The sequence below is a fragment of the Lathyrus oleraceus genome, chromosome 1, assembly GCF_024323335.1.
Source record: "Lathyrus oleraceus cultivar Zhongwan6 chromosome 1, CAAS_Psat_ZW6_1.0, whole genome shotgun sequence".
Lineage (NCBI taxonomy): Eukaryota > Viridiplantae > Streptophyta > Magnoliopsida > Fabales > Fabaceae > Lathyrus > Lathyrus oleraceus.
Window position 1 is genome coordinate 394357545 of NC_066579.1, and position 72089 is coordinate 394429633.

Sequence of the window (72089 nt, forward strand, 5' to 3'; positions counted from 1 at the left end):
AGTCAACACAAGTTCATATAAGCTCATACATGGCATCAAAACATGCATCCATTTCAACCAATCATAAAACAGAGATAAAACATGATAAAGGAATGGGACTAAAACTATGTCAAACCTCAAGATGTCTACAATACACATGCCAAATTTCAAATCCATCTAATTAATAACCAGAATTTCACAAATCAAATGGAAACATGTATCACAAAAAGTCAACAAATGACTAAACAGAAAATAAAATCCCAATCAAATAGGAAATGCCTTCAAAAATCCCAGAAAAATTCACATGTAAAGTTAACATCTAGATGTAATCTCATGCAAAAATCCAGAGCAAATCATGTTCAACAAGCATAGAAAATAAAATCAAGAAGATGCACAAAGCATGGCATGGCACAAAATGTAACACTCCAAAGATCACATCATATCTCTCAATCCAGGAACTCAAAAATTATAAACCACATATCAAAATGACCAGGAGTGAGTCTAGAATGCACATGTAAAATGAAGGTGAGAAAAACAAGAAAGGGGGGGGTTTGAATTGTTTGAAAAAATAAGCGCTTTTGCAAAATGAAATCACACAATGATTTTATACTGGTTCGCTTATAACACAAAGCTACTCCAGTCCACCCGGCCAAGGTGATTTCGCCTTCAACAAGGACTTAATCCACTAATCTTGAAAGATTACAAACAACCCCTAAGAGAGAAGAAAATCTCTTAGTCCTCTCAAGTCTACAGACTACAAAGAGTCACTTGAGGAAATCAAATAAAAATAGATACAAGATGTGTAATCTAGAGTGCTTCTAAGAAAGCAAATATTACAAACTTAAGAACAAATTTTTCACTTGATAAGCAAAAGCTTAGTGAAAATCTTTGAAGAACAAAGATGTTTTTCTTGAGCGTGATATAATTTCAGTATAGTTTTGGCTAGTGATTTCTTGCTTACTGAAGGTTGATTTCTTCTCTATTTATATAGGAGTTGAAGTAGTGTTGAAATAGAGTTGAATTAGCGTTGAATCTGGTGGATATAAAGATGTAGTTACGCCATTCCATAAATAGCTTCTACAGGAGACTTTTTCTTTTAGAAGTGACTACTTACCACAAGTAGTATCTTCTCTCTTGGAAGAGGAGATTAACGTCTCTTTCTAATTGAGGAAATCCATTTGCAGAACTTTAACTTGGCTTAAACGTTACTTCATCATGATTAACAAATCTGATTAGAGTCTTCGTGTATCTGAAGAATCTTGCTTCTGATGTTATCTCTTGAAAGTTCAGATGGCGCTGATAACTTCAGAGTTTACAGAAGGCATTTGTTCAGAGTCAGAGCTTCTAGACTTTACTTCATGTTCAGATGCTTCTGATACTTTGCAGTTTTGTCCAGAGTCAGAGCTTCTTGAAACGAGATTCCACTTTAGATGCTTCTGATACTTGATAATTTGTATCTGATCTTGTTGTGCATCTGATGACATCATCAGATTTATTTCTTCTTTCTTTAGAACCCTGCACACTTAGAAACTTTTCGTTAGGGTGCCATTTTTGGTTTCATCCTTTGTTATCATCAAAATCAAGGAATCTGTTGTAGAACAATTTTTGTTCTTACAATCTCCCCCTTTTTGATGATGACAAAACAACTTAAAATAGCAGATAAAATAAGATCAGATAGACAGAAGCTCCCCCTGAGTTAGCGCTAGGGAGTTCAGAAGTTCTTACCAGAGCTTTCCAAGTAATTAGGTTTCTGAAAAATTTCTGTAAATGCTTAAATTTTATGTTAGATAAAATTATTTAAACAATTGTTGCAGAGTGCTTTAAGGTTTTAGACATAATTTTCATCAGAGCTATTTAATAATTTCTCCCCCTTTTTGGCATAATCAAAAAAAGGCATAAAAAAATAAAAAAAGAAAAAGAATAATAAAGAGAAAAACACTTCATTAATAGAAAAGCACAGAGGCAAACAGCAGTCAAAACATCAGACTCAAAGAAGAATATCAGAGCTAAAAAAGAAGACAGAAGCAAAAACATTAGGCAAGCAAATAAAATAAATCCTAAGTGCCTAAGGGTTTGGAGGTTGAGGAAGTCTTTGAAGCAACATGGCAAACATGTTCTGGATGTTTTCATTCAAAGCATCTTGCTTGTCCATCCTGGCCCGGAGCTCATTCTGATCTTGCTTGATCTCTTTCTGATCTTGCTTGATCTCTTTCAGAGTGTTAAGAATCAACGGGATCGCAGAAGAGGACTCCCCCTGAGTCAGAGCCTGCTGAGCTTCAGCTTCAGCAGCAGCCTGGGCTTCTGCATCCGCCTGAGCCTTGGCTTCAGCTTCCTGAATCCTTAGAAGTTCTGCTTCCTTTGCCAGTCGTTCTTCTTCTAACCTCTTTGCTTCTTCTTCAGCTTCTTTAGCCAATCTTTCCTCCTCTAATCTTCTGGCCTCAGCTTCTCTAGCCAGTCTCTCTTGGAGTCTTTCCTCAGAGTCTCTGATGTAGCCATTTCTGACTTGTTCAGAGATACTCTTCAGCCTATAAGACTCAGAGGTCATCCAACTAATGACTCTGTTCCAGTGTGTCCTAACAGATTTAGGATCATCACTAACTTCAGAGTTTTTAGCCAGAGACTTGATCTTCTGGACTGAAGCTTCTGCAACCTGTAAAATGGCCTCCTCAAGGGTAGGTATGGTAAGTTCAGGTTCAGGTTCAGGTGAATGAGGTGGAGAGTTTTGAGGGCTGAGATTTAGAGGTTGAGGTTCAGTTTGTTGAGGTTCAGATTCTGCTTGAAGTTCAGAATCTGCGTCTGGTTGAAGACTAGGGGATGAAGCATATAGTGGATTTAGGTCTAATGGGTCAGAGTCTGGTCCAGGTACAGCGGGAATAAATGGTGGAGTGATATTAGAGGTGAAGGGATCAGATGGTTGAGTTTCAGAGGGTAAGGTTGTTGTTTGTTGTGGTGGAAGTGAAGTTTGGAGGGGTGAGGTTACTTCAGATTGTCTTGTGGGTTGTGGAGCGAAATTTTTAGCATAAATTTCAGCTATTGTTGGGGAGTTAGGGTCAGAGTGTTCTTGGTCAGAGGACTCTTGATCAGATAACTCTTGGTCAGAAGAAGGGGAAAGGTAAGGGGGTGATTCATATTCAGAGGATGAGGAAGAAGAAGTGCTTTGGTGGGTTTGTATAGGTTTAGAGGGAGGAATAAAGGTTCTGGCTATGTTTAGAGCTGGTGTTGGTTGGGAGGTTCTGGTGATTGAGGGTGGTATTTCAGAGGTGGTATATATTGGTTGAGAGGAGAGAGGGTTAGAGGAAGCCATTATAGATGCAGAGGAGACAGGAGGAATAGACTTACCAGAAGAAACATTCAGAGGTGCTGAAGTTTTGCTGCCAGAAGTTTCTCCAAGTCTGGCTTTCTTTGCTCTCCTTGCCTCAGCAGCTATCTGTTTCTCAGAGACACCTCTCTTGTATCTGACAAGATCTTCTACAGAGTCCAGACAGTCTTCAAGGCGGAAATCAGAAACATCAACACCTTCTTCCAGCATACGATGAAGATAGATGGCAACAGCGTCTCTGGGCTCATCTTTGAAGAATCTGACCAAGCCATGAGGCATCTTCCTCTGATCTTTTAGAGATTCCCAGGACACATCCATAGTGGGCTTGACTCTAATCTCTTTGATGATTCCCATGCTCTTCAGGTTTTTGGCATTCAGAGGCTTTCCCACATCAATTGCCAGATCATCCATACATCTGGTTTTCTCCAGATCATCTACCAAGCCATGCTCAATGAAGACATCAGAGAGCAATCTTCCCAGAGGAATGTAGGATCTGGGCTTCATATTATTCCTCGTTTCTCTGACTGAATCTCTCAGATATCTAAAGAGGAGAACAGGGAGGTTGATCTTCACGCCTTTCTGGATGCAGTAAAGGATGCATTTCTGATCAGCGTTAATGTAATCTGAAGAGTTGGAGGCTGGACGATGATGGATTGTTCCCAGAATAATCTTCAGCCAAACTCGGAGGTTCTGATGAAGCTCCTTGTTCTTAGAGGGGTTTCCTTCAACATTAGGTTTGAAGATTGTAGGGTTAATGACTTCAGTGATGCGCTTTGACCTTGGAGGAATGTTGTAAATCCTTTTACCTCCAGCTTTCTCCATGTTTAGCAAGGAAGCAATTGATGCTTCAGTGATGACAATCTTTACTCCCAGAACAAAAGAAACAATGAACTGGTCATCTGCATCAGCATGTCTCCAAAATTCTTTGACAAGAAGAGGGTAAATGGGACCATAAAGCCTGTCGAAGTAGTTTTCCCAACCTTGCTTGCGAAGTTCCCCAGTGAGATCAACGCCATTTCTTCTTAGGTTGTCAAAATCAACCAAAGATTCACACAAAACATCTAAACCTTCAAAGGGAGTTGAAAGGTTTATGTGGCTTTCTCGGTCAAGAATGTGGGGTTCTTGATAAACAGGGGTTATGGTGACGCCTGTAACAGTGGGTGTTTGAGTGTTTGAGGTTTGGGGATTAGAACTGGCTTCCATCTGTTGGGAGAAGTTAAAAACTTCTTGCTCTTGAGCATTCATGAAGAAGATTGATGAAGAAGATGAAGAACTTGCAGAGAAGGGTTTAGGGTTTTAGAGTGAGTGAGAGTGATAAGTGTGTGAAATGTGAGAAAAAATGTTTATATACCTAAGTAAAAACGCATGCAAAACGACACCTCAGAAAGCGTTAGACACCAAAACTCAAAAAGGCACGCTTGGGGGAAAAATGATTTCAGCTCATAAATGAATGTCTAATCCCACAGTTTGCACACTGCTCGAGGAAAACTCAAACGTCTGCCTTTTGAATTTCTTGACAGCTGTCTAGAAGTTCTAAAGTTTGACGCTTCAGAGTTCCACGTGTTGATGTATCTGATCTTCAGGAATACCAAGAGATTGGTTCTGAAGATTTCTAACTCATATCTTCTTAACAATGTAGAAGTATCAGAGTCAGAGGCAGAATCATATTTGTTTTTATCAGAGTCTCATTTTACATGTTCAGAGCCATATTTTACTCAGGGCAATTTTTAATGTTCAGATGTTCTAAGATAAAAAGAAATCTATCTTCAGCTAGAGGCTTAGTAAAGATATCTGCCCATTGATGTTCTGTATCAATGAACTTCAGCGTTACTATTCCTTTCTGAACATAGTCTCTAATAAAATGATGTTTAATTTCTATGTGTTTGGCTCTGGAATGTAGAATAGGATTCTTACTTAAACAAATAGCAGCAGTATTATCACAAAAGATAGGAATGTTACTCTCAAATATCTGAAGATCTTCTAGCTGATGTTTCATCCAGAGCATCTGAGTTGTGCACAGTGATGCTGAGATATATTCTGCTTCTGCAGTTGATAGAGCAATTGTTGACTGTCTTTTGCTAGCCCAGGAGATTAGATTGTTTCCCAGAAGCTGGCAATTTCCAGATGTGCTTTTTCGTTCTATTCTATCTCCTGCATAATCTGCATCACAATAACCAGAAAGCCTATACTCTGATGTTTTCTCATACATCAGGCCTAGGTTAGGAGTTCCTTTCAGATACTTAAGAATTCTCTTAACAGCTGTTAAATGAGATTCTCTAGGATCTGATTGGAATCTGGCACACAGACAGACGCTAAAGAGAATATCAGGACGAGTAGCAGTCAGATAGAGAAGAGAGCCTATCATACCTCGATAGAGCTTCTGACAAACCTTGTTGCTTACCTCTTCCTTCTCCAGAATGCAAGTTGGGTGCATGGGAGTCTTTGCAGAGTTGCATTCAGTCATGTCAAACTTCTTCAGAACGTCTTTAATGTATTTACTTTGATGGACGTACGTGACTTCTGGAGTTTGATTGATTTGAATTCCCAGAAAGAACTTTAATTCTTGCATTAAACTCATTTCAAATTCTTCCTGCATTAACTTAGAAAATTCTTGGCAAACAGAGATATTAGCAGAACCAAAAATAATGTCATCAACATAAATCTGGCATATCATGAGATCATTATTAAGGTTTCTACAGAAGAGTGTAGAATCAACTTTCCCTCTGATAAAATTTTGTTCTAGAAGAAAATTACTTAAGCGTTCATACCAAGCTCTGGGAGCTTGTTTAAGTCCATATAAGGATTTCTTAAGTTTGAAAACATGTTCTGGAAAATTTGAGTTTTCAAAACCAGGAGGTTGATTAACATACACTTCTTCTGAAATATAACCATTAAGGAATGCACTCTTGACATCCATTTGGTATAATTTGATAGAATGATTAATAGCAAAAGATACAAGAAGACGAATAGATTCTAACCTCGCGACTGGAGCAAAGGTTTCATTATAATCAATACCTTCTTGTTGACTATAACCTTGAGCTACCAGTCGTGCTTTGTTTCTGACAACTTCTCCTTTCTCGTTCAGTTTGTTTCTGAAAACCCATCTGGTTCCAATGACATGAGTGCCTCTGGGTTTAGGAACGAGATCCCAGACATCATTCTTGGAGAATTGATCTAACTCTTCTTGCATAGCTGTCACCCAATCGTTATCTTGAAGAGCTTCATCACAGGACGTAGGCTCAATCAGAGACACTAGTCCCAGAGGAATATCTTCAGAAGTTCTGAAAGTAGATCTGGTTCTAACAGGTTCATCTTTGTTTCCCAAAATCAAATCTTCAGATACGTTAATACGACTTTTAACTTTCCTTGGAATTTCTGGAGATTTAATTTCTTCAGAATCTGGAGTGACAGTTGCTTCTGGAGTTTTCTCAGATTCTACCAGAGTGATCTCTAAATCTGCAAACTTTTCAACTAGCTTTGACTTTTCAGGGTCAAGCTTATCATCAAATCTAACATGAATTGATTCCTCCACAATTTTGGTTTCTGTGTTGTATACTCTATAGCCTTTAGAGCGTTCTGAGTATCCTAACATAATACCTTTCTGTGCTTTGGAATCAAACTTGTTTAGATGTTCTTTAGTATTTAATATAAAACAAATGCATCCAAAAGGATGAAAATATGAAATGTTGGGTTTTCTTCCCTTACACAGTTCATAGGGAGTCTTTTCCAGAATAGGTCTAATAGAGATTCTATTCTGAATGTAACACGCTGTATTTACAGCTTCTGCCCAAAAATGCTTTGCTACATTTGTTTCATTGATCATGGTTCTGGCCATTTCTTGGAGTGTCCTATTCTTCCTCTCTACAACTCCATTTTGTTGTGGAGTTCTAGGGCAGGAGAAATCATGGGATATTCCATTAGAATCAAATAGTTCTTCAAAATCTTTATTTTCAAATTCTCCACCATGATCACTTCTGACTCTAACAATTTTAGAGTCAAATTCTTTTTGCACTTTAGAACAGAAACTGGTGAATACAGAGTGAGACTCACTCTTGTGCTTAAGGAATTTTACCCATGTCCAGCGGCTGTAATCATCAACGATTACTAGTCCATACTTCTTTCCATTGACTGATGCTGTTTTCACAGGACCAAATAAGTCAATGTGAAGAAGCTCCAGAGGCTTAGAGGTAGAAACAACATTTTTCTTTTTAAAAGATGTTTTTGAAAACTTTCCTTTCTGACAAGCTTCACACAGAGCATCTGAAGAAAACTTCAGTTTAGGCAGGCCTCTGACTAACTCAAGTTTAGTTAGCTGAGAAAGTTTTCTCATGCTAATGTGGCCTAAGCGTCTATGCCATACCCATTGCTCTTTGTGAACTGACATTAAACATTTAACATTTTGATCTTTTAAATCAGAAAGATTTATTTTATAAATGTTGTTTTTCCTCTTGCCTGTGAAAAGGACAGAGCCATCGTTCTGACTAATGGCTTTACACGTTTTTTGATTAAAGATTACATCATAACCGTTATCACTTAATTGACTTATGGATAACAAGTTATGCATTAATCCTTCTACATAAAGAACATCAGATATAGAGGGAAGAGTACCATTACCAATAGTTCCGGAGCCTCTGATCCTTCCTTTCTGATCTCCTCCGAAGCCTACAAATCCAGCGTCTTTAAGTTCCAGGCTTTGGAACATAGACTTTCTTCCCGTCATATGTCGCGAGCATCCAGAGTCCAGGTACCATGACTGGTGTCTGAACTTTGCTGCATAGGATATCTGCAACATAGATAATCTTATCTTTCGGTACCCAGAATCTCTTGGGTCCTTTCAGATTAGTTTTCCCAGAGTTTCTTACAACTTTGGGTCTTCTAGCATTTTTAAATTTGTGTTCTTGTGTGTGTGTGTAGTGATATGAAAAAGGCGATTTAATTTGGTTACTGGTAGAGGTTTTATGTTCCTCAGAATCATACCCAATTCCTCTTTTATTATTCTGACTTACTCCATAAATCATGGATGCCATAATACTCCTATCTATCCCATTCTTCAGAAATTGTTGAAAGGCTTCTTCATATTTATAAATAATTTCATTTGAAGTTTGTGGTGCTTGAGACAACGTTTCTTCTAATTCTAAGCTTTTTGTTTTAGCTCCATCTCTTTCTATCGTTAGAGATCTGATAGTATCATCTCGTGCTAGAATTGTTGTCTCAAGTCTACTACATACTTCAGATTTTGCTTTAAGAAGGCCTTTAATGTCTTTAACTTTTTGTTTTAGTTTCTGAAGAGAGGTAAGAGTTTCTGATAAACATGATTCTAAGTCAGATCTAGAAAGTTCAGAAAATACCTCTTCAGATTCTTCATCTGAGCTGCTGGATGTGGTAGCCATAAGAGCTACGTTGGCCTGTTCATCAGAGTCAGATTCTGATGATTCGGATTCACTGTCATCCCAGGTGGCCATTAATCCCTTCTTTGTTTTGAAGGTATTTTTCTTGAAGCTTTCTTTCTTAGAGTTATCTTTCTTCAGCTTGGGGCATTCATTTCTGTAATGACCTGTTTCTTTACATTCAAAACAGGTAATATCTTTATTAGGTTTACCTTTTGAAGTTGACTCTGATCGATCCCCTCTGGGTCTTGATCTTCTGAAGTTGTTGTTGTTCCTTCTTTTCCAGAGCTGCTTAACTCTTCTGGTTAGTAAGGACAGTTCTTCTTCATCATCAGAGTCTTCAGGTTCAGAGTCGTCAGTATCTGCAGTTTCTGCCTGGAGAGCTTTGGTTCTGTCTGACTTCCGTCTTTCAGGTCTGGACTTCAGCGCCACTGACTTGTTCCTTTTCTGAGGCTCATCCTCCTCTAGTTCTATCTCATGGCTTCTGAGAGAACTAACAAGTTCTTCAAGGCTGATATTGTTCAGATCCTTTGATAACTTCAGAGCAGTAACCATTGGTCTCCATTTCTTTGGCAGACTTCTGACTATCTTCTTAACATGATCTGCAGTCGTGTATCCTTTGTCTAGCACTTTAAGACCTGCAATAAGAGTTTGAAATCTGGAAAACATAGCTTCTATAGCTTCATCATCTTCCATCTTGAAGGCTTCATATTTCTGGATCAACGCCAGAGCCTTCGTCTCCTTGACTTGGGAGTTTCCTTCATGGGTCATCCTCAGAGAGTCAAGTATATCTTTAGCCGTCTCTCTGTTGGTGATCTTTTCGTATTCGTTGTATGATATAGCATTTAGAAGTATTGTTCTGGCCTTGTGGTGATTCTTGAAAACACGTTTCTGATCTTCTGACATTTTGCTTCTGGGAACTTCAGCTCCATTTAAGGTTGGAGGTTTGTATCCATCTGTGATAATGTCCCAGAGGTCAGCATCATAACCCAGAAAGAAACTTTCGATTCTATCTTTCCAGTAATCAAACTTTTCTCCATCAAAAACAGGAGGCTTGGCATTGTAAGAATCTTTCTCATTTGAGTGGGCCATTTGTTTTTCTCGCACTGGATCTCTCTACACGGTTAAGTGTTTGATTTGAAAATCAATAACAGAGCCGGAGCTCTGATACCAATTGAAGGTGAGAAAAACAAGAAAGGGGGGGTTTGAATTGTTTGAAAAAATAAGCGCTTTTGCAAAATGAAATCACACAATGATTTTATACTGGTTCGCTTATAACACAAAGCTACTCCAGTCCACCCGGCCAAGGTGATTTCGCCTTCAACAAGGACTTAATCCACTAATCTTGAAAGATTACAAACAACCCCTAAGAGAGAAGAAAATCTCTTAGTCCTCTCAAGTCTACAGACTACAAAGAGTCACTTGAGGAAATCAAATAAAAATAGATACAAGATGTGTAATCTAGAGTGCTTCTAAGAAAGCAAATATTACAAACTTAAGAACAAATTTTTCACTTGATAAGCAAAAGCTTAGTGAAAATCTTTGAAGAACAAAGATGTTTTTCTTGAGCGTGATATAATTTCAGTATAGTTTTGGCTAGTGATTTCTTGCTTACTGAAGGTTGATTTCTTCTCTATTTATATAGGAGTTGAAGTAGTGTTGAAATAGAGTTGAATTAGCGTTGAATCTGGTGGATATAAAGATGTAGTTACGCCATTCCATAAATAGCTTCTGCAGGAGACTTTTTCTTTTAGAAGTGACTACTTACCACAAGTAGTATCTTCTCTCTTGGAAGAGGAGATTAACGTCTCTTTCTAATTGAGGAAATCCATTTGCAGAACTTTAACTTGGCTTAAACGTTACTTCATCATGATTAACAAATCTGATTAGAGTCTTCGTGTATCTGAAGAATCTTGCTTCTGATGTTATCTCTTGAAAGTTCAGATGGCGCTGATAACTTCAGAGTTTACAGAAGGCATTTGTTCAGAGTCAGAGCTTCTAGACTTTACTTCATGTTCAGATGCTTCTGATACTTTGCAGTTTTGTCCAGAGTCAGAGCTTCTTGAAACGAGATTCCACTTTAGATGCTTCTGATACTTGATAATTTGTATCTGATCTTGTTGTGCATCTGATGACATCATCAGATTTATTTCTTCTTTCTTTAGAACCCTGCACACTTAGAAACTTTTCGTTAGGGTGCCATTTTTGGTTTCATCCTTTGTTATCATCAAAATCAAGGAATCTGTTGTAGAACAATTTTTGTTCTTACATAAAATTTCACACATTTTGGAGCAAGCATCAAGATTTCATGAATGGAATGGCAAAGCATATGCAAGAAACATACATGAACAAAGACCTTAGACCAAAATAAAACACAGCCGTGCACAACTTGCGATATCATGCTCATAAAAAACTAGAGGAAAAATGGAGATTGATGCAAAAATCCCCACTCAATTTGGATCATCCATGAATTATTTATGAATTTTTGAAGTTTAATCAAGAAAATGAAATAAACATTTAAGGAAATAAAATGAATTAATGCTGCGAATGGCAAACTTGTAATTACGCTGCGTTACAATGAAACACAGCGTTTCATTTAATCCACATGGCGCCGCGTGATTCGCTACCGGGCGCGGGAAACACAATTTGAACGCAAGGCACAGGAAATGCAGATCAAACGCGAATCTGAAGCGAAAATTTGAACACAACCTCGTGTTCTTCGTGTTCATACTGGTCAACAGCAAATCGTCACAAAAATCATCATGCCATATACCAATCGAAACGTCTCATCATGTAGAACATCAATCTAACAAGCAATTAACCTAATTCTAAACATGCTTCACGGATCGAGCCAAGAAAGTTTCACATTCAAATGTTCAGATCTACATATCTTCAACAATACTTGATGAAATTAAGTGATCTAAGTTGCAGTGAGCTCTATGTTCCACGATCTACCTAAGCCACATGTTGATTTCAAGAATCGAAGGTTTCGAAATCTCACCTTATGATGAAGTTGCTGTTGAATCCGTGCGAATTTTGCTTGGAATTGCCAAAACAGATTGCCTACTGTGTTGTAGAAGGTGAATGCCAGTGGAATTTTAGCTCAATAGTGCTCCAACTTCAAGAAATCTCAAATTGCCATGAACAAGTGCTTCCTTCAACAGCTGCGATTTAGGCTTGGATTCTGCACAATTGGCTTCAACAGAAACTTAATGATACCTGCAAATGAAGATTAGTGCAACAAGAAGCAGAAAGAATCAAGAATTTCGATTATCCAAGTGAAAAAAGCTTGAGAAGAAAATGAGAGAATTTGGAGAATTTTTGGATTTTGATCTGAGATTGTGAATGTGGATCCCGATTTTCAGTTACAATTAGGTATATATACCTCCTGTTAATCAGTTGTGCTAATCATGCTTAGCAAAATGGAATTGGATTAGCAAATTTCACATGTTATGCAATTTGGCACAAATGCCCCTATGTAAGTGTGATCAATGGAACAGTGCAGAAATCATGTGCTAGCAAGTCACAAATTCAATTTCAAGGCAATTAGAATTGGTTTGGCATGAAAAGGATGCATATTTTCAAAAATGATATTTTCCCACCAAAATTCAAAATGAAATCACTTGAAAAATGACCTTTTTATGTGAAAGTTTTTGATGAAATGTAATGATGCATTATGATAGTACATGTTAAATGTGGTTTGCTCAAAAAAGAATCACCCAAATTGGCCAAATGGTTTGAAAGTTATGCCACTTTGAAATCCCAAAATTCTTGAAAATGATTTGATCATAACTTGCCAACCACAAAGGAGAAATGAGTGTTCTTGGACTTTTTGGAAAGGTAAGATCAAGCTCTTCAACTTTCATGTTGGGCAAAATTTGATTTGAAGTTTGGTTCATGATGTAATTTTGAGGAGAATGACTTTCCATTTTGGGCAGTTGAAAATTACAGGTCCTTACTATTTTGGGAAACTTTTTGTCTGACCTCAAATCCTTCACTGTGGATGTTTGAAATGTCAATTGAGGCTTGTATGGACATGAATGAGACCTTTCCAACCATCTCACACCTTCAAATCCCTGATCAAATGTACAGTTGACCACAGTTGACTTTGCTAGGGTTTTGGTTGACTGAGCCATGCTTTGATGAATTTCAAGCCTTTTTCTCTTGAGATCTTGATACCAAATGATACCACAACTCATATGAACTCTTGATGAATGATCATGGTGCCCAAATTCTTCAAGAATGGCCACCATCCATTGCTCAATGAATGATTTGACTGTTTTGACCTAGTTTGCTTCATCTGCAAGTAACAAGGTTAGATGACAATATTTTTGCACTTTTGGGTTAGTAAACAAATGAAAAGCAATGATATACAAATGCAATACATGCTTGGTGATCAAGAACCACACTCACAAGATACCCACCCACTAGGAGGCAAGCAAAGGTGCACAATGATCCTTGAGGCAATGATATGATGTGATGCCATGAGGGATCTTAGGGACAAAATTGGGGTCTTACAGATGCCCCTATTTAAGGTCATTCTAGCCGGAGAAGTGAAGTTTAGAAATCTTCATCTCGACGCGGTAGAATGGGCTTAAATAACAGTAATGAGACAAATTTTGGTCCCTAAGAGACCTCATGATGCAAATGTATGCATGCAAAAGACACAAACTCTGTGAGGATATGGATTCTCACAGAAGAAAAGACGATCCATCGGAGTAGTACACTCACCAGGCACAGAGACTCTAACAGGACTCTCATGGGGATAACAAAAGAAAAAGAATGCGTGAGCAGGACACGACTCCGAGTTGGGGAAAACAAAACTGACATAACATGTGCAAGACACGACTCTGATTAGGGGATACCAGAAATCAGACTGGATACCTTACTGGGGGAAGTAAAGGACTCACACTGGGGATAAGAATCGATTCCAAAGGAAACACATCCATTGGAAAGACTCAAGCTGACTCACACAATGCACGTACTGGGGAGAACGCCAATACAGCAACACAAATAGCAACACAAATCCGCTGGGGAAATCTAGAAAAGACTTTCCAGGGGAAGCCAAGGATGAGATGTTACCGGTATAAGGGCAACAAACTCAGGAAGAATGAATATCTAAGACCGGTATAAGGGTGAGATATCAATCAATCCAAACATCTGAGAAAGACCTGAAAAAGGTACATCAACTCAGTCGAATCTGACTCCACAGGGGACCAAGGTCATAATAGGGAGCGGAAAGGAGGGAACACCAGGGATACCGAGGTATATAATAGGTGATCGACCGAAACGTGAATTGGTATATATGCCAAGACACTCATCATCCTGAAGAAAGTTAGAAAAGCAGACTTGTTTATAGGATGGATATTCGATTCCACAAGGAATACGAATCTTACTCTACGGAGAAAACAATCAAAAGATTGACCCGAGAGTGCATGAGACATATTATTCATTACCGGCAGACCGTGAATAATATACTCGAAAAGGAAGAGACACCAGAGATACCGGAGTATATAATAGGTGACTTACCAAAGACGTGAATTGGTATATATGCCAAGACACTCATCATCCGAAAGGAGGGCTTAAAAGCAAATCGACTTACAGGATGGACATCCGAATCCACAACAGGAACGAATCTTACTCAATTGAGGACACAAACCCAAAGAGTGCATGAGATACAATATCCATTACCGTCAGAACGTGGATAAAATACTCGCATGAGATATATTATCTATTACCGGCAGACCGTAGATAATACACTCGCATGGTAAGAAACACCAGGGATACCGAAGTATATAATAGGTGATCTACCGAAAACGTGAATTGGTATATATGCCAAAACACTCATCATCCAAAACACAAACTGGTTAAAGGATGGGTATTCGATTCTACAAAGAATACGAATCTTACTCTACTGGGGAAGATCAACAAAGGATTCCAACCAAAGAGCTCAAGCGACATATTATTCATTACCGGCAGACCGTGAATAATATACTCGAAAAGGAAGAGGCACCAGAGATACCGAAGTATATAATAGGTGACTAACCAAAAAGAGAGACAATCGATACCAAGCATCCGGGTAAATGAAAGACAACTCAAAGGGGATAAATTGCAAGCATCCGGCAATTATCCAGACAACAAATATTCGACTCCACAAAGGGAAACAACGAATCTTACTCGACTAGGGAAACACAAAAGGCTTCGACTGAAGAGTGCATGAGATATATTATCCATTACCGGCAGACCGTGGATAACATACTCGCATGGAAGATTATCCACAACCGGCTACTGGGTTAACAAAGGATAAATCGACCGAAAAGAAAGGCATCGGGATACCAAAACTAGGTATATAATGATGACCAATCAAAGAAACAACAATCATTACCGAGCAAACGGGTAAATGAAAGGCGATCCGCTGGGAATGAATTGCAAGCATCCGGCAATTATCCACAGGGACTAGCTGGGGATACATTGATAAACAATCAACGATCCGGGGAACAAATCACTGGCAAACGGTGAACAGACCCCCTGGCGACTTCAAAAGGGATAACATTGCGAGCATACGGCAATGATCCAGAAGACAACTTGTTGGGGATAGATTGCTAGCATCCGACAATTATCCACAAGCAAAGGGAGGAATATCAACATCAAATATTAAATGAAGATAACCACAAAGAGTAACCATCATCGGTTAGGATGAACAACGAGGTTAACTCTGCAAAGGGGAGAAATTAGGGTTTACAACTACCGAATACGGGGTAGAATACCAAAAATCTGGTTGAGGAAACAATAGGTTAACACTACCGCCTACTGGGTAGAAACCAACAACTCAGCTGGGATATAATTGCAAGCATCCGGCAATTATCCAACTGTACCACAAGGTACAAAACTCCGGTGGGGAGAACATTCACAAAATGGGATTTATAACTACCGAATACGGGGTAGAAGACCACAAACTCCACTGGGGATCGGGTGAATGAAGGCCAAACACTGAGCGCTTATTCCACTTATTCCACAGGGAAACCCAAACTCTGTTGGGGGATAAAACCACAACAACAGAAAATCCACCATCAACCAGAACGAACCACAAAGGTTACTTCTGCTAGGGGAAAAAGATAGGACTTACAACTACCGAATACGGGGTAGTAGCCATACTCTGGTGGGAATAACCACAAATTAGGGTTTACATCTACCGAATACTGGGTAGAAGACCACAAACTCCGCGTGGGGATGGAACGAATCACAAATCCGCACGGGAAACAAAATAGGGTTTATAACAAACCACAAACTGCTGGAGAGCAGGCAAATAGGATTTACGACTACCGCCTACTGGGTAGAAGACCAACAACTCTTGCCTGAGGAATAAAAGGTATATAACCACAAATTCCGCCAAGAAGCAAGGAACATAGGACTTACAACTACCGATTACTGGGTAGAGGCCCAGTAAAACTCCGCTGGGGATAAATGAATTGATGCCGGTTACTGGGCAAACCATTCATTTCTTCCACAGGGAAGCACAAGAAACAGCTGACACAACGCCGATTCAGGATTGATCTGAAAAGACAGACTGAATCAAAACACGTCCTATGAGGATATAACTCAATAGGAAAATTCATCCCAATATATGTGTTGGGAGGAAACGGAAGAAACCGCCATCCACGAGGATAATCTCAGTGGGGAACTGCAGAAGGAAAGGCAGACACTTTCTGCTTATGGGCTGACTCTATATGGAGAGATTAACCACCCGACATCTGCTTGGGAAGATCTATAGGAGATCCATATCACCCAAAGCAGGAGACAACAAACAAGAGATATATGGCAAACAATGCAACATGAATATCTGAATGTTTTATGAATATGCATGAATATGCGTGATTTATGTTTGATGAATGCTGACAAAACAAACATATCTAACACCAACAGGCCCAGGAATCAAACGCCTGGTACTATACTTCCAGGGGAAAAACCAACTGGAAAGCCAATCTGCTAGAGATCCACATGCTGTAAAGCAAAGATCTGCGGGTACTGCAGGGGATCAGGAGAATCCTGAGGATATCTGCAGGGGATCCCAGCATCAACTGAGAAACAAGAGTTCATGGCTCAACCAAGAACTGCTGCAAAAACAACTCCAAACACTCCGGGGAACGACCCACTGTAGGAGAATCATCCGAGTAGAATCTAACTGCACAAGCAACTCTACTGGGGAAAGTTGTTAACTATCCTTTCGGAGAACAAACCAATGAAGGAGAAAGCACCACACAAGTAGATTCTGCGACAAGCCACTCTACTTGGGGAGAACATACATCCGACGGATCACACAAGTAGATTCTGCAATAAGCCACTCTACTGAGGATCAAAAGTAAATCAGGAAATCATTCCAATCTTTGGGATGCTAGAACCACCAACCGACCCTTACCGGGGATTGAGAGAGCTTTCAACAGGCAGAAACTGCCACAACAACCATTCTGCAGACTAAGCTGGGAAAAATGGAAAGCAACCATGCTGAGGAGAGACAACAACTCCGCTGGCGACTGCACTGGTGTGAGACTACTGCTGGAGAAGAAAACGAAGTCTTCAACAACATCTCTGCTTGCGACTATACTGGGGAACAACCCCACCAACAGCTCTGCTCGCGACAATGCTGGGGGAAAAGTGGTAAAGTACCGGGATATCAATCCACCAACCACTGAATCTACCACAAGGAGAACACACCAATGTTAGGGAGATTACTGCTGGAGAAGAAACTGAGTCTTCAACAACATCTCTGCTTGGGGAACAACCCCAACAACAACTCTGCTCATGGAACAACCCCAACAGCAAAGCGGGAGAAAGAGGATACAAACAAATGCCAGGAATATGAACCAATGTCTTACCTGTTGGGAATCATACCACCCTCGGGAGAGCACTGAGACATTCCTGAGTATCTTTTCATCATTGTGAATATTCACTTTGTTTAAAACAACAATTTTGAAAATTTTTGTTTAAAACAATGACATTTTATCAATTAAAACATGCAAAACACTTGTTGAATTGAAACAAATAAGAGTGCAAATAATTGGGATAAAAAGCTCAAATTGATTTGATGGAATGGTAGCCTGCAAATGGCAAGACTCCATAGATCTGTACAAATTTGAAATCAATGATATATATTGGAAGAGGGCTACATTGAACATAATGATCCTTTCTCTACCAATTTGAATCTCGATGTATTCGAAGCTTCAGTTGACGACGAATCGAGAATTTCTGACGAAAAGACGGCTGTGGAACAGAAAGTCTTGTCAGGATGCAGTTACTTGCCGAATCCCTAATTTTTGCCTAGATTGCCCCAGGGTGAGGTACTCAATCTAGCGGGATGCAAATATACCTCCTTCTTTTTTCAAGTCTCTAACTTTTGCCTGGATCACCCTTGCGGGTTATCCACCGAGACGCTCATTTTTGTCTAAGCCGCCCTTTCGGGTTTTCAACTTAGCGAGCTATTCTGTTTTTTCATTTGCATATACCCTTTTTTTTAGGCAAAGTATTTCTTGACTGCATCTGAATTCACAGGACGAGTGAAATCCTCCCCATCCATTGTTGTAAGCATCAGAGCTCCGCCTGAAAAGGCTCTCTTAACAACATATGGACCCTCATAGTTCGGAGTCCACTTGCCCCTGGAATCGGGCACGAAAGACAAGACTTTCTTGAGCACGAGGTCTCCTTCTCGGAACACACGAGGCTTGACCTTCTTATCGAATGCTTTCTTCATCCTCTGCTGATATAACTGACCATGGCACATGGCAGTCAATCGCTTCTCTTCAATCAAATTCAACTGGTCATAACGACTCTGAATCCATTCAGCATCAGTCAACTAGGGACTTGAGGGTATAATTTTTCTTTTTTCTTTTGAAAAAAGATTTTGAAAAAATTTTCCTGATTTTTTTTTTTTTTTTTTAATTTTTTTCATCTTTTTCACCCTTTTTTTTTATTGCATTTGTAATGCCCCAGTTTGACTGTTCTGCTGATTCTCAAGATACAGCTGAATGAGCTTCTTTTCGTGCTCAAGAAGACGGGTAATCTCATCAGGAATCCCCTTCAACATCATCTTCCTCTGCTTCGAATACAAAGAATTCAAGATTGGGAGATGGCGTTGGATCATTATGTTCAATGGGTTTAGAAATCCCTGCATAATGATTTTGGATAATGAAAAGCTTTTGAATTTAAACAAGCAAATCATTATGCAGATGAAAAATGTTGTTTTATTGTTTTTCAGGGTTTTTTGTGATCACTGGTTTCATGCAAAAAGCAAAAAGTGAAAACAAATGGAAAAACAAATGTTTAACAATGCATTAATTGAATGAAAACATCATTGTACTAAATACTGCCAACAATGTCATCACTTCTCCTTTTGGCATGGGATAAGGGTTTTAAACAAAGTGAACAATTACTCCGATCTATGGATGACTGTAGGAACATCTACAGCGACCCAATTGTGGCAGACACCACCAGGAATGACGAAATTATTCAGATCTTCTGCATCCTCTTCCAAGATAGCAGCGGCTTCCTCAGGTTGATCGTCATGGATGAATCCTCCACTCGTGAACAAACCTTGCTCATTAAATGCCCCAGAACAGTAGCCAATGCCAGCCCGGGATCTATTGTCTTCAAGCTCGATCACCTTCCCCAAACCAGCAACTGTACCACATTCAATGGCCAGTTTCGCATCACGGTAGGAAGCAAATGAAGGAGACTTCTTCTCAATTGGTTCATCAATAGATAAAGCTTGGAAAGACGTTCAAACTTCATCCTCAACGTCAATATATGAGAAAGAAGACAGGTGGCTAACCAGGAATAAATCCATCAAAAGCACTTAGTCTGGCAAATTCCCCCTCCGAGTTCACAACTCTCTTGCTTAACATAATCCATCAATCTGGCAGAGTTGGCTTTGGTGTAGTACCGGCGAAGTGCGTCTCCAAAATAAATGAAGATCGCAGGGTCAGACCACAGGATGGGAGACCGGAACAAACACCCGCTTATGCAAATGATGCATGAAGTGTTTATGCATATGCTTGTTTTTTATTTCAAAGAAACTCGAGGGTTTTATTTGCAAACTTTGAAATATTAAAGCATTTTGATCACATATGAGAATATCTCATCAGATATATCAGGTGAAAAAAATTTCCTGGTTTTTCCATGCTTAAAATTTTTTGCAAATAAACTCCTTTGAGTTGCTTGAAAATTTTCTTTTTTTGATGACATGGATGCAGATGAATGCATGAATGCATGAATGCAACAATCACACTCAAGGATCAAGCAAGTCACACCAAACAAAGGTCATGGGAAAGCTCATTGTATCCCCTAATATCAATCATCCATTTTGGTGGATTTAGATATATATAACATAATTAACCTCCATTATTATAAAAGAAAATTAACTCATTCTCGATTGTTACTATTACTTTGTGCAAAGATCTCTCCAAAAATTAAGTTAATAAAGTTTTTAGCATAAATTTTGCTCATGACCATATCCATAATCAAAGTAGAAAATATAGTCATGTGGGGCATGTGCTCCTACTAGGGTTTCAATATTATTTTCCTTGTACTACATGTTTACCATCTTATATAATTGAAACATAGTTTACTTAGTTTTCTTTTTTTATCCAAAATATAATATTTCTGTTATTCTATTAGTTTTATTTATTTAACAATATATATTAATATTAGATGGAATAGACCATCTTTTCATAAAACTTATGATACCAAAATTTATTTATAAATGTAATTAGTTATTATATCTTTATATTGGTAATATTTCATATTCTTTTAAATGTTCAATTAATTGTCACTTGAGATAAACTAAGTTCTTATGTATTCTAGTTGTTGATAGTTGAAAGAAGTTAAACTTTTATGTATTCTAAATTTATCAGTTGAGACCAATAAAGTAACCAGTGGATTCTGAAGATATCAATTATTATTAAAAAAAAAATATTTATTAATGAGTATAAAAATGAACGTTTTGGTAACATTAGTAATTGCTCTAGTAGTTAGAAATATCAAAGGATGATACTTCATTTCTAATATATATATATATATATATATATATATATATATGGTGGTAAGAAAAGAAAAAAAAACTGGAAGAGAAGAGAAGAAGAGAAAGAGGAAAGAAGAAGGGGAGTGAAAGAAGGGAAGAAGAAAAAGAAGCCATGGAAGTCAACATCATTACCATCTTCTCATGTCAATTTCTCCATCGTCTCCATGTAATAAGGTGGGTTCTTAGATAGAATTTAGGTTTTGGGGTAAATAATCCATGTGTGGGAAACTAGGGTTTTATGTTGTTGTTGTTGTTGTATGCTCATGAAATGAGGACATTGTTGTTGTTCTTGATCCTATATTATTGTTGTTCTTACTCCTATGTGGTTGTTGTTGTCTTTGATTCTATGGTTGCATATGTGTGTTGTTCCATGAAGTTATTCCACATAATCCCTTGATTTGTGTGAGTTTATCATAACCTATGTTTTAGAATGGTTTAGTGTGATTAAAATTGGAAGAAGAGATGTTTAGAAGATGAATTTGTGAAAAAAAAGAGTGGAACAATCGATTGGTCACATGTTTTGTTGTCAAACAATTGATTGGCCTTCTTGCAAGGGGAGAAAAAATTGGTTTTCCACTATGACAATTGATTGGTCCACCATCCTAATCGATTGGTCCTGTCAAATTTTGTGAAAATGCTTTACAGAACCTCCATACAATTGATTTTCTCAAGAACCAATCGACTGGCTCTTCCTTGTTTTTCCTAAAACCACTTGTTTCATATTTCTAAGTCACATTGGATATACTATAACTTGTATCATAATGTGTATGCATTAGATTAACATTAATCAGTCGAATTATATGAGTTTGGGTGTGTTTTAACCTAGGGACTCAATTAGGTTATAATGATCGATTAATGAGTCTCATAACTCAGAATGAGGGTGAATGGATGTGTTAGGAAGCTAACGTAAAGGTTTATGATATAGAGAAATGTCTCCATGACTTATTCCACTGAAGCTTTCCCTTTTAGTCTGATTATCCCCACCATGGTATGATCGGATGGACGTTTGTCTTATGACGTGAAAGTGGAATAAGATAGATTGAGGTTGATTATGTAATAACTTTAACTATGATTGTTGCAACATGTTATCTTATCATGTGTGCTTTATGTATGTTATGAATCATATTATGATACATGATATATATTTTTGGTTGTTATGTTTGTGTATGTATGCATAACATGATTAAAAGCTTATGATGTTGGGTGAGGAAACCTTAGGAGTATAACTCGATTAATGACTTAGAAAGGTACCTTAGGTTGTAAAATAACTTAAGTAGTGATGATTGGATGCAAAGGTACCTCTGTGTGTATCGCAGACAAGTAATCGTTTGATTAATGAATCAATATCCATTGTGTGAACATGTGGAATATGTGAATGGGTGGATATGATCACCCGGTATTTTGATTGAAATATATGAGAATTGGTGAATGTATCACCTAGTATTTGATGAATACCATGAGGAATGGGTTTGACATTTTGGTGAGGAGATTTACTCCAAAAGTTTTATTGTTGATGAGAACTAAGCATGTATTCCGATAGTGATGTGCACATACCATTTCAGAGGCTTATGTAAAATGGTAAATGGGGATGTGACACTAACGATTCGTGCCTCAATTGGGTTTGAGTCCCAACCAAGGAGGACATGGAAGAAATGTGGACACCTAACTGGGTTTGAGCCCCATATGGTGAAAGATACTCTAAGTGGGTTTGAGTCACATACGAGTGATGGTCGCTTGAACTGGATTTGAGTCCCATAAGAGGGCCTGATATCCACCATGAAATTCGAATCATAAGAGCATGTGTGAACCGAGTCTGACCTAGACGTAGGTCCGTTTGGGGATTGATGTTTCGTGGCTTCCGAATAGATTTTGACTGAGTTATGAACTCAGGTGATTTGTTTCCATACATTTCGGATATTCCTTAGACAATTAAGTCTTGGTTACGTGGTGTAAGTGATGCACAAGTAACAAGATGAAGACTTGAGTTAGAAATCGATTAGAAACCCTATAGAACAGAGTGGACCCATAGGATAAGAGAACTCACTGAGATTATCATCACACCCCAATATCATTGTTGTTTCCCAGGTGTTATTTGCAGGTGTTATGCTAGAGAGAAGTTTGTTGATATTTCAAAGGATTCTGACTATTGTGTTATTCCATTGTGGATTTGTGTACAATGAAGATATTATACATAGTTCATAGATTTTATTTTAAGCTTTGTTGTATAATATGTGTTGTAGTTGTATTTTGTTAGTTGAACATGTGTATATAATAATGTCGTTAGACACTTATGTTAAATCAGTACCAAATAAATATTTTGTATAATGTATTTTTTAGATGTATATTATTCAGTGTTACAAAAGAATTCCAATACTAATTATTACAATTTTTTCTTTAAAAAAGTTAACCATGCATAAAAAAAAGCTTAACTATAGTTTTGATTTTTATATTTTAATCAATTTTTATGATACTAGTCTTCTATATCAAATTCAAATAATTTTGTTTTCTTTTCGTCATATTTTTTCACTAAAAATGAATGTAATGTTTAATTTAATGACGTGTAATTTATATGTCTTACGTTTAAAGTTTCACAAAAGATTTTTGATTTCCTTTTCAAATTTTTTGCATTAAAGATAAATGATGTATCCAATTTTAATGATATATACCTTATATTTTTTATCTTTTAAATTGTACAAAAAAAATTATATAGTGATTTGTCATGTTTTATATATTTGACATTATTTGAAAAGAACATTTAATCAATTTTAAATGCCAAAATGAGAGAATGTCAAAATTAATTGAATTTGAAATATGAAGGCTAGTTCGCTTATAAGGTAAAATAGGAGCACCAAATATATATTCTCTGTCTTATAAAAAGTAAATGTGTTTTATAATATCATTATACTAACATTTAGCTCTACTTTTATATATTTATTTATTAACCTTTTATTTATTAACTTTTTTTATTTTATTATTTTTTAATAACTATAATTAACAAATATATTTTAATAAATAATATTAATTCTATCATTAAAATCAATATATTAAATATTTTTTTTAAAAAAATCACTTAATTAATATATGTTAGTTGAGTTAAATAATATAAACGATTGATATAAAGTTGAATTGTGACAATAATATTTATTTATTTTTATTAATATTATATATATATATATATATATATATATATATATATATATTAAGAAAAAAATTGTTAAAAATTGAATTTAAATATATGGATATTAAAAAGTTGATTTTAATGGTCTCACATGCCCTCTCACATGGGGCAATGGTGGTGATATGATAAAAGTTGACAATCATCTTTGCTGTCTTGAAGCTCAAACAAGAACTACCTCTCACTTTCGGTGACAGAAAGCCACATTTAAGTTCAAGGCACACGAATGCTTTAGTTTCATCACTATCAATTTACTAAATATTTGTGCCTCTTTTCTTCACTCACATTATCATCAGAGAGAATTAATGGTTTCAAAACAAAAATAAAGAGGGCTTATGCAAATTTATCATCAGAGACAATTGATGTTAGAATTAAAGGACCACATTTAAAAGCTTGTACATTTGTTGGTAAGTGCCTTTAAAGTTAATCTGATGATGATAGTACCTTTCGTTTATTTCAAAAAAAATCAATAAATGGTGACAAGAATTCAATAGCTCCCATGTGATTATTTGAATGCTGCTTTTTCATTATTATAGGGGTGACATAATTGAGGAATCTATCTATCCTTAAAAAAAAGTCACAAAAAAGCATGCTTTGAAGGAAAAAAAAAATAGTTTAATTGAAGCTTAGATTCTACTGTTTTAATCTTTCACCAAATTTATCCTGCTTTTTTTAATCTAGTTTTTTAGTCGTAGTTTATATTTAATCACTAGCAACTTTAAAAAAATGCTGATTAATATACATTTATTTTTTATATTTTTTTTAATAACTAATTAATTATGTGTAAAAATCTATTTTATTTAATTAAATACATGATTAGTTCAATTAACATTATAAGATATAGTTAATTCATATAGTTGAAGTAACTATAATTTTGAGAAATAAAAATTCTTTTAAATATATAATTGTATTACATTAATACATAAATATAGATAAATATTATTGATAAAAATTGAACTTTAAATTAATAATTTACATTAATTTAACTCAATTATCACATATAAGCTGATATATTTTACTAACTTAATTATAAATTAAAGTAATTATTTAGTCAGTTGAATTAATAATATTATTAGATATAACTAACCATGTGTTGCAAATAAAAAGTCTTTAAAATATTTTCCTAAAATAATACTACATGACATACAATTTGTTAGTATGTAAATTTATATTGATATTATAAGATTAAATATTTTATTTTAAAACTTCTTTGTATGAATTTTAAAATTTATACATGTCATGCAATGTTAACTAAAAAAAAATGGCCATATCATTATTTTCATGTTGGACAAAAAAGAATGATTTTTTTTATCAAAATAACTCAATTTTTAAAGAAAAATTTCAAAATAATTTTCATTTCAAAAAAAATCTCAAAGTACCCCACTTTTAGGAGGGTGCGCCAATCCAATTGGCGACTCCTCTTAAAAATAGAGTGGAGTCGCCAATTGGATTGACTATGGCACATGGTGCAGCCAATCCAATTGACACCCATGTGTATTTTTACAAAGGAGACGCCAATTGGATTGACACCTCAATGTAAAATGCATTTTTTTGTTATAAATAGATGTGTTGTGTGAATCATTTTTCCACATCTCATTTCATCATTTGGAAATCATGTTTGGAGTTCGTCGCCGATACGGAAATGTGATTTATGTGAGAGACAAACCTCAAATGTTGATGCTCTTCTGGAACATCACTACGTTCGATCAACTAAAGAGGGAGTTGGTTCATTGGTTAGATGGGAAAATACCAGAAGGGGAAAAATTAGAAGTATTGAGAGACTCGACTGTATCTTTGGTTGGATGCGAATGAAAACTGATAAGGATGTTAGGGAAATGATGTTCAGTCGAGATGACATCACTTTGATTGTTGTAATCAGTTAGAAATATTTTTGTTTTCAGTTAGCTTATTTTGTACTGATGTTTGTTGTGAACCTCATTGTAACAAAAATTTATGATATATAATAATTGAAGGTTACAGAAATACAATGTTACAAAAAGCTTATGACCCAGATGATGCTCCTCGATTGGGACAGTTGTTCTTGTTGTGTCCTGGTTGACGATAGATACTACATAATCTTATCATTTTATCTGTCGAATCCATTTCTGTCATGATACATATGATGTTTGGTCTTCCTTTTTTCTTTCTATGCATCTCGTCGTTGTGCCAAACTATATCACCTTCGTATGGAGGCCAGTATTCCTCCATTAGTAGCACCGAGAAGCTTTCATTATATACATTCATGATGGTGACGATCTTGTACACATCAGATAAATGGTTGTAAGCGTCTTGACGAGTATATGCGCATGCTGCAATGACATGGGAGCAAGGAATGCGGAAGGCATGGAATTTTTCACAGTCGCACCAACTTATGTTTAGTCTAACAGCATATGCTAAATTTGGTCTCCCCTCGTTGTGGTCCATTGTTTCCTGGACGCTGAAATTTTGCCTATGACGATCAAAGACTGTTACAGCGTGTGTGCTAGCTTTGATGCTCTCTTCTTTCATGACTTTCATGCAACACTCACTAAATACTTGCCTGGACATTAACATCGCACTCCATCTTTTACCTCTAGTTGCGAACATAGAAGCCAACCTATAATAGGTCGATCTTACCAAGGCGGTTATTGGCAGATTTCTAATTCCTTTGAATACCCCATTCATGCATTCCAAAAGGTTTATTGTCATGTGGCCCCATCGACAACCTCCGTCAAATCCCCTTGTCCACTGCTCTACTGGTATGTTATTCAGCCATCTTCCTGCGGGTTCATTAGACAGTCTAATTTCATCACGATAATATTGAAATGACGGCTGAGTTAGAGCATACCCAGCATTCACCACCTTCTTGCGAAGATTCTTATCTTTTATTGCACGCATGAAGTTTTTTGCAATATGTCTAATGCAATAGACATGGGTAGAAGGAGGATCATGTCATCCATTGTCATGGTTGTTGTAGGCACTCTCAATGGCAGCATGTCTATCAGAAAGAAACCCCATCCACCAGTCGTTTCACCTTCAACCAGAGCAAAGGCAATGAGAAAGACATTGTTGTCGTCTTGTGCAACCGCCATAAGCAAAGTACCCTTGTATTTGCCGTATAACCAAGTGCCATCAATTTGAATAATAGGTTTGCAGAATGCGAAACCTTTGATTCATGGGTCAAACGCCCAAAAGAGACGGTGAAAGATTCTATTACCTGTAACACAGGTTTCGTCTGGCATCATTGCTGGCAATGTCTCCATAATTTCCACAGTTCCTGGGACATATGTTTTTAGTGCCCATAAAAATCGTGGCAATTCTTTGTATGAATCCTCCCAGTTGCCGAATACCTGTTCAACAACCTTTGTCCTTGCAATCCAGGCTTTCTTGTAAGATGGAGTATAATTATATCTTATTTTGATAGGGATATAATTATACTCACCTTCACTGATGGGTCTTTAATAACCAACGGCAGAATGTCTTGACATATCAATGCAGCGCTTAATTTACGGTGATCTTGTTCAATGTTAGTTACAATGCAACTGTGAGGTGGGTCTATTGAAGCTATCTCCCAATAGTCGTTTTTATTTTTGTAAGACGCGGCCAACTGAAACTTACAAAGGATGTTACGACATTTGATAACATACCTTCTCGAATCAGTGTGTTTCACTGTAAAATCAGCAGAGTTGTTCATGTGGAATTTTTTCATAGCTCGCACACATTCTTCTTTGGTGTGGAACATGTCTCCCACCTTTAACTCGTCGTATGATCATGGATACGGGTTATAGAAAACACTTTTAGATGTTTCATCGTCATGCAGATGCATGTTTGTCATATGTTGAGGTGGATTGTAGACATGACTAGGAGGTATTGGGGGTGGTTGATCATCATCTTCAATGTCGTTGTTCAACATATTATCAACTTGTATCTCGGTCTCCTCATCTTCTTCATCAACGACGTTCACTTCTGCTTCTGTTTCTGCTTCTGGGTTGACGTCATTTGAGCATTGTGGATCAAATTCATCATATTCATCCTTACTGATTATTTGAGACTGCTGAGATGGTATACATGGTTGAAGAGTAATATACAACTCAATACAATTGCAGCCTGAATGTTCATGACTAACAAACATGTATTCAACATCTTCATCATCCCGTACCTTAAGCGGGAAAAACTTGCATTGACTGTTCTAAAAAAATATTGGATTTTGATACGTGATCTTTGACACAAAACTCGATCCTATACAAGATTGTATTCTTTTTTTCAAATGCAAGAAGGTTGAATTTCTCTTGATCGTAAGTCAAATGGTATCGGTGTTCCGAAAACAAAATCCATATAACTCAGACTCGTATGTTTCACCATTGCAGTGAACATTGACACTATATTTCGGTGAAGATGACATTGGGCAGATGAAAATTATTTTCTTGCTGAAGATGAATGTGGGTTGAGTGTTGGATGTTGATAGTAAGACTCTTAAATAGATGAGTGATTTGTCTCACATGCAAGCTAGTTCGAAGTGATGTGTCACACATGCAAGCTAGTCTGAAATGATGTGTCAAACATACAAGTTAGTCCGAAATGATGTGTCAAATATGCAAGCTAGTCAGAAGTGACATGTCCAGCATGCAAAAGAGAGGAAAGCCACGTGTCACACATGCAAGCACACACTCCAAATGAATTGACGCCTCCTTATAATCCTTGCACATGGGTGCCAATCCATTAGGCGACACCATGTCTTGAATGCATGCAGACCTCAAAACCAAGCATTCAGACCTAGGTGTGTCATGCATGTACCTATGGAGGCACTAATTTGAATGACGACACCATGTACAAAATGCACATGGGCGCCAATTCATTTGGCTACCACATGCAAACACAATTTTCCATGCTCCAATTCATTTGCCTATAAATTCATCCACACCATCAACACTTCTTCCACACCATCACTCACTACTTCTTCTACAATATCAATTTTTCATCTGCAACAACTTCTTGTAGTTTCATCTGCACCAACCGCTTTCATCCCCGACAAGATGTCTATCCTCACAATGGGTGAATCGCATAGAGGAACAGTTGCAAACATAACAACTTATGTAAGCGTTTTATTGTTTTGTTATTTGTTTTAATAGAGTAACTTTTAATAACATATCAACTTAGTAAAGTTTTTTGTTCTTTCTTTTATAGGATGTTTCAAGGTTCCGTACTCGGGTCCACGAATATGTCCACATGGACCCGATGATTCAACCTTATGTTGAACTCGCCGGTTTTTGACATATAAGCAAAATTATGTCTTGTTCCGTGGATAATAAATTCATTCTTGCTTTATGTGAAAGATGGCGTCCCGAGACACACACATTCTGGTTCCCAACCGGTGAGTGTATCGTGACGTTAGAAGACGTTTACATGTTTTTGGGACTGTCCATTGAAGGTAAGGCTGTAAATGGTAAAACCAACTATGCAAATTCAATTTGCATGGATCTCTTGGAGACTGATTTGTTAGATGATAACTCAAGAGGTCAATGTATACTCCTTTCACGCCTTAAGTCATATTATAATAGTTTACACTTAGATGAGCATTCTACCGAAGATGCTCGAATAATAAAAACTAGGTGTTACATTATGCTTTTAATTGGTTCTTTTTTATTTCCCAAAGATAGTGATTCTAGTATGCATATTATGTATTTATCTTTATTAAGACATGTAGATAGAATAGGAAGTTACAGTTAGGGATCCGCTTGTCTGGCCTATCTTTATAGCTCTTTATGCAAAAACTCACACAAAGACACATCTACCTTTTCTGGATATGCTGTTTTGCTTCAAACATGGGGTTGGTCAAGACTATCGTCCGTAGCACCCGTCAACAACAACCCTTTCACATTCCCGTATGCACAAAAGTAAGTTGTTTAAATTGCTATAAATTTACTTACTTCTTTAACGATTATTATCTCTAACTAATATTTTTTACCTTTTTGGTGCAGATGGTCAGCACGTGGTATGAGTTATAATAGATGTCTTAGACACTGTATTACCCAAAATCGCAATTTGTTGGATCACCTTCGACCGACATACGTAAGGATAATAACCTCATTATTTCGTTATAATTTGTTAACTTCTTCTACCAAGTTTATAATCCAAGTTACTTTCATATTTCGGTTCATTTGGCGTCCATACCTAAACTTGGATCATGACCATGAGGTCAACATTGAAGACGCGGTCGTATGGACTGCATGCACATCGATAATAAGATTCACAACTGTGGAGATGTACAACAGTGATCGTGTGAAGTTGCAGTTCGGTATGCACCAAAACATCCCAGATCCCCCAGCAAGCCTAGGAGAATGGCATTTGCGCAAAGTTAACGACCAATGGAACTTCAATCCATGGCAAAGCTTCGCAAGATCTGAGTGTCGCAAATGGAAGCACCACCATGACCATGTCTTAACTGACGCGGTGATGCCAAATGAAGAAAAACCAAGTCGTACTTATATGGCTTGGTACAGATAGGTTGGTTTTTAGTTCATCGCCGAGGATATGTACCTGTACGACCCACGTCAACAAACTTAAACACCAGACACCTCAACATCTAACCCCAACAACATTGTCAGACCGGATACACACAACCCTCTGTCCGTCAAACTTTCTGTTCCACAAACACACAAATGTACAACCCAAACATTCCATACACCCAACCCCAATACCAAGAGCATACCCCATACCACCACCAACAAATTGTTCATCAACCAGAGACCCAGCATCGCTTCGCACCCAATACATCACCCTATCAAAGCCGCCTTAGCCAGAACACCCAACGATCATTCAACACCAACCGCCCCTCCTCCTACCATAGTCAAGAAGCTCAAACCTCACAAAACCAAAACCTCTAACAACCCTATCTCTACCAAACACCCCAACAATCTTTCCAACCTTTCCTCGACGCATCATTCACACCCATGTCTCCCTTCAACCGTCTCGGTCGCCCACCAACTACTCTAACACAACACAACCGTCTCGGTACACCTTTGATGCATACTGAAGACTATGCCGATTTGTCTGGCTATCTCAACAGGCCATCTCTTGTAGTTGGTAGTGATGCTCCTGGCCCCTCAGACGCTCAAACACCAATGGCGAATCATCAACGCGGGTTAGGGTCACGGGTTAGGGTAGCTAGGGATGTGGGACCGAAGGTCGGTTAGGTGATCCCGGTCATCACCCTTAGACTTTTTTGTGTAAACGAGAATTTTTATTAATATCAATTGGTCCTATTTCGAAATTTTGTATCACGTAGATCGTTTAACAAAAAAATTGCATTTTATACTGAGGTGTCAATCTAATTGGCGTCTCCTCTCAACTGATACACATGGGCGTCAATTGGATTGGCTACACCATGTGCCATAGCAAATCCAATTGGCACATCCACTCTATTTTTAAGAGGAGTCGTCAATTGGATTGACGTCTCCTCCTAAAAGTTGGGTACTTTGGAATTTTTTTTGAAACCATAATTATTTTGGAAATTTTCTTTAAAAATAGGGTTATTTTCGTAAAAACTTGTAGAATAATTAAAAAATAGAAAAATTACATTTAATTCCCATTAACTAGGTTTAAATGACATTAACATTTCCTCTATTTTCAAAATGTGCATTAACCGTACGAAAACCTACTTATTCCAATATAAGTTCTTAAAGATAGAAAAAAGTACATAGATAAATATCATTTATATCTATGATTGGGATTATCACTAAAAACTAGAAAGAATATCGATGTCATTTTAAAAGACATCGAAAGATTTATATATTTTTTAAATTAAGTTAAATATATCTATTATCCTTTTAAATATTTCAAATTTTATTTTTAGTTTTTTAAAATATTCTTTTTAAATAATAATACTCACAAAAAATTTCATCTACATTTTTTGTGACGTTTTTTACAATTTAGCGACATAATTAACGACAGTTTTAATGACAGATTACTATTTAACGATTGAATTCATGACAGTTTTAACGACGATTTTAGTATTAGGAATCAAAAATGTTGATGAAAAATTTAAAAAAAAAATATTTTTTTGGAAAAAATATTTGAGAAATTAAAATCGAAATTTAAGATATTCAAAAAAATCACAAATATATTCATTTTAATAGATTTTAAAGAAAGGAAGATAAGTATAATTTCTTCTGAAATAAATATTTCACTTAAAACTTAAAGTTAAGTTTAAATTAAGTAAACAATAAAGTACATATATAATAAAAGGCGTGGAGTTTATATTAGTAAAATATGTCTACCTCCAATAACGCAACATAAATGAAATAAAATATGCATGGAAGAATACAAGTTAAGGGTATTGTTTTTTTAAGTATATATGGATATCCATCGAAGAAATGATATATATTTATGTTATAATGTATTGTATTTCATCTTATTCGATCATGTTTACTATTTTTGTACTCTCCAATTTAGACAAAATTTTATTTTGTCATGAAATACCTAAAGACATTTTTCTTCATTTCGTCCGTGTTGCTCTATTTTGCTCCATTTAATTTATAATAGTTAAATTAATTATTTAATTATGATTGATATAATCAATTATTGATAATTAATTTTAGAATTTAGTTTTAATATAAATTATTATTAATTATTATCAAAGGGTAATCATTTGATTGAATTTTATTTTAGCGGTGGATTAACTCACTCTGCTAAACTTAATGAAAATTATCTTTACTCTCAACTGGTTAGTTATTTACTAATTATTTTAATTTAATAATGTGTTCGAAAATCTACACAATTATAAAACACTTCACTCGTCATTTATCTTCTTATATTGCGATGGTCTTTCGAATCTTACATCATATTTAGTTTGTAATCATTAATAAATATGTAAAATATGATATAGTTTAAGATTGATCAAAAGCTTTCACATTAATCAACGTGGTGTTTGCTTAATGAAAACTCAAAACATAAAAATGTGCATGATTTCATGGAAGAGACAATTTTATTCCGTTTGTGTTGTCCTCTACTCTTATTCGTTCTTGTCATATGCATGCGTTTGCTTCTAATTTCAGAAAAGATTGTTCTGACAAAGATATATTCTAGAGTAATATATTTTACCCATGAAATGGACCAATAGTTAGTTTGTTCCAATTCCCTACCTAGGAGTTATATGGGTAATATCCTTTTTAAGCTATTATTGATTAAAAGAGGTTCTGTGTGATAAAGTTGTAAGGAAAAGGACAAGAGACATTGCTTGGCACGTTGTAATGGAGCTTATGAAAAGTAATTAGATTCTAATTTGCTAAAGGCCACAAATATATTTGTTTGAGACGAAAGGAACCTCGTTAAGAAGTATATTTAATTAAAGTTTCGGCAAATTCTCTTTTGTTGAATATGAAGAACACTTATAAATAAAGGCTCAAGAGTATTAAAAGAAAGAGAGAGAAATTGAAAGAGACAGAAGAAGTTAGAGAGAGAAAGTCGCATTCATTTTATTCTTTTGATTTAATAGAATTTCAACTTGATTACAATAAACTTTTTATAGAGTTTATATAGAATAATTATTTGTTGTTCATTCAGCATAGTTAGATATTCTTCGAGGATACCTATCTCATTTAGTCATACATAATATAATTCTTTATTGGAACTATTATTATCCTATATGCTTAGTTTTAGCACGAAGAATTGAATTATGTGAAAGATAAATCGTGTTTAGGTTTTCATAGAACAAGATGGGAGAGGTACTGGGAACTTGAAGTTCTTTGAGGAGAGACTAAATCCATAAGACTTCTGAGACAGTATTGATAAGACTTTTGTATTCCGTCTCTATGCTAGACCTTGCAACAAGAGATTGTTTCTTGGGCCACAAAGAAACTAGATTTGGGCCTAGATAAATGCATGATTCAGATGTAGATTTCTTGTCATCTAGATTTGAACCCCAGTTAACATCTGAAAAAGCTTTAATAGAAAGAGGCATAAGAGTGGAAATTGGTTTAAGCAATAGGCCATGATGGAGGGATCCTCTTAAGTATTTGAGAATTCTTTTAACTGCAATCTAGTGACACTCTAGGGGTTGAGACAAGAGTTAACAAGTTATGTTCAATGCAAAGCTAATTTCAAGCCTAGTAATAGTTGCATACTGCAGATCTCCTACTATGGACATGTAGAAAGAAGGATTATTGAGATAGTCAAATTCATGCCTTGAGTAGCGATTTCTCTCACCACAAGATCATTGTCACTATTCTAAGTGTTCAATCCAAACCCAAAACTACTGGTAGGCACATTCTGGGCATGGATAGAATGACCAACTCCATAGAAAATATCCATAAATTTTGGATTCTCAACTCCAACGGATGATGAAGACTCGTCATTGTCGGGTTCAGGTGTCACATTTACGGGCACATTCCATAAGTTAGCAATAATGGTACACAAAGGGAGGTAGAGAAATACCTTGGGGAAAGAAAACAAGCTCGATAAAGAGAGGGACACGAAGAAGCAGCGACCACCGCATGGAGAAGTTAAATGGTTAAAATAGTCGGAACTCAAAAACAGAAGATGAGATCAATGAAAAAAGACAAATTTCGAGTGGCAAACAAAGCGAAAAGAACATTTAAAAACTAGTTAAGTCCTTCATAGCAAAAAGGATAACAACCAATGGTCCATATTCGAAGAAAATGGGAAGACAAATAGCAATGGTTTGATCATTCCTTGGAAATACAAGTGAAGTCAAGTGAGCTCGAATGCTCTAACCTACGAGCTTAAGGCTAAATGCATGAAAATTCAGCAAAGCGTCTAAAAAAATGGGAAATACATTTATTGTGTTTGTTCCCTACCACTTCTACAATTATCTCATGACTTTCTCACTTCTCCTTATGGTCTTCCTTGGTAACGAGATGTCGACCTTAACTTTGAAAGACTTCCCGACTGATAAAACACCTGACAAGCCTTGGGGTAACTTTTATGGGTCGTTCAAAGCCCAAATAAAATTATCCATCATATATAATAGACACATGTGAGACTTAAGGTACACTTTTCTGATCTCATAACTTTACTTCACTCATCTTGGACTCTGTAACTAACTTGGGCGTTGGAGTGTTATCCTTGTAGGTCCATCCCAATTGTTGTATCAAAGATCAAATTCACTACATCAGGAATCCACCATCAACAATAAATCATAATTATAGTTTCAATGTGAAACAATTACCTAAGCCCATATATCCTTATCATAAGGAATTTCATTAGCGTATAATGTCATACTTCATGAAGGATCTTTGGGACTTTTTAGAATAGACATAGATTGCAAAGAATATTTGAGGATTTTTATGTATGCAAATTTTTGGAGAAATATTTCAGAGATGAAAACATTAAAAATTTATTGTTCGAGAATTATCCTTTTATAGAATCACTTGAAGAGAGGCAGTGATGAAACAATTATCTTGAAACTTTTGAAAAGGGGGCAAATACTCATTACTCTTTTTTAGGGAGAAATTTAAAAGATGTGATTTTTTATCCAACTTGTGACATGTAATACCCGCAACCTAAGACACACATTCTATAGACATGTCGAGTCATCAAACAACACAAATTTTGATTGTTTATCAGAGAACCAAAACTTTGGAGGATTTTATTACTAGAGAAATTTCAATCAACTCGAAGAGGATCAAAAATCAACAAAAAATTAAAATTCTTAAGGAAAATGCATAAGGGTTTGACGACAAGGGTAAAACCCAAAAAAGAGATGATTTAAGGGATACAATTGTATGAAACAAAAAAAAATCAGTTAGCGCACAACTAAATTAGGTAGTGGTGAAAATGGATCTTCATGACATGTGTTACCTGTTGACAAGATTCAATAAAATATGAATTGGCGAACATCATTTTAGTGAGATATTTTGTTGGAATAAAATTATTCATATCCCTTGGATTTTGATGATAACAAAGTAATTAAAGAACAAATGGGTATACTAACATATGTTCAAGTGTGCAGGATCACAAGCTTAGAATACAACTCTGAATTGATCATGTTAAATACATCTTTGGAGAAGCAAAGTGACTCAGATTATGAATGATCATAATCTCATGACTTTAAATATGTTCATCTTCCTCTGAAGGTTCAAACTTTGATCATGATGTTCCAACATCTGGTGATAGCTAAGACTCTGAAGGATAAAGATGCCTCTAGTATGGAATTTGTCTCATAGACAGACATGTCTTGTCAAAATCCAGATTTCAAAAGAGAGTCAAGTAGGGTTTCATTTTGCAAGGCTCAATGAATGGTGGTGTGACATTCTCCGTCTATTCTACCTTTTGGTAGATACCTATTACTTCAAAAGATGTTATGGACTATGCTATTATTAATTGGACAATGGTTCTAACCAGATACATCCTCCAACGTCTCTCTTGGCATGCTTCTTCACAAAGAAAGATCTTATGCTCATACCTTTCAACGACTCCTTCTCCTCATTTATAAAGGGAAGCTAAATATTTGAAAGAAGGTTACTAGACAACAACATAATATCATAACATCTTGAGCATAACTTTGAGCTATTGTTTATAACTATTATTGCATAAGATCTTAAGATTTCTTATCTTTGCATATCTTAGAAATCTTAAGAGTTAAGAACCTTTGTGGTTGTTTCACAATTATTATACTTATGATTGTGTATCAAAGTATAATTGTTATCTTTTCAACTAAATTTTTTATTTAAAGTAGAGGAAGTTTATTGCATGCATGCTTGAGTTGTGAAATCTATTGCCTATGTGCTTGAGCGGTGAAGTCTCTTTCTAGCTTGATTTCACTATTTCTAGCTTAATTGAGCATAAGTCTCTTGCTAGGTTGCTTGAGCGGGAGTCTCTTTCTAGATTGATTAAGCAAGTGAAGTCTCTTGCTAGTTTTCTTAAGCAACGTTGTAATTAGGTTTATAATGAAAATCTCTTGTTGATACAAGGGGACTGGACTACTCTGAGGAGAGGAACCAGGATAAACTTTGTGTGTTGCTTTGTTTTGCTTCTGTTTTAGATTCCTTTCGATGCTATCATAAATTCTAATATCAGAATCTGAACTTTGTTCAGATTCTGAAGTTGCTTTTCAGAAGTAAAATGTTTTATAATACATAATTCACCCCCCCCCCCCCCTCTTATGTATTTTTCTCACCTTCAGATGACATCAGAGCACGGTTTGTACTATAACACTTAACAATGGTGCATAAAAGATCTTAAGAACAAAATACTTCATGTTTGAAGGTCCTAAAGTAAATAGTTCTGATAGAGGTCCTCATCGTGGCTATGAGCAAAGTACATCTAGTCAAAACAAATATATTGCTAGACTACCAACATCCAGTTAGCATATGTTATGTTGGAAAAGTAAGATGTACACTCATATCATTGGTTTATATGATGAGTTGTAGGATATCTTGGAAGATGGAATTGACATTCAGTTCAATGGTATTATAATGGTTTCTAATAGAAAAACTCTCACTCTGGCTCAGAAAAAGATTTCCAGAAAACACCATAGAGTGAGAGGCTTACTTGTTGGTGCCTTGCCTCATTTTGAGTACATAAAGATCATTGATAGGTCAACTTCCAAAACTATCTTTAAATATTTTTGTGCTACCTATGAAGGTAATCAATAAGTTCAAGAAGCTAAAGCAAATCTTCTGGTTCAACAATATGAGTTGTTCAGAATGAAAGATGATGAGAACATTGAGACAATGTTCTCAAGATTTCAAGTTCTTGTGTCTGGACTTCAGGTCTTGAACACGAGCTACACTACTTCAGATCATGTTAATAAGATTCTTAGGAGTCTTCATGCCAAATACAGATCCAAAGTCACTGCTATTTCAGAGGCTAAATATTTAAACACATTAAGTCTTGAAAATCTTGTTAGCAACATCCAAAGCCATGAAATGGAGCTAAATGGAGATTAACCTATAAAGCAATTCAAAACTCTGGCTTTAAGTTCTGTTGGAAGGTCTGAGAAATCTTCTTAGAATAAGGTGAATAAAAAAGCCACCCATGATGAAGCTTCTGGTAAAGAATCTGATGGTGATGAAATGGCTTTCATCATCAAAAGATTTTAACACTTGACCAAGAAGAAAAACATATTTTCTGGTAGAAGCGGTGGCTTCAAAGGGTCAAATTTAAGAGGTGATAAAGGTGCTCAAAAGGGTTGCTTCAACTGTCAGAAGCCTGATCATTTCATTGTTGATTATCCTGATCTGCAGAAGCACAGCGTTAAAAAGAAAAGCTTCTAGAAGAACAACTTCAGAAGAATGTTCAAGAAAAGTCTCATGGCAACATGGGAAGAACTTGACAATGAAGAAGAAACAGATAGAGAGGAAGCTAATCTTGATTTGATGGCCTCAACTTTTTTAAACTCAGAATCAGAAGCTAGTTCTGGCTCAGATTCAAAGGATATGGAAGAGGTATTTTCTAAACTCTTTAAATGTAATTTAATTACTTTATGTCGGGATCTTATGGATAGATGCCAGTAAAACTCCAGGCATATGAAAATTATAAAGAAGCAATATGGTCTTATAAGAGATGAACTAAAATTCTCTAAATATAAAATTGAAAAACTTAAAATAAATCAAATTTCTTTAATAAAAGATATGTCTGACAAAAGTCTTGATAAGTATGAAACAACTCTTCAAGAGTTTGTCATCTTTGGATACAACAGAACCAAACTTGCATCTATAATCTATGGTGTAAGTAAGAGAAAAGGAAAATGTCTTGGTTTTCATCAAAAACCTTATAATCCTAGGACTGATATTTTGACAAAACCATCAAAACCCTTTTCTTAAAGCACTGCTCAAAAAGGGTTGAATGCTTACTTTATGTCTGCTGCTAAAAATGGTAAAATTTTGAACCAATCAGAACCTGTGATAAATGACTCACAAGTTTTGAAGAAATCATAATCTCAAATTCAAAGGTCAAAAGTTCTAAGAAAACTAGAACCTAAGACTCTCAAGTCAGAGGTTCAAAAGAATTCAGAACTCAAGGTTATTGAATCAAAGGTTCCAAGAGGTTCAGAAGTTAAGGTTAAGACTTATCCAAGACAAAATATTTATAAACAAAAAGTATGGAATTAGTCTAGACCTTAATATAAGGATAATGGTCAAAGAAAGAGGAAGCCCTGTAAAACTAATCTCAGAGGACCCATAAGAGTATGGGTACAAAAGAATGAGATTGTTTTTTTATGCATATATACTAAAGGGAAAGAGAAAAGTAACAATTGTTCCAAGACAGTGGTTTCTTACAACCTACAAGAAGAAGTCCTATATTCCAAATCCTAACTCTGAAGGAGGAAGGAAATGTGGAATTTGGAAGAAACCAGTAAGACAAGATTACTGGTACTAGGAAGACTGGTGTTCTCCTATATTAAACTGGTGCTTCAGACTCTTGGCTATATCATTGAAGTTGAACCAGTTGTTTTTGGGAAGTCTGAAAAGACTTTGGTTGGAACTCAGAAGAGCATTGTTGGAACAATATTGTTCCTTATAAACAATCTCAAAAAGATAACTTGAAACTGCATGAAGAAAGTGTAACACCTCAAAATTTGCCCTCCCCTCTTGGGACTAGCTTAGCATATTGCATATCATTTTTTAGGACATTAGTCATTGCATCTTTGCATATCATGTGGCTACATTGAACAAGTCATCCTCCTAGGTCTTGATCAGAAGATAAAGAGGTTAAGATGCAAGCCTGAGGGTTTCATGAATTGATCACTAATCATCTGAGGATCTATGCTTCTAATTAGGGTTTCTTGGTTCTTCAAGGAGATTGATCATTATCTTGGTTGAAATGGTACATCATCATCATCATGGTTTTATCATCACCAAGAGATTCATCATGCTTGATCATATTCCTTGAGATTAGGGTTTTGACCTCTGGTCAACCCAAATCAATTGTATTGTGCCAATCAGGGCTTGTCAAGGAGATGAGGTCTTCATTGAGATGGGGATCATCATATGGTTTCATTGAACTTGTGGAAGCTAGGGTTTCATTGTGGAGCCATTTCATCAGAAGATTGAGGCTCAAATTTCATCTGTGCACAACCAATTCATCTATCAGTCAACAAAAGTCAACCAAAGGTCAACTGATGGATTTGGAGATGGGAGAGGGTTAGAAACACTTCATTCATGTCCAAACAAGTTTCATTTGGCATTTCAAACATCAAAAATGAAGAAAATAAAGTCAGATGAAAACTTTCCAAAAATAGAAAGTGACTTGTAATTCAAAATTGCCAAATATGGAAAGGTTTTCTCCTTAAGATTACATGTCCAAAAATGCTTCAAATGAAATTTTGTCCAACATGAAAGTTGTAGATATTTCTCTCACCTTTCCAAAAAGTCTAAGAACATGAATTTCTCATGTGTGGTTGGCAAGTTATGATCAAATCATTGTCAAGGAAATTTGAACTTCAACAAGGCATAACTTTCACACCAAAAGGCCAATTCATGTGGTTCTTTTTGGAGCATTTCTCTCTTGATCTCTACTATCATAATCATGCATCACATTTCATCAATTCTCATCACAAAAATATTGCATTTTTCACTTGAATTTAATTTGAATTTTGGAGGGAAAGTAGCATTTTGAAAAATATGCTTTGTTTTCAATTCCAACCAATTACACTTGCCTCCAAATGACATTTTGAACTCATTTCCATGCAGCCATGAGCACTGTTCCATTGCCTTGCATTGCATAAGGGGTGATTTGGCCATTTTGCATAAGCATCCCAATTTCACTAATCACTTGCATTTTTGCTAATCATGTTTAAGAAGCTTCATTAGCAGAGGGTATATAACCCTAATCATAACAGAAAATCAAGGAGAACTTCACAATTTCAGATCTAAAGTTTTGCTCTCAAAATTCTCTCAACTTTTTCATCAACTTTCTTCATCTCTTTTGCTTGTTTCTTGATCTATTCATCATCTACATGCATAATTGAAGTAGCTTGAAGCAAGATCTGGTAGAATTCTTGAAGAATAGCAGTTGTTGAAGTTCATGCACTTTCATGGAAGTTGAAGATTCCATCGAGATTAAGCATTGTTGAGCTGTTGTCCATCATTCTTTCATCTCTCTAATCATTGTTGAGCATCTGTTTCAGCTCTTCTAAGCCAGATTCACACGATTTCAACTCTGCATCATCAACAAGGTACATTAGTTGCTATAGTTCATTGTGAACTTGCTTTTGCTGTTGCTTGGTTGCTTAACCAATTGAGGTATAACCCACTGACTTCATGTAGTCTGGAAGACCTGGCCTGTTACTTGGTCAGGCACCTGTCTGAAGTCCTCCTTAAGAGGCAATGCTTGTGATTGTTTATGTTTGTGCCAAGTAGGGAAAGACCTTTGATAAGGCAATTGGCAGATAAAAGAGATGTGTAATCCATCTCCTGCTATTCAGTTGAGTCATCCCTTTGCTCACACAACTGGTGTTGATGCATTGTGGATATTAACCCAAAATCCATGTTGAGTCAGTCATAAGTGTATAAGGGTTCCCACTTTCTGAACCCACACTTCCTTTGTCTAAAGCTCTCCCAGGCCAGGGATAAGAGTTGTGAGGCACACCCTTCACTTCCTATTTCATCTGCTTCACCCTAACTCTCAATGTTAGGGTTAAGAGCTAACATCACCTAATACAGTTGGCTTGCTTTTGCAGCCTAACCCTTGTGTGAGCCCACTTTGTCTGTATATAGTGTGTGCTAATTGTGTATGTTTGCTTTGTTTTGTTTTGCTTGTATGCTTTGCTTTGCCTGTTTAGGTTAGCTTGCTGCTTATGCAAGTTAGATAGAAACCTCAACCTAGGACCATTGTGGAATGCATGATAACTATTAGGCTCGAGTCAGTCTCCCTTCTAGTTTGTCATTTCCCGGTCTCTGGTTAGGAGAAAGTTTCTCCCCTGTTCAGGGGAACTACGTTGCCCTGATCCTCATACCAGATGAGGTACGTAGGCAGGAGATCGTACGAGATCTCTCCGGGCACCCTTTTTCTTTTTGTGTGCGTTTGCTTGACAGTTATTAGGCTCGAGTTCCCGACTCCCTATTAGCTTGTTTGTGTGTTATCCTTCTTGTGTGTTAGGAGATGGATGTAAGCCCAGCGATTGGCATTCCGTATCCTCTTGTTTGGTTCGGAGTCTGATGTAATTCCAGCGATTGGCATTCGGTTTCCATGTTTGCCTGTTTGTGTGTTTGTTTTGACGTCTCAGCGTCTGTGCGTGTGTTTTGTTTCGGCGTGCGTGAGCCGAACTACGGTAGCTCTGATTCTCATTCCAGATGAGATACGTAGGCATAGGATGCGATATCCTAGCGACCCCTTTCCCCTTTTCCCACCTGTGTTGTTTTCAGTGTGTGTGTGTGTGATGTTTGTGAGCAGTTTTAGCAACCTTGTCCTATCTTTCTGAGCGTGGATCCCGTCGAGTACGACGGATGCGTAGGGGTGCTAATACCTTCCCTTCGCATAACCGACTCCCGATCCCATTCTCTTTGGTCGCGAGACCATGCCTTTCCAGGTTTACTTCGAGCGTTTCCTTTCCCTCTTTTGGGATAAATAACGCACGGTGGCGACTCTGTGTTGTTTTGTTTTAGCCCGCCGGTTGTTTTTCGCGGATGCGACAGAAAGGTATGACTATCTATGTGTTTTTATGCAACAATTTCTAATCCTGATATTTTAAATGTTTTCAGAAGAACTTCATATTTATGAAAGAAGAATTACACTTCGTTATGATAATTCTACTTTTATCAGATGTGCAAAGAATCTTACTCTATATCAGAATCTGATGATGTCTAGAAGCTACCTTAATTAAAAGCTCTGAAACTACTTCTGATGAATTAATAGCCTCTGAAGCATCTTAGCCTCTGATACTATGGATAATATTAACTACCTTTGATATGCACGCATATGGACGCATCATGGTAGCTTCCTCTAGAACCTGTCCTCTTACGTGTCATAATTTTTGAAACATCTTCTGACACATAGATTGTAACTGTTGAGGCAAAACTCCACAGTTCTTGGCTATTTGTCTTTATTATTATGTTTTTTGTTTTTTTGTCTTTGTTTTGTTTTGTTAAAATTTTCTTTTTTCACTCAAAACACTCGAGTTACATCAGACGCACATACTTCACTGTCCCACTTCCTACACTTTTGTCTTCTCTAACCTCCTCCTAAAAACCCTTTTTTCAAAAGAATCCTAGAAACCCTAAAAGCTCCTTTCAACAATGGCGTCCTCATCATCTGCTCAATATGAACACATGATCGTCGAATCTGGAAAAAGTTTGACTATCAAGCCCAAATCCATGGATTTAAATCAGGACGATCTGAGGCTTTTGGTGGAACAAATTATTGACTTTGAATCAATCAGTTAAAATGGGTATGATCTTTGGAGATACTTCATAGTTCAAAAGTGGTCTTCATTATTTGATATGCTAAATGGACCAACTTACCCTTATCTTGTAAGGGATTTATGGGTTAGGGCAGAAGTCTTTGATGAATATGATGCATATAAGGAACTCATACTATTGGTAGAGAAGGACATTTCTTTGAAAGGAAAAAGTAGAGAAGAAACGGGTTAGAAGAAGTTTAAAGAAGTTGAAATTAAATCACCATTAATGGGTGTTAATGTCATCATCACTCAGAAGACAATTGTTAAACTTTTAAAAGCACCAAACACTAGAAGGTTTATTATGAATACTAAGGAGAATAGTCGTGAAGTTGAAGCCATCAAAAGATGTTTGTGTGTGAACTCTGGAAATTTGTGTTCTTCTGACTTTGGAAAAGTCAAGAACATGCAGAAGAATTTCAGGCTTTTGTTTAAAATTCTTATTAGCTATTTGATCCCCAAAGAAGGTAACACTTATCATATTTCATGGGATCACAAACACTTCATTTTTTACCTAAATAATGAAGATAAGATTAATATCTCAACATATATCTTCAATCATTTGTGTGAAGCCATCAAGGATAGCAAAAAGCTTCGCAAGAGGAATGTGCCTTATGCAAGATTATTGTCTAGACTTTTTTTATCAGGGTCGTCTAATCGATGCCCTTAAAACATTTCTTAGAAATGGGGATCTTGAGGAGATTTATGGAAATATCATGTATGCTTTGGTTCTTGCTAACATGAAGCTTTTGAGGAAATGTGATGTGAAAGCTTCAAGGGTGCCTCTCTCAGTTAGATGTACTAATCCTGGCTATCTTGAGGATTATCTTGTCATCACCAAGATGGAAAATCCTAAAGTAATAAGAATATACATTGAAAAAGCATTCAAGGAGGGAGTGGTTAAAAGACTCAAAGATTTACCCAACAAACTTACTAATGTATTTAGTTCTTCTAAAAAGAGGAAGCAAATTGCTTCATTTTCTTATAAGGATGCACAGAAACCCTATAAGAAGAAAGTTATACATCAGAAGGAGATTGAAAAATAGATTGAAGAAGTCATTGCATCCACTGAGTTGATGCCCTCTAAAACAAGAAGTGGAAAATCTCCCAAGAAAGTTGTTTTTAAATCTGTCTCATCAGAAACACCTTTAAGGAAAAAGAGATTAAGAAAGTTGTGTGAAATTAAAGAGAATGAGGAAGAAGAGGATAATGGTGTATCCTTTGGTCAGGAGAAAGAAAATTGAATTTTATGTTGCTCATGAAAGTATGGTAGAGCATATCTTCATAAGTGCTCAACTATTAGCATATGTTATGTTGGATCAATCATAAAAACATCAAAAAACTTCTTATGCTTTGATTAAAGAGGCTATTGTTGTTGGTGATCTGTAGTCTACTGAGGTTCAGGCTGCTGAAGTTACTGTTGGGTTAAAATTTGTTGATATTAAAACTTCTTGTATTCCTGAAGAAGTCGCTTCAGAAGCTGTTGTTGAAGAAAATCATACTACTTCAGAAGCTCTGAACACTTATATGACATGTATTAATCTAAAATTTGTCTCTAAATATGGTTTTGATTACTTTACCCTAAACCACAAATCACTAACTCCTTCACCAAATCCATCACCCAATCATTTTCCAAAACACCTCTCATCACCTTCTATTGAACCTACCTTGGTTCAGAATCAGATAACCCTTTATTCTGATTTTGAACCATTACCCCTCAACATCATGCTCGAACCTCCCATAAATATTTCAAGTAGGAAAGTCTCTTCTTCTAGTTCTGAGTTATAATATGATGAAGTTAGGTTCGATGCTCACCTTGGCCTAAAATCTTCTACTCCTAAACTTGTATCTATTAAACTCATCCAAGTCATTCCTATTCAAACTTTCTCTCCTAAAAACCAACAAACTAACCAAACAAGTTCTTCTTCTGAAGCTGAACATGTAACCGTTATCCAACCAGAAACTACTTCCCCGCCAGAAATTCAATCAGCTCATAAATAACCTAGCCCTATTCAAACTAAACTACAAGGTTAAGATGCATCTGAACACCAGGTTGAAACTGAACAAATTATTCAGGATCTATCTCTAGCCCAATTCACATCTGAACCTACAATTGAATCTGAACATATATCTTTTGACTTCCTTCATCCTGAAACCTCTGTAAACCCATATGTCCCAGAAAACTAATCCTTTGGCCCTTCAAAGCCTAACACCTCATCCCACCCACTTTTTATCCAATCAAACCAGATGCAATCAAAACTATATTTTTTCATAAAGTGCAGAGTCTGGTCGATGAGAGAACTTATGTCTCTGACCTAGTAGCCTATACTGCTAGGTGGGATTCTCTCCAGACTGTTGTTGTATCAGTTATTTACAATTTGAAAGATGTTACTTTAGAATCTGTCGCTTCTTCCAGTTCCAGACTAAATCTTTTGGAAGAAAAACTAGCGTCTATTACTGCTACTCAACAAGCCATGGTTGTCAAACAAAATAAAACGGATGAAAGGAAGAAGTCAATGGATTCTAGACAAGACATTATTGGTGTTGATCTTAGAGCTCCGTTGGATCTTTTGAAGAAACCATAAGCTTAGGATTTAGAGCCTCTTTTATTGTGTTTTCCTTATTTCTTGTCAACTAAATTTTTGTTATAATATTTCCCTTCTTTCATCTGTTATGCTTGGTATTTGTTTATCTACATGCTTATGTGTTTTTACTCTAAGCTATATTTTTTGGGAGTCGATTATTTTTATATGGTAAAATTAAGAATAAATTGTGCTTCCTTTGAGATATTTTGGATGGATTATGCCTGCAATTTCTTGGAAAATTGGTACACTCAAAAGGAAATAAGCAACTATTTAGAATGTATCATTGCAAAAAGGAAGTAAAGAAATTCATAGTTCATTAATTCAAAAGAGGGAGTGCAAGATCATTGGTCTACATAATTTTGTCTAAATCAGAACAATATCCTCGTGCATAACAGGATGTCTCTCAATCTATGTCTCGCTCCTCACTACCCTCATCTAAGTCATAATAAATTATCTTCCTCGGAACCTTCTTTTTATTCTTCTTTAGAATCTTCTTCTTCTTTTTTGCCTTCCTCGCCCTTAATTCATCTCTGACAGTAGTCGACCCAGATGGTTGGGCCTCTTCAGTTGACTGCAGCTGGTGCTGCACCAAGGTTGTAGTCTTGCTCTCAATAATGGTTTCTATTAAGACGATGCTCTTAGCTTTCTCAGAAAGAGTACTCGTGATATTGGTAGGTAAAAAGAGTTGATTGAAGATGTGGGATGTCTGTCTATGAAGTTGTGCTTTTATAGAAGATATCGAGTGACTTGTATGTTGCTTCTAGAAGTTGAAAAATCTGAAGATTTAATGCTTGATACTCTAGCTATTTAGTACAATGATTACTTCTAATGGTTGTCATTCCTGCATGACCTGTGATCGTCTTAAGATGTGCATAAACATTTCAACCTCTCTGTTGGGAAGTGCAAAAGTTGTTGTTTTTTGCTATTTTTATCAGACTTTAATTTTTCCCACATATTTGTCATTCCTAATCTCTTTCTCTCTCTCTCTCTCTCTCTCTCTCTCTCTCTAGCTGAATGTCATTGTTCACTTTTTGTTGATGATAAAAAAAGGGAGAAAATCATGGGAGTATTTAAAAGGATAAAAGTATTTTTGAATGTTTTTATTTACCTGAACCCTAATTATTCTTATATCACTTTTATCTAAACATCATTATATCAAAATAAGTTTAATTAGCTTGAATGAGACTTAGGGGAAGCTTACAAAATTCAACCTTTGGATTATTAGACTTAGAAGGAGCTTACAAACCTTACACTATGATGTTGTCAAGTTAGTTAAACTGGTCAACCATTATTCTTAAATATATTTGTTTGTCATCATAAAAAAAAGGGAGATTGTTGGAACAAAATTGTTCATACCCCTTGGATTTTGATGATAACAAATCACTTAAAGAACAAATGGGTATACTAACATATGTTCGAGTGTGCATGATCACAAGCTTAGAATACAACTTTGAGTTGATCCTGTTAAATACATCTTTGGAGAAGCAAAATGTCTCGGATTCTGAATGATCAGGATCTGATGACTTTGAATATGTTCATCAGTCTTTGAAAGTTTAGACTCTGATCATGGTGTTCCATCATCTAGTGGCAGCTCAAACTCTGAAGGATAAAGATGCTTATGGTACGTGCTATGTATCATAGACAAACTTGTCTTGTCAAATGCCATATTTCAAAAGAGAGTCAACTGGGGTTTCGTTTTGTAAGGTTCGAGGAATGCTGATGTGACTTTTTCAGTCTATTATACCTTTTGGTAGATACCTAGTACTTCGAAAGATGTTGTGGACTATGTTATTACTTATTGGACAATGGTTCTAACCAAATACATCCTCCAATGTATCTCTTGACATGCCTCTTCACGAAGAAAGCTCTTATGCCCATACCTTCCAACGACTATTTCTCTACCTCTATAAAAGAAAGCTAAAGATTTGCAAGAAAGTTATTATATTACAACACAATATCAGAATATCTTGAGCATAACTTTGAGCAATTGTTTATAACTGTTATTGCATAAGATCTTAAGATTTTTTATTATTGTATATCTTAGAAATCTTAAGAGTTAAGAACCTTTGTGGTTGTTGCACAACTATTATACTTCTGATTGTGTATCAAAGTATAGTTGTTATCTTTTCTACTACATTGTTTGTTTAAAATAGAGGAAGTCTCATACTTACGTGCTTGAGAAGTGAATTCTCTTGCCTGTGTGCTTGAGCAGTGAAGTCTCTTTCTAGGTTGATTGAGCAGAAGTCTCTTTCTAGGTTGCTTGAGCGGAAGTCTCTTTCTATATTGATTGAGCAAGTGAAATCTCTTGCTAGTTTGCTTGAGCAAAGTTGTAATCATGTTTGATTATAATGAAAAGCTCTTGTTAAGACAAGGGAACTGAACTACTCTCAGTTTAAGGAGAGAAACCAGAATAAATTTTGTGTGTTGCTTTGTTTTGCTTCTGGTTCAGATTCCTTCCGCTACAATATCATAATCTGAACTTGTTCATATTCTAAAATTATTATAAAATTGTTTTTCAAAAGCGAAATGTTTTTCTAATACACAATTCAACCTCTTGGTATGTATTTTTCTATAAATAAAAGATTATAAGTGTGTCAATTTTTTACACATAATAGGTTGAGTATACATGAACAAAGTAACTACCACAATTGTGGCATATCATTACAGTGATAATTACCTACGTTCATCTTTATATATAAAAAAAATTCTTACAAAGAATAAATGATGAAATACTTAAATCCGGAAGTCTACTCATTATAAATAGGATAATGTTAACTTGTGTCCTTGGGGCACAAGTTAAGAGATGAATATAGAAATAAATTCTTGAAAAATGTGTATTGAATTTATTAGAAATTTATCATTAATAATTTTATTTATTTTTCCAAAACAAATTTTCTATTTGTGGATTTCTTAACCTATGCCCTTGGGGCACAAGTTAGCATTACCCTTATAAATATACTCCAACTTTTTAGAAGTTTAATTTTTCCTAGATCGGTAATATTGTTTTTTAAAATTTGTTTTACTTTAATCTGACATTTGAAGACATTTAAATTTTAAATTAATATTTCAAAGTCATTTACATTTATACAGTTTTACTTTCCTGCTCTTTAAAGTCAACTATTAATTTGGTGCATTCATTTACTTTTCTATCTTAATCTCAAATTATTTTCAACTAATTTTAGTTTTCAAACTCAAAATCAATTCAAAAATATTTTCAAAACAACCATCAAACATGTTAGCTATGAGTTTACCTAAGTCTACTATATGCAAGGATAACAAAGTCCTTAACACTCAGAAAGTAAAATTTAAAAAATAAATTAAGAAATATGTTAAATTTTAGTTTTAATCCTATGTTAAGGAATTTATGGTATTGGTGTTAAATTAAATATAAAGCCAAATCTGTAAATTAGTTGAGACGGTGATGAGTTTAAAAAAAAATGATTTTTTTTTTTTAGATAATGGCAATAAGCCAAGAGATCGATTATAGTGTGATTGATGTGTCGCATTTTGTCTAATTGCATGTTGATGTGAATTCAATGTCATGTGGAGCTCAACTAATCACCAAATTCTTCCACCAAAACCAAAATCCCTTTCTGCAAGCCACATCCAATATATATTTGATCGGTTTGTCCACATTGAATATCGATTTTTTTTCTTTGCTTTTAAATTTATTTTACTCTTATAATCATATATACCCAACCTCTTCTATTCTATTGAAATTTAGTATTAATAAACTAAACATTCATAGTCTTTTGGATTTTGAACGTTTGGTCAATTAACACTCTCGGCGATTCATGGACTCCCCAAAAAGTGGTATCATAGCTATGTTAGGATCAACGAGATAGCGTAAATGTGATCTTAATACATATCAATGCTAGTGAGGTATGCGACTCACACTTGTGAAAGATATCGTTGAATTCAAGTGTGAGTAATTAAGTTTTATATTGACTAAAGAAAGATAGAGGTGTTGAATTTATAAGAGAGATGATCAATATACTTGATGCCTTAAGATTTAGATGAATATTTAGTGTTATAATCTCTTAAATTATGAATGTTTAGTTTATAAATACCACTAAAATATCTCTAAATTACTTTGAGCACACTCCAATGAAGGATAACAAACCAAAGAATGTTAAGCCAAATATTCCATATGATACATGGAATTTATGAATGGTACAACTCTATTAAAAGTACTTTTCTTAAACCATTAACATGTCGCCCCTCAATGGTTGTCTATGCACATTGACAGAGTCTCTGATGTCCAAGAAATCCTACATTGACAAAGTCTTTGGAACATTTGTGAGTAGACATCAAAGGAAGATTATAAAGAAGATTTGAGATTTTTCAAATATGGATATTTTGAAGAAAAATGTCATAGATGGAAAGTTAGTCTAAAAAGTTTTTTTGAAATACTTTAAGAGGCACAATGATGAAATACTTAGTCTTAAAACTTTCGAAAAGGGATAGGTACTCATTACTCTTCTTTATATAAAAATTCAGAAGATGTAACTCTCTATTAGACTCGTGATATGTTTATACACGCAACATGATACACACATATCTTTTAGATGTGTCAAGTCATCAGAAAACACAACTTTTGATCCTTTGTCAAAATACCAAAACATGGGAGGCATCTTTTATTGGAATTTTTTTAGTCTTGTCGAAGAGGGTCGAGATTAAATAAAAATTTGAAATTCTTGAAGAAAATGTAGAAGGGTCTGACATGGGTAAAACCCACAAAGAAGGTGACTTTGGGGTACAGTTGTATGAAATGAAAAATTTATCAGTATGCACCCTATTAGAATTGGAAGTGGTGAAAGTGGATATTTCTGAAACATGCTACCTATTGACTAACATTCAACACAATATCAAGCGACAAACATCAATTCGATGGGATATCACTTGAAGAAGATTAATTTTTAAAGTATGTGCCAATTTTCTACACATGACATTGTTGCCCGAGAATATAGGGATAAAAGCGATCTAGAATGGGGAGTTAAATAAACCATATCCCTTACACCATTTAAAAAAACATTTTCTTTTGAAAAATCAGAGTTTAAGCATGGAAGTAAAACATTGACAGGGGAATAAAAATACATCGGATGGATTAAAGAGTTATATGTTGTACTTGCTCAAAAGTACAAATGTGTGGCATCCATATGCTGGTAGGGGTGGTTAGATGCTTTAAGGATTTTCTGTGGTTTAGAGCAAGCTCACAATGATTAGAGGCTTTATTTTCAAGGTGTGTATGGTGTGGAGAGAGCAAGCTCATGTGAGATGAGAAGCTATGACTTTCAGGGACTTTACGTGTTTAGGATATCCTTCTCAATCCCAAGGTTGAGGTATTTATATACGCATATGGACTAGGTTTTTAGGTATTTTAGGGAATTGGACCGTTGGATCCCTCTTTCATAGGGATACATGTGTAATTCCGTTGACTGATTTTCTACATTATCTCTGACCAAGACGTGTCATTTCTCATGTTTCCCTATATAGGGTGAGCGGGAGCTTCATATGTCTATGTCATACCCCTTGCGGGAAATACGATTATATCACCCTTTATTAGTGACATGGTTTGCTCGCCCCTTAGGGGCTCTTCACAAATATATCACTACACAGTCCCTCAAGCATAAAAGATTTAAAAAATGGCATAGTTTTTAATTTATTTATGTGTCGGGGGAGCCTTTCTGATGGAATCTAAGTCCCTCAGGAGAGGCATTGAGAGGGGCTTATCTAATGAGACTCTAAGTTCCTCAGACAAGGCATTGAAAGAAGTTTGTATGATGAGAGTCTAAGTCCCTCAAATGAGGAGTTCAGAGAAGCTTATCTGATGGACTTTAACTCCCTCAGTAAAGGCGTTTATAGGCAAGTCTCTTGGATAAGACTTTGGTCGAATCCCTCAGGTGAGACTCTAGGCCAATTCTCTTGGACCAGACTTTAGTCAAGTCCCTCTAGTGAGAGTTTTTGTTGAACCTGTCTAGTGAGACTCTAACCCCCCCCCCCCCCCCCCCCCCCCACCCCTCCCAAGGTAGGTTTTAAGTTCGTACATAGGTGGGCGATATGCACCCTCTAAAAATTCTTAAGTAACCTAACTATTATAATATTTCAAATTGATGGAATTCCAAGTCCTGGGGAAGATTCTTCCATATAATTCTTCTAGCTTATATGATCCATGTGATAGCATTTTGAATATGTGATATGTTCCTTCCTAGTTGGGTTGCAATTTTCCATGTTGGACAAGAAGGATAACTTGTTGTAATACCAAGCCTCATTCTTGCATTTCCTTGGCATTACCTTAGAATTGTATATATTGGTCGCTCTTTGCTAAGCAGAGAACTCTTAGATGTCGGTAAAGTATCTTACATCGTTGATTAAGTTAGTGACATACCTCATCCTTGAATCATTCACCTCTGTTCAAATTAAGAACTGCTCTATGGGGGCATGTCAATATTTATGGGTTTCATAGAGTCTTCCCCGTACATCAGGGTGAAGGGGGTCTGATTCGTAGTTGAATGAGGGGTAATATGGTACAACAATAGTTTTTCATGGAGTAACTCGACCCATAGTCCCTTGGCATCATCCAAATTCTTATTGATTCCTTTCAATATGACCTTTTTTGCTGACTCCTCTTATCCCTTGGCATGTTGGTGGATGATAGAGACGAACTTTATTTGTACTCCTAGTTCTCGGTAGAATTTTGTAACTTAGGTGTTAGAAAATTGCATCTCGTTGACGGAGAAGGTGACGCATGGTAACTGATCGGTCACCATTTCCATTGAATTCCCGCCGTTAATCCGACGTATTTTCATCACTCTGGTAAGATTTATGTTTGTTTTTAGTTGCATTTGAGTCAAGTATCAAGTTTTGTTGGTTTGGTATTACATTACATTCGATTACGAGTTTAAGTCAAAAAGACCTTGTTTATGCTTCGTTTGGGTAGTGTCATTGTTCCAGGTTTAAAAAGCAAGAATGGTGAAGTTCGGGACACTCTGAAGGACGAAAATATGACAGAACAGCAGGTCAACACGGCCACCCGTGTGCCACCACACGGCCGTGTTGTTGGTCAAGCAGAGAAAAAGATGAAGCAGAAAACAGGGATCAACACGGGCACCCGTGTGTACACACACGGCCGTGTTAATTAAAACAGTGCATCTACACGGGTACCCGTGTGTAGGGACACGGCCCGTGTTGTTGCTACTGTAACAAATGCTGAAATTAATTAATGCAGGAGAAAAAACACGGGCGCCCGTGTGTACACACACGGCCGTGTTGATTGCACGCAGCCTGGAAAACCTAATTTTGCATTGTGAACCGATTCTTCTCATTAAGGGCAGTATGGACCTTTTGCTTGGAGAGGAGGCATCTGAAACTATAAGAAGGCTTGGAAGAGAAAGAAAAAGGAACCTTTGGACAGACGAACGAAAGCATTACCGTGGAGAAGATAGCGAATACAACGGATTCGAAGACGGCGAGATTCAAGGGTAGCCACCATTGAAGATCAAACTCTCCTAATTCTTTGTAATGTCTAATCTTTACTTTATGAGTTCTTTAAGTACTATGAGAGGCTAAACCCCCTGATGCTAGGGGGGTGGTCCTGATGTTATCGTATGTATGAATCTGAACCGATAATTTCCTGATTTCTATGTTAAGTATTTCAATTTAATTGTGTGATGTTATTATGCTTTTGTATCGGACAAATACAAATTAATCTATGACTTCCAATAACAGGACTGTGATTGGTAGGGTTTTCACACAATTAGGTTTACGAATGCATCATCTAGGACTAGTAACTTTCGTAAATAACCGTAAACCTTGATATTTTGTATGATTAAAACCAACGATTAATTAAATGGACATTTAAGTAATAATTGGTAGTTTAATAGTTTCTTCCTTAAGGACTTAAGTAAGAGCATTCTGAGGTTAGGTGATTGAAGGCTTCATAGGCAGTAAGGAAATTGGAACGGAATTCACAACCGGGTAACTCAACCACTCACCCTAGCATCCTTTATCTTAATCTATTCTTGTTATCAATTTTGTGTTTACTATTCTAAATTCCAAAACAAACCAACCATTATCTTTTTGTTTGAATAGAATCAAATTGAAATAAGTAATTCCTACGCAATCCTCGAGATCGATACTGGGAAATAAACTCCCTATTACTACATCGGTGAAAATAGTACACTTGCTATTTTTCCGATCAAGTTTTTGGCGCCGTTGCCGGGGATTGCCAAACTACATATTTTAATTTCTATTCTATCGAAATTTTGTTGCTCGCCAACCAAAATTTTATCTGTGACAATTTTGTTATTCAATTTTAATCTTTGTCTAACTTGTTTATGCGAGGTAAGTCCTCAGCTGATTTTCATTTTGACGCAGAACCAGAGAGAACATTGCGGGCAAAGCTCAGAGAAGCTAGAAGAAAGAAACTGGCAAACTCTGACAGCGAAGAACCGGCCACACCGAGAACACCAGCTTCCGTTCACTCCGAAAAATCTGAGTCAAACACAGATTCCCATCCAGACACTGTAAACATGGCTGCAGACCCACCTCCACCGGAGAGACTTTTAGGTGACTATGGCAGACAGAATAATCCAGCAGTGCGGTTGACCATTGTGAATCAACCTGTTAATGTTGCTCACTTCCAGTTACACCCGTCTACTATCCGCCAGTTAGAAAGCAAACCTTTTGCAGGAAAGATCAATGAGGATGCAAACAAGCATCTGCAGAGGTTTCTGACTATGACTACATCACTGAAAATTGATGGGCATTCTGAAGAGGCAAAGAGATTGGTCATGTTTCCCTTCACGTTATCTGAGGACGCCGAGGAATGGTTCTATGCCCTACCTGCAGGAAGCATTACTACATGGCAACAAATGGAAACAGCATTCTTGAATGAGTATTTTCCTGCTTCTGTGTATATCCGTAAGAGGTATGACATTGTGAATTTTAAACAGAAAGAAGGAGAGATACTTGGAGATGCCTACAAAAGATTCAAAAGATGTTTAGTTGCATGTCCTACACATAATCTGGATGAAACTGAACAAATGCAGAATTTTGTAAATGGGCTGAAGATGAAAACTAAACAACTCATTGATACAGCTGCTGGTGGCTCGTCTAATTTTTCTACAGCAACCGGTATCAAAAAAATCATCGAAGCTATTGCAGCAAATGAGCATTTGGAATTGTATGACCGTACTGTAAATCAGCCGGAGGGAAAAATTGACTTGAAATTAGCAAATCAGGTAGTGAAAATGGAAGACCAGATTGTTGCTGAGGTTGAAAGGAGATTGAAAGCTATGAATTTAGGTACCCAGACTGTTGCTCAAGTTCAGCCGGTTCCGACCATGATTTGTGAAATTTGTAGTGGACCACACAATACTGTTCATTGTTTTGCAACACCGCAACAGATTGAAGAAATAAAATTTTTAAAGCAGAACAATCCCTACTCCAACACATACAATCCGGGGTGGAAAAATCATCCCAACTTTGCATGGAAAGATCCAAGAGGGAACGTGCAACAGCAGGCACAAGGTCAATATCAAAATCAATATCAGCAGCAGCAGCAACAGGTACCTCAGAAGGCAGATTGGGAGATTGCAATTGAAAAGATGGCAGCTCAAAATATGCAATTTGAAGAAGAGACTAGAAACAATCAGAAAAACACCACCGCCTCCCTAAGGAATCTCGAAGTTCAGCTGGGACAGATAGCACAACAACTGTCAAGTTCTAGAACACCAGGTTCCCTACCTAGTGAAACAGTTCAAAACCCAAGAGGTCAGGAGAATGTTAATACTGTCACGACGATAGAGAAAGAGGTTGCAAAAAAGAAAAAAATTATGTCACCGAGCGAGCCGACTAAAGAAGAAACTACAAAAGGAACTAAACCGGTGACTAAGTTGCCCTACCCTCAGAGAGTGACAAAGAAGGAACCTAGTGAGTCCGACTTGGAGAAATTCATGACTATGTTTAAAAGGATTGAGGGTCATATGACTTTGTTTGAAGCACTTGAAAGGATGCCCATGTACAAGAAATTCGTGGAAGAGGTAATGGCTGAAAAGAAACCAACCACTGAAGAACAGGTATCCGGTAAGGAACAATACAATGCAAAATCCCTAGTGCAGAACATTCCTAACAAACAAAAGGATCCAGGAACCGTCACAGTACCATGCACAATCAAAGAAAGAACCTTCAAAAAGGTACTAATAGATTCGGGAGCTAGTGTGAATCTGATGCCATTATCGGTCTATCACAGGCTGGGTATTAAAAATATCAGTGATATAAAGACAAATCTGAAGTTTGCGGATCACTCAAGAAAAGATGCTTATGGTATAGCTGAAGATGTGCTGGTAACAATAGCGGACTTAACTTTCCCAGTTGATTAATCCTAGACATACCTGAAGACAATGAGGCACCCATTATTCTGGGTCGACCTTTCATGAAGACGAGTCGATGCAAGCTCGACATGGATGAGTGCACGCTAACCTTGAAAGTTCACAACAAGGAAATAACATTGAATGCTATTGAAAATCAGGAGATGGAAGAAGATAAAAAATCTCAGTATCAAGTAGGCTTAATCAAGACATTGAATACTATCAAAGGCTCACCACTGCCAGTAGCCACCCGAAATGGAAAGATTCCTAACACTGGAAGGATAGTTAAAAAGGAATCGTGGTACAAAGGAGTCCACACTGATAAAAGAGACAATTTCCGTGTTGTGGACAAGAGGTGCAACAAGGTTTTGAACCTGAAATACCCCCCATGATAAGGGAAATGAACCGTCGAGCCATGCGACGTTAAACGAAGCGCTTCGTGGGAGGCAACCCACGCGTTTGATTTCTAATTTATTTCGTTTTTATTTTTTGGTGTGCTAAAATTTTGTGTAGGGGAGGAGGAGAATTAAAAGGGCAAAGTTACAAACACCTCCAAGTGGAAGGAAATTACACAAGTGCATTAAACCAACAGTAATCGCTGTGAGTCCCCTTAGTATCTGGATTTAAACATTGAGGTCAATGTTTAGTTCAGGTGTGGGGGGGTTTTCCTTTCATGTTTTATTTCCATCGCTTTTGTTTTTGTTTGTTTTCGTTGTTTACTTGTGTGTACAGAGTGATGAGAAATGGTTGGACGAATCCGGGATCAATGGTAGTGGATGAATGACACCCCTCATACTTATTCTGATATGGCACCCCGGAAGTTGATGCAACCTTGAGAAAAGAAAGTCAGACACATTTTGGGAACACCGGACCAAGAAAGCGGTAGGGAAAGACCAAGTCAGGAAAGAACCACATAACACGAAGAGACTTCAGAGCTTGCAAGCTAACCAACATGGTGAGATCACAAAAAGCCAAACACGAAACATCAATATGAGAGTTCAGCCAGGTATAACTTTATCACTCTGATTTTGCGTATGTTCTGTTGACACGTCACAGCATGACAACACACACTGAGGCAAGTTGTTTGTTTAGCCAGGGCCTTTCTAGCCATCCCTATATGTATGTGCCTTTCTAGCCATCCCTATATGTATGTTTCCCTTCGTAAAACCCCGTTGAGCCTTAGCCATTTGTTCATTGTAAACCCCATGCTAACGTCAAGCATTATTCCTCATAAATCCATGTTAACTTTTAATTATCCATTCCCTTTTGTGTCATAACTCGGTATGATTGTGTGAATTGCAAGATGTGCAATGAAAATAAGTTTGGGGTGAAAATTTTGAAAGGGAAGGCAAGTGCATAAGATGAGATCATACAAAAAGAAAAACAGTATGTATGTCCTTTATAAGAAAAAAAAATAAGAAAAGAAAAAAATGCACTTGCCGAGACCTTAGAGATATGAAAGGCTCGGAAAGAGAAAAAAAAAGAAAATAAGAAAAGAAAAAAATGCACTTGCCGAGACCTTAGAGAGATATGAAATGCTCGGAAAGTTGAGTAGAAAAAGAGTCAAAAGAGTTTTTACCCCAAAAATATATGTGATGCACAGGAAAAGAAGAAAGAGTACACAATATGATTACCGAGTTCAAAACCCTTTGTTACCCAATTTTTGTTTATCCCACCGTACCCAAGCCCCGTTACAACCTAAAAAGACCTCAAAAAGTGTGTGAAATCTGCTGTGGTAATGACATTAGAATGTGTTCAAAGTTAAGAGTCTGATACTGTATACTGTGCTGTGAGTGTACACGCCTAACCCCGAGAGATATTGTGAGTGAGTGAAAAGCTTGCAGGTGAAGAGGTTTCTGATGTGGAAATATGGTAAACTGCCTGAATTGGAGAGACCTGAAACTCGATTGGAAAGGAAGAACACAAATGGTGAAAGACTAGGTTGCATTGTGGAAAACGAATTCGGAGGTGACCTTTGTTTGGACTCAATACATCACTTGAGGACAAGCAACGAGACAAGTTTGGGGTTGTGATCGGTCACCATTTCCATTGAATTCCCGCCGTTAATCCGACGTATTTTCATCACTCTGGTAAGATTTATGTTTGTTTTTAGTTGCATTTGAGTCAAGTATCAAGTTTTGTTGGTTTGGTATTACATTACATTCGATTACGAGTTTAAGTCAAAAAGACCTTGTTTATGCTTCGTTTGGGTAGTGTCATTGTTCCAGGTTTAAAAAGCAAGAATGGTGAAGTTCGGGACACTCTGAAGGACGAAAATATGACAGAACAGCAGGTCAACACGGCCACCCGTGTGCCACCACACGGCCGTGTTGTTGGTCAAGCAGAGAAAAAGATGAAGCAGAAAACAGGGATCAACACGGGCACCCGTGTGTACACACACGGCCGTGTTGATTAAAACAGTGCATCTACACGGGTACCCGTGTGTAGGGACACGGCCCGTGTTGTTGCTACTGTAACAAATGCTGAAATTAATTAATGCAGGAGAAAAAACACGGGCGCCCGTGTGTACACACACGGCCGTGTTGATTGCACGCAACCTGGAAAACCTAATTTTGCATTGTGAACCGATTTTTCTCATTAAGGGCAGTATGGACCTTTTGCTTGGAGAGGAGGCATCTGAAACTATAAGAAGGCTTGGAAGAGAAAGAAAAAGGAACCTTTGGACAGACGAACGAAAGCATTACCGTGGAGAAGATAGCGAATACAACGGATTCGAAGACGGCGAGATTCAAGGGTAGCCACCATTGAAGATCAAACTCTTCTAATTCTTTGTAATGTCTAATCTTTACTTTATGAGTTCTTTAAGTACTATGAGAGGCTAAACCCCCTGATGCTAGGGGGGTGGTCCTGATGTTATCGTATGTATGAATCTGAACCGATAATTTCCTGATTTCTATGTTAAGTATTTCAATTTAATTGTGTGATGTTATTATGCTTTTGTATCGGACAAATACAAATTAATCTATGACTTCCAATAACAGGACTGTGATTGGTAGGGTTTTCACACAATTAGGTTTACGAATGCATCATCTAGGACTAGTAACTTTCGTAAATAACCGTAAACCTTGATATTTTGTATGATTAAAACCAACGATTAATTAAATGGACATTTAAGTAATAATTGGTAGTTTAATAGTTTCTTCCTTAAGGACTTAAGTAAGAGCATTCTGAGGTTAGGTGATTGAAGGCTTCATAGGCAGTAAGGAAATTGGAACGGAATTCACAACCGGGTAACTCAACCACTCACCCTAGCATCCTTTATCTTAATCTATTCTTGTTATCAATTTTGTGTTTACTATTCTAAATTCCAAAACAAACCAACCATTATCTTTTTGTTTGAATAGAATCGAATTGAAATAAGTAATTCCTACGCAATCCTCGAGATCGATACTGGGAAATAAACTCCCTATTACTACATCGGTGAAAATAGTACACTTGCTATTTTTCCGATCAGTAACCCAAACCTAGAATTAATATTTTTCCAATAGAAATGACAAACTCTTCCTACTATAGTCTGAAGGTAGAGAAAAACAAGAAAGGGGGTTTGAATTGTTTTTGGAAATAAAACTTTTTGAGATATCAGACACACAGAGAATAAAAGGAATATGACACAGAATTTTATATTGGTTCGCTTGAAATTCAAAGTTACTTCAGTCCACCCTGCTAAGGTGATTTCGCCTTCAAAAAGGTCTTAATCCACTAATCTTGAAAGATTAAACAAACAACTGCCTAAGAGAATAATCACTTAGCCTTCTCAAGTATTCAGACTGCACAGAGTCACTTGAGGAAATATCTTAGCAAAAATATGATTTGTAATGCAATGTGATTCTAACAAAAAACAAATATTACAGAATTATAAGAACAATAGCTTTTCACGTAAGAGCAGCAGCTCGTGAAAAATGAGAGAGAATGAATGAGAGTTTTTGTATTCTTGTGTGTTCAGGTGTATCTTCTTGTGAAGTATTCGGTCCTTTATATAGGCGTTGGGAAGAACCGTTGGAGTGATGACAGGATCTTGGTCATTGAAGAATGTTTATTGTCATTACTCTCCTTGTTTCTTTCTAAAACAGTTTTGTGTGCCTCATTATTTCCTTCTAGAAATAATTTCTTTCCGAAACCAGATTTCTTTTCGGTTACGTGTTCTGAACTGGTGAATCTGTATCAGAGTCTTGGTAAATCAGAGTTTAACGTCAGAGGTTGATTATATCTGACCATATCAGAGTATCTTTATGCTCTTGACTTCTTCAGATTCAGAGTCTGGATTCAGTCTTCTTTACCAGAGTTTCTGACTTCTTTCTGTTGCGCTGGTAACTACGTTGATCAGAGTCAGAACCTTCTGGACGCGCTTTCTCTGACTAGCATTTGATAGTTGAATTATGTATCTAATGTATTTTTCTATCTGATGTTTGATCAGAGTCCTACATACTTAATAAAAAAATTGTTAGAGTACCATTTTTGTTTCATCCTTTGTTATCATCAAAATCTTAGAGATACATTGTAGAACCAACTTTGTCCTTGCAATCTCCCCCTTTTTGATGATGACAGAATAATATAGAGAAGAGGTGAAACAGTACAGAATTTCTTAGATCAGATAGGGAAGAGAACTCCCCCTGAGTTAGATTCTTAGATAGATCAGAAGTTCTTACCGGACCTTCCTTGGTTTAGTGCTTTAGGTACTTTCCTGCATATCTTTAGTCATTGATTTAGTAATAAATTTTTAATAATGTTTGCATTGCTTTGAGAAGATTTAGTTATGTTTCCACCAGAGTTGTTTTAGTTCTCCCTCTTTTTGTCAGAATCAAAAAGACATAGCAAAAAAGTTGATATTTAATAAGGAGAGCAGTTACAGATAAGAAGCATATAAGTTAGATCAAAGGAAACAACAAAGTCAGAAAGGCAACAAGCAAATATCCTAGGTGCCTAAGGGTTTGGGGGCGGAGGCATCCTTTGGAGCAGCTGAGACAACATGTTCTGAATGTTGATATTGATAGAGTCCTGTTGATCCAGCCTAGCCCGAACTACTTGTTGTTCTTTCTGCAGTTCCTCAAGAGTCTTCAAGACCAGAGGGACAAACCCAGAGTTGGAGTGCTCCCCCTGAGTCAGTGCATCAGCGTTGGCTTTGGCAGCTTCTTCTGCAGCTATGCGAGTTGCTTCTTCAGCTTCGACTTTAGCTTTTGCCTCAGTCTCAGCAGCAGCAGCAACATCCGTATCAGCCTTCTCTTTAGCTTCCCCGATTCATTGTTCTTCCTCTTGGCATGCTTTCTCTTCAGCTTCCTTCCTTGCCCGTTCCTCAGCCTCTCTGGCTAAGCGCTCTTGAAGTCTAATACCAGCGTCTCTGATCAAGTCGTTACGGACTTGTTTAGAGAGACCTTTCAGTTTGAAGGCTTTAAAGGTCATCCAACTTATCACTCTGCTCCAGTGGATCCTTACTGCATAGGGATCATCATTGATGCCAGAGTTGATTGTCAGAGACTTGACCTTCTCCACTTAAGACTCTGCAAAAACCTGTATTGCTTCTTCTAGGGTAGGGAGGGTAGTCTCTGGTTCAGTGTCAGATGTTGGGGAGGATGGAGAAGGTGAGTTAGGGGAACTGAGATTTAGTGTGGGAGTTATGGAGGCAACGAAAGTTATGGGTGTGGGAATGGCAGAGGGTGATTGTGTTGTTTGTTCAGGTTCTGGGTGTGGTTCAGATGGTGAGTGAGTTGGTTGTGGTTCATAGTGGATTGGTTGTTGTACAGGTGGTGGTGTATGAGGTTGTTCAGATGTAGTGGGATTTGGATGTTCAGGGGGTGGGGAAGTGACTTCTGGTTCAGGTTCAGAGTGTGATGGATGTTGAGAGGCCAGAGCACGGGCTTATAGCTGAGCCATAGTTGGGGATTGGGGGTAAGATGGTTCGGTGTCGGAGGAGAGTTCGTAGTATGATGGGGATTGTGGAGATGGTGATGATGATGGTGAAGTGGTTTCATTCAGCATTTCTGCTTCTGAAACGGGTAGTGTGGTGGTAGCAAGGTTGAATTTAAGTGAGGGTGTGTTAGAGGTTCTGGTAGTTGAGGGAGGAGTTTCAACGGTGGTGTATATTGGGGTGGTTTGAGGAAGAGAAGAAGCAAGAGGTTTTATTTTAACAGAGCGAGAGAGAGGTACAAACTTACTTGGAGAGCCAGCCAGAGGGACTGGAGGTCTTGATCCAGAGGATTCTCCCAGCCTTGCTTTCTTCGCCTTTTTGGACTTCTCAGAGGGCTCTCGTATCCTCTTCATGAAGTTTGGTGGATGCTCTAGTGGCCAGTCCACTATGAAGTCAGAGATGTCCACCCTTTGATTTGCAAGGTCCTGTAGATAATAGGCTACTACCTCTGGAGGGTCAATCTTGGAGAACAGGTAGAGTTCGTTGGGAATCTCCCTCTGATCCCTGAGTGCTTCCCAGGAAGTATCAAGTGTTGGTTTGGCTCTGACTTGATCAATGATTCCCATGCTCTTCAGATTCCGAGCTTTCAGCGGTCTTCCAGTGTCAATGATGACATCTTCCATGAGTTTGAGCTGAATCAGCTGATCCACTAAGCCACTCTCAATCAACACATCTAATATGAGTCTCCCTAGAGGGATGTAGTTCCTGGTCTTCATGTTGTTTCTGGTGTCTTTGACTGAGTCTCTGAGGTACTCGAAGAGAAGTGCAGGTAGACACAGTTTCAGACCCTTGTAAATGAAGTATAAGATACACTTCTGATCTGTGTTGATGTAGTCAAAAGAGTTTGAAGCAGGACGATGATGAATGGTGCCTAAGATGATCTTCAACCAGACCCAGAGGTTCTGATGTAGCTCCATATTCTTGGAATGCTTGCCTTCAGCATTTTGTTGGAAGATGGTAGGGTTGATTTCCTGGGACAAGTAATTTGCCCTAGGGTTTATGTTGTAGATACGTCTGCCTCCTGTCTTCTCCATGTTCAGAAGGGAGGCAATGGATTTCTCAGTGATGACTATCTTGACTCCCAGAACGTATGAGACAATCTAGTGATCATCTGAGTCTGTGAAACGCCAGAACTCCTTCACCAGATTTGTATACACAGGGTTATAGAGGCGTTGAAAGTAGGTTTCCCACCCTTGAATTCTCAATTCTTCAGTAAGGCCTATGCCATTTCTCTTCATGTTTTCAAAATCAACTAACGACTCACATAAAACTTCAAGCTTTTCAAATGGAGTTGCTAGATGAATGTGAGGCTCATGATCGAGGATATGGGGTTCCCTGTAGATTGGGGTTGAGACGACGCTGGTGGTTGTTGTAGTTTGTTGACTTGAAATGGGTGTTTGCTCTGTTGAGTTCATTTGTTGGGAGAAGTTGTAAACTGATTGTTGCTGAGAATCCATGAAGAACAGTTGAAGATGATGTTGAAGGATGAAGAGTTTGATGAAAACTGCAGAATTCTTGAAGGAGATGAAGAACTGAGAGAGAGAGAGAGAGAGAGGGTTTAGTGAGGTCGTGAGTGTAAAGTGTGCAAGTGTAGTATATGAAATGAATTTATACATTTAGATATTAAATGCAGCACGTTAACCAAGTAAGCACGTTTGGAGGAGAATGATTACGGCCCATGATGGAGGTCTAATCCCCAAATCAGCACACTGCTCGAGGAGATTTCAAGAGTCTGTCGCTTGATTTCTGCTAGACAGTTGTCTAGAAGTTCCAAGGTTAGACACAAGATGTACCACATGTTACTTTATCTGATCTTCAGGAATACCAAAGGGTTGGGTCCTGAGGATTTCTAATTCAGATAGCTTCTAACTGGTAGTAGCATCAGATTCAGATACAGATTCCAACTGTTTACTTTAGAATCTTATTTTGCTATTTCAGAGGCACATTTCATTCTGGAAAATTTTGAATGTTTAAATTTTTCAAGATAAACGAGAATCTATCTTCAGCGAGGGGTTTGGTAAAAATATCAGTCCATTGATGGCCTATATCAATAAGTTTTAAGGTAATTCCCCCTTTCTGAACATAGTCTCTAATAAAATGATGTTTTATTTCTATGTGCTTAGCTCTGGAATGCAAAATAAGATTCTTACTTAAACAAATGACATCAGTATTATCACAGAAAATAGGAACGTTACTCTAAAAAATCAGAAGGTCTTCAAGTTGATTCTTCATCCAGAGCATCTGAGTAGTGCATAGTGATGTTGATATATATTCTGCTTTTGCAGTGGAGAGAGCTATGGTTGATTGCCTTTTGTTGGCCCAAGATATAAGATTCTTTCCTAAAAACTGACAGTTCCCAGATGTACTTTTATGTTCCATTCTATCCCCTGCGTAATCTGCATCACAATAACCAAAAAGTCTATACTCTGATGTTTTCTCATACATCAAGCCCAGGTTAGGGGTTCCTTTCAGATACCTGAGGATTCTTTTAACAGCTGTTAAATGAGATTCTCTAGGATCTGATTGGAATTTGGCACAGAGACATACACTAAACAGAATATTAGGACGTGTAGCAGTCAGATAGAGAAGAGAGCCTATCATACCACGATAGAGCTTCTAACAAACCTTCTGGCTAATTTCTTCTTTTTCCAGAATGCAGGTTGGATGCATAGGTGTCTTAGCAGGTTTTCATTCAGCCATTTTGAATTTCTTCTGAATGTCTTTTATGTATTTACTTTGATAAATGTAGGTAGATTCTTAATCTTGGTTGATTTGAATCCCTAGAAAGAACTTTAGTTCTTGCATTAAGCTCATTTCAAATTTTGCCTGCATTAGCTCAGAGAATTCTTAACATACAAAAGGGTTAGCTGAACCAAAAATAATGTCATCAACATATATCTGGCATATCATGAGATCATTTCTAATGTTTTTACAGAAGAGTGTAAAGTCAACTTTTCCTCTAATAAAGTCACGTTCTAGAAGGAAGTTACTTAATCTATCATACCAAGCTCTAGGAGCTTGTTTTAAACTGTATAGTGATTTCTTGAGTTTAAAAACGTGTTCTGGACATTTAGAGTTTTCAAAATCTGGAGGTTGATTGACATAAACTTCTTTTGATATATAACCATTAAGAAATGCACTCTTGACATCTATTTGAGATAGTTTGATAGAATGATTTACAGCAAATGAAACAAGTAAGCAAATAGATTCTAAACTGGCGACTGGGGAAAAGGTTTTGTTGTAGTTAATGCCTTCTTATTGACTATACCCTTGTGCCACCAGTCGTGCTTTGTTTCTGACTACTTCTCCCTTTTCGTTCAGTTTGTTTCTGAACACCCATCTGGTTCCAATAATATGAGTTCCTTTAGGCTTTGGAACAAGATCCCAGACGTCATTCTTTGAGAATTGATTTAGTTCTTCTTTCATAGCTAGAACTCAATCGTTGTCTTGAAGTGCCTCATCATAGGAAGTAGGCTCAATCAGAGATACTAGTCCTAGAGGAATTTCTTCAAATACTTTGAATGTTGACCTAGTTCTGACAGGTTCATCCTTGTTTCCCAAAATCAAATCTTCAGAGATGTTGGGGGGACTTCTTGATTTCTTCTGGATAGTTGAAGCTTCAATTGCATTTGGACTTTTTTATCGGATACTTCTGGTGCTTTAGTCTTTTCGTCAGAGCCTGCAAGAGTAATCTCCAGATCTACAAGTTTCTCAACTAGCTTTGAATTTTCAAGATCAAGTTTATCATCAAATCTAACATGGATTGATTCTTCCATAATTTTGGTTTCTGTGTTGTATACTCTATAGCCTTTAGAGCATTCTGAGTATCCTAACATAATACCTTTTTGTGCTTTTGAATCAAAATTGTTCGAATGTTCTTTAGTATTGAGAATAAAGCAAGAGCATCCAAAAGGATAGAAATAAGAAATGTTGGGTTTTCTTCCCTTGCACAGTTCATAGGGAGTCCTTTCCAGAATAGGTCTTATAGAGATTCTATTCTAAATATAACATGTTGTATTTACTGCTTCCACCCAAAAGTGCTTAGCCACATTTGTTTCATTGATCAGGGTGATGGTCATCTCTTGGAGTGTCCCATTCTTCCTTTCTACAACTCCATTTTGTTGTGGAGTTCTAGGACAGGAAAAATCATGGGATATTCCATTAGAATCAAATAGTTCCTCAAAAAATTTATTTTCAAATTCTCCACCATGATCACTTCTGACTCTGATGATTTTAGAGTCAAATTCGTTTTGCACTTTGGAACAGAAGCTAGTGAATACAGAGTGAAACTCAATCTTGTGCTTTAGGAATTTTACCCATGTCCAGCGACTAAAGTCATCAACAATAACTAGTCCATATTTCTTTCCATTGACTGATGTTGTCTTAACAGGCCCAAACAGGTCAATGTGAAGAAGTTCCAGAGGCTTAGAGGTAGAAACAATATTTTTCTTTTAGAGCTTCTGAAGAGTACTTCAATTTAGGTAGGCCTCTAACTAACTCGAGTTTATTTAGCCGAGAGAGTTTTCTCATGCTAATGTGGCCCAAGCGTCTATGTCATACCCATTGCTCTTCATGAACAGACATCGGGCATTTTACATTTTGTTCTTTTAGGTCTGAAAGATTTATCTTGTAAATATTTTTTCCTCTTGCCAGTGAATAGGACTGTTCCATTGTTCTGATTAATTGATTTACATGTTTTTTAATTGAAGATTACATCATAATCGTTATCACTTAATTGACTTATTGATAATAGATTATGCATTAACCCTTCTACATAGAGAACATTAGATATAGAGGGAAGAGTTCCATTACCAATAGTTTTGGAGCCTCTGATCCTTCCTTTCTGATTTCCTCTGAAACCTACGAAGCCAACATCTTTAAGTTCCAGGCTTTGGAACATATGCTTTCTTCCCGTCATGTGTCGCAAGCATCCAGAGTCCAGGTACCATGATTGGTGTCTTAACTCTGCTGCATAAGATATCTGCAACATAAACAATCTTATCCTTTGGTACCCAGAATCTTTTGGGTCCTTTATGATTAGTTTTCACAGAGTTTCTTAGAACTTTGGGTTTTCTAGCATTATCAAAACGTTGTGCTTGTGTATGTGTGTAGTGATAAGAAAAAGGAGATTTAGGTTTGTCATTTGTGGAAGATTTATCTTCACTGGGGACATACCTTATTCCTCTTTTCTTATTCTGACTTACTCCATAAATCATGGATGCCATTCTGCTCATTTCTATCCCATTTTTCAGAAACTTTTGAAAAGATTTTTCATATTCATATATCATTGTGTTAGAAGTTTGTGGGGCTTGAGATAGTGCTTCTTCAAGTTTTAAACATTGTTTATTTTTGGAGTCTCTTTCTTTTATCAAAGTTTGATTTTCATCTTTTAGTTCTGAAGTAGTTATCTCAAGCTTATCACATTCTTTGATAGTTCTTTCAAGAGCTCCTTTTAAAGCCTTAAATTTTTGTTTAAGTTTCTTATATGAGTTTAGAGTTTTAGAAAGGCATGATTCAAGGCCAGAGTGAGAAAGATCAAAAAATACCTCTTCAGAGTCATATTCTCCATCTGATGTATTTCTGGAGGTGATAGCCATGAGTGCAACATTTTCCTGTTCTTCAGAGTCTGATTCGGATGAATCAGATCCACTGTCGTCCCAGGTGGCCATCAGTCCCTTTTTAGTTCTGAATGAACTTTTCTTGAAATTCTCTCTTCTGGAGCTTTCTTTCTTCAACTTGGGACATTCGTTTCTGTAATGACCTGTTTCCTTACATTCATAGCATGTTATTTCTTTGTTTGACTTACCTCTGGAAGTTGATTCTGAGCGATCTCCCCTGGGTCTTGGCCTTCTGAAGTTATTATTCCTTTTTCTCCAGAGTTGTTTAACTCTTCTGGTCAAAAGGGATAACTTTTCTTCATCGTCAGAGTCTTCTTTTTCAGAGTCATCATTGTCTTCCTCTTCATCTTGGAAGGCTTTGTTTCTTTCTGGCTCGCGTCTTTCAGATCTGGACTTTAGTGTTACATACTTGATCTTCTTTTGAGGCTCATCTTCCTCCAGTTCTATCATGTGGCTTCTGAGTGAACTAACGAGTTCCTCTAGGCTGATGTTGTTCAGATCTTTTGATAACTTTAGAGCTGTGACCATGGGTCTCCATTTCTTTGGCAAGCTTCTAACAATCTTTTTGACATGATCTGCAGTTGTGTAGCCTTTGTCCAGCACTTTGAGACCTGCAATTAAGGTTTGAAATCTAGAGAATATTACCTCTACAGCTTCATTGTCCTCCATTTTGAAGGCTTCATATTTTTGAATTAGAGTCTTTGTCTCTTTGACTTGAGAATTTCCTTCGTGAGTCATCCTCAGGGAGTTAAGTATTTCTTTAGTTGTTTCCCTGTTGGTGATCTTTTCATATTCATTGTAGGAAATGGCATTTACTAGTATCGTTCTGGCTTTGTGATGGTTTTTAAATTCGCGCTTCTGATCATCTGTCATTTTGCTTCTAGGGATGACAACGCCAGCGTCATTCACAGGTAGAGTGTAGCCAATTGTGACTATATCCCATAGATCAACGTCGTAGCCCAGAAAGAAACTTTCAATTCTGTCTTTCCAATAATCAAATTTTTCTCCATCAAAGATTGAAGGTTTAACATTGTAACTGTCTCTTTCATTGGTGTTGGCCATGGTGTTTTTCTCACGCTGGATCTCTCTATATTGTTAAGTGTTTGATTAGAAAATCAATAACAAAGCCGAAGCTCTGATACCAATTGAAGGTAGAGAAAAACAAGAAAGGGGGTTTAATTGTTTTTGAAAATAAAACTTTTTGAGATATCTTTTTTTTTTAAATAATCACCTTTAAAAAAATAATATAAAAATAACTAAAATTTCAAAATATTTATTAATATAACCACTTTTCAAAAAAAAATCAATGTGTCATGCATTGATCAATTTGTACTCGGGCGTCAGTGCAATTGGCATATGCATATAAAATGTAGGAGCATGCGTCACTGCAATTGGCGCATGCATGTAAAATATAGGAGCATGCGTTACTCCAGTTGACGCATATATGTGGTTAGTCTTTATTTTCTTACATGCATGCGCCAATTACAAATACGCATGCTCCTACATTTTACATTCATACACCAATTGTAATGACGCATTCTCCTACATTTTACATACATGTGTCAATTACTCTTACATTTTACATGAATCCACCAATTGCAATGGTGCATGCTCCCACAAACATGGTTAGTTTGGTAAATAAATTGAAAACATGTTTATTTTAATATATAATTTGAAAAAGTTGATTTTTTTTAAATCGCAACTGCTTTTCTTCTTTATTTTATCCTAATTTTATTTTTTTCTTCATTCATTATTTTAGGGTCAATTTTGATCCAAAATCATCTCTCTAAATTCTTTTTCATTTCCTTTTCATTCAAATAAGTGATTTCACAATATATTTTTAAATTTTTTTCTTCGTGATTTCGTCGTTTTAGTGTGACGTTGTGTTGGTCGTCGTCTTATTTCGACATTATTTAGTTTTTTCGTCTTTGCGCGGTGTTTGTTCGATTCAGATTGACAAATTATTTTTGATTCAGTGTTTATTCAATCAATAACTTGATGTCGTCAACATTGAAGACTCGAAAACATGAGTATTTTGAGCATTTTAATTTTATTATATTTGTAGGTTTTATCATATTGTAGGAATTTCACCGATATATGATATTATTGTTTGTTGCATATCTCAAGAACCAATTCAACAAATATTTGCAACAATTTTCCGAATCGATGCTAGACACACCTGTCCAAGTGAAAATCACCCTCCACACCAATCTAATTATAGGACAAGAGTAAAAATATGCTCTACGGATTCAACATAATTGAAACAGAAAACACATACTAACTCGTGGGGATTAGAAATTACCCCCTTGGCTGCCAAATTCTACAGTGTTGGAAGTCTATCCAATAACATTCTCCACCCAAAAATCTTGATCTTCACCGAAATAGATGATTGTCACAAATTTTCTAATGCAGTCTTGAGATTATTTTCCAATAACTCCAACCCACCTGCCCTTTGAATAAACTCATACTGAGATTTAACCGAAAACGAATTATTCTGCTCTACAGGCCATATAAATCCGTCTGTTATCCCTGCCATCGGTTTCACGTTGGACAGCAACAATAGAAGCTCAAAGTATTGGTTTTGTAAATCGCCAACTAGCAAAGATTCTTGGATACCCAAATTCCACTGCCATGAATCTTCCCCCTAACACCCCACCTCCTAGACAACCGAGAATTTAGACTCAGAAACTGCAAACACCAGCGAAAACCTCCTATACAATGACATCATTTCAAACCAACGCGAAAACCAAAACGAAACAATTATGCATTCCCCTAGCTTACACGAACACTGCATCATAAAACTATCCACCTCTTTCGAATCTCCCATACGCATGAAATCCTTCCACCACTATGAATTGTACCTGCTCATACTGCCATCAAATTTTAGCAGAATTCGATGCATAAAACAACCATATGTGTATTCCAATAATGGTTTCCAAATTGCATGTTGCTCGTGAATTAAACGCCGCATGCATTTTGCTAGCAAAGACAAGTTGAACATTGAAATATCCTTAATACAGAATCCACCATATTCCTTTGGCAAACAAACTGATGACCACCGCACCCAAGCCATTTTTGAAGCTCCAACTGAACCTGACCAAAGGAAGCTCCTTTGTATAGAAACCAATTGTTTGACCACTTTAGCATGGATTTTGAAAAAAGACAGTTGGTGAATAGGAAATTTTGTGAGCATTGAGTTGATAAGCGTTACCCTCCCGCATATTGAGCAACTTACCTTTCCAAGTAGATAACCTTACTCTAAAGCATTCGACAACAGGTTTCTAAAAGTTGATTCTTCTATGATTCCCGCCAACATATAAACCAAGGATTTTGAATGGGACCCTACTTGATTTACACGCCATAAAATGTGCCGCAACATCTAAGAAATAATCCTCCACCCCCACTCCATATAGACAACTCTTCCAAAAATTGGTAGTCAAACCCGACACCATATCAAACCCCCTAAGAATTGATTTGATAACCCATAGATTTATCCAATCATCATCACAAACCAAAATGGTGTCGTCCACAAATTGAATAAGACTCAACGAATCATTCCCGTTCAATCAAAATCCACTAAAAATGTTGCTTCGAATAGCCCTCCTGACCAATAAAGCTAGACCCTCCGCCACCAGACTAAACAATAATGGAGACATGAGATCACCTTGTCGTAAACCCCTCGAACACTTGAAATCCTCTGTAGTACTTCCATTAACCAAGACAGAAAGAAAGTTATTACATACCCCTCCTCTAATCCACTGCATCCATTTGCCTCCAAAGTTCATAGCCGACATTACATTATCCAAAAAATCTCACTCAACACAACCATACGCTTGTTTGAAGTCAACTTTGAATAAAGTACACCTTCTGTTCTTCCTTTTTACAAAATCAATGAGCTCATTAACCACCAATACTCCGTCTACGAGTTGTCTACGAGGAATGAATGTCATTTGAGACAACAATACTAGCCTGCCTATAACCTTGATGAGTCTAAAGGCCATAATTTTTTATATGACCTTATAGATACAGCCTAAGAGACTGATAGGACGATAATATTTCAAATCTTGAGGGTTTAATTTTTTTGGAATCGAAGCAATAAAAGATGATAATAAAAACCATTCTTTAAATGAAATATTTTAAGAGATTAAAACCGAAATTTAAGATATTTAAGTGGACCACACATATATTTAACCTTTAAAAATAAATATAAAATTCTATATTTAAGATTGAAAGTAATATTTTTTTTTAATTTCTTACAATACAACATTAATATTTGTTTTTAAAGAAAGAATAATAGTATTTAATTTTTGAAGTATAAAGGATGCAA